The 66,334-nt window shown below is 42.7% G+C and overlaps 1 protein-coding gene across 1 annotated transcript; it reads left to right on the plus strand.

Moving 5' to 3' along the window:
- The first annotated feature begins 27,189 nt into the window (after nt 1-27,189).
- Nucleotides 27,190-60,673, plus strand: IL7R (interleukin 7 receptor). The gene is made up of 8 exons (XM_050943818.1): nt 27,190-27,377; nt 34,166-34,292; nt 44,784-44,938; nt 47,240-47,394; nt 52,841-53,015; nt 54,094-54,181; nt 55,330-55,405; nt 56,994-60,673. Exons 1-8 carry the CDS (start codon nt 27,275-27,277, stop codon nt 57,498-57,500), a joined length of 1,386 nt encoding a protein of 461 aa, XP_050799775.1. The 5' UTR covers nt 27,190-27,274; the 3' UTR covers nt 57,501-60,673.
- The last annotated feature ends 5,661 nt before the right edge of the window (nt 60,674-66,334 follow it).

Consider the following 66,334-nt stretch of genomic DNA (forward strand, 5'->3'; position numbering starts at 1 on the left):
CTTTTTCCACAGTTAGCATGAGACACTACTACATCGTGAATTCAAACGCATGAATACTAAAAAAATAAGATGAGCTATAGCCAACTTTATGAAAGTTATCAGAACCCCTACTTACCTTCCAGAAGTTTCTAGATTTTAGCAAATCTAATTGTTCAGGATCACCACTGCCCCCTTTCTTCAGTATCCAATAGCAGTTGATTCCATATTCTAGCCTTCTCATCCTCACCAGTCAACAGCTCCCTCTATTCCACTTTGGACTTCTAGCTATTTATATGCTTTTCTGCTTGTGTCCTTAACCTTGATGTTCTCATCACTTTTTGTTTAACTTTTTAGAACAGTTAAAGTTTCTATTCACAGACTGACATTAGAGCTTAATCATGTGGCTAGTAGAGAAAAAACTTTCAAATATGTTTCATATTCACATTATTTTCTTCAGTGATATTGAATACAAAAATTAAAACAAAAAGCCCACATATAATCTAAAAATCCCCAGTGGGTAATTTTATTCTGAAGAAAAATAAAAGAGAGGGGGAGGTTTCATAACCTGACAATATAACATCTCTGTTTTCACCTGTGACATTTGAAACCTCTCCAGGAGACATAGACCATTCCTCTTCTTATGCAATTAGGCAATTTCAGAGTCCTGATATACGTGAGAAACATTCAGACCACAGTAATTCATTCTCAAGCTATATAACCAACAGCACACTGACTGTGTACCAGTGACTAGCTAGACAAAGCAATTTTAACACACGTAAACCACAGGCAAAAGTGTCACACCAAACCACACCAAAATGGAACCATTCTCACATCTCTAGGGTAGTTAAAATCTGCATTGGTCAGTGTTTTGTCAACACTATACTTTTCTATGTTTTATACAACCAAATTGTCTACAAAGTGGTGAGTAGAAAGAGGAGTAGAAGAAAACATGCAAAAATTTCCTAATATTAGTACTGCTTTTCTAAGATGGGAAAGCACTATACAAAATCATAGATGTAATGAAACTAGAGCTTCTGAAAGACACAGAAAAATTCAAGCTAAGTATTATGGGCCATTCTCAGCTGCTGTAGCTGTAGCTTCTTTGAAGTTCATGGGGTTTTGTGGATTTACATCAGCTGAAGGGCAAAATAAATTACGTGCTAAGCAATATTACCATGCTTCTAAAATCCATTAATATAGTTACAATTATTCCATATATTACTCACAAATAAATGTAATAACCCTAATTTCCCTTGTTTTCCTGTTTGCAAATCATTCACAAACCATATCTGCAATTCACAATAATTCGCCAAATAATGTGGGCTAACAATTTTCAGTTTATGTGTGGTTCACAAATTGTGTGCATTGATCACATGAGTTTGCAATTATTTGCATTGGTCACAGAAATCACATGAGACTATTTCTAATTAGATAACAGAAGTTTTTCAAATAGGAGAATAATAAATAACAAATACTCCAATTTAAGCATGAAAACCCTTCTTCACATACAAATACAGGTCTTTGTACAAACAACAAAATAAACCATTCTTCAAATACTCATGCAAATGAAACTCTATCTCTGCAAATATTTGTGAACAGCATACATGGAGAGGCAGGAACATAACATGAACACCTACTCAGGGCTTGAATTGAACTTTAGGGATACTGAGTGAAATCTTGGCCACACTGAAGTCAATGGCAAAATTCTCATTGATTGCAATGGAGCCAGGATTTCACACACTGTATTAGTGGTATTCAGCCAGCTCTACATATAAACGAAGCAACCAAACCTTTATTTTCCCCAGTTACTAAAAATCAGTTCACATTATTACATTTCCTCTATTCCAGATACCTTCAGATCGGATCTTCATCTGCTGTGAATCAAAATAGTGTCATATGCCGATGTACCAGCTAGGATTCTGATGCCTGGCATGGTCAGCTAAGTACTATTTCCCTGAAGCAGAGAGTCTTGGGTGTGCAACACACAAAATGGCTAAGTAGATATTAGCAAAAGTAGCTGTGGATTGTTCAAAGATAAAATATACTTTTCAAGACTTAACTGTTGACTCAACTGTGTAAACAGGAAAACATAGTTTTTGTAAAGTTCCCTACCTGAACACCATTTTTTCATTTGTATATGCATGTGAATAAATCATCAGGAAACTTCAAGATGCTGCATGTGTTGGTTAAATATCACTTCTATGATGGTGTAAACCACTGCAAGATAACAAAGATGACTGGGATAGTTTCAGCAGACCTATATGAGAAAAAGCTTTATGTTAGTGGCAAAAGCAGAATGAGACTATGTCGTGTTTTGATTCAGAATGGTTTTTCCACTTCTCATTGTTTAGTGCTGTTTGCTGTTACATATTCAAATTAAATTCAAATGCTGTGTCGTAGTTTGAGATGGATGAACTGGTTTAGAGAAACCAGAAATGCAAACTTTAGTTAAAAACACAAACCAAACTTTGAGATGCAGAAAAAAAAAGTCTAGTTAATTTGTGTTGAAATTATGTGAACTGCTGCACTTTCCGGTTTTAACCATAAGAGCATAAGAATGACCATACTGGGTCAGACCAAAGGTCCATCAAGCCCAGTGTTCTGTCTCCCAACAGTGACCAATACCAGGTGCCCCAGAGGGAATGAACAGAACAAGTAATCATCAAGTGAGCCATCCTCTGTCACCCATTCCCAGCTTCTGGCAAACAGAGACTAGGGACGCCATCTCTGCCCATCCTGGCTAATAGCCATTGATGGACCTATCCTCCATGAATTTATCTAGTTCTTTTTTGAACCCTGTTATTGTCTTGGCCTTCACAACGTCCTCTGGCAAGGAGTTCCACAGTTTGACTGTGCATTGTGTGAAAAAATACTTACTTTTGTTTGTTACCTGCTACCTGTTAATTTCATTTGGTAACCCCTAGTTCTTGTGTTATGAGAAGGAGTAAATAACACTTCCTTATTTACTTTCTCCACACCAGTGATGATTTTATAGACCTCTATCATATCCTTCCTTAGTTGTCTCTTTTCCAAGCTGAAAAGTCCCAGTCTTATTAATCTCTCTTCATAAAGAAGCCATATGAGGAGATAGAAATGAAAGTTATTATTATTACATATTTTTATTAAGCACAAAAACTGTGCCCTGGGCTGTACAAAATATGGAAGAGAACATGAGGTAAAATCCTGGCACTATTGAAGTTATTGGCAAAAATCCTATTGACTTCACTAGGGTCAGCATTTCACCCAGGCTCTCTGCAGCAATGGGATTACTGCTAAAAAGGTTGTTTTCGTGGAATTTCCAGCCTGAACAGAAGTACAAATTACCAGATACTAGAAATTTCACATAAAATCTGTCTGAGATTTGTATCCTGATTTCTAAACTAAAGATATTCATGATCATTCAGACCCTCATCCATATTGTTATATCACTATCTGAACTGAACCTTCAGGTCTTTTCAAATCTGGTTAACTCTAATTCTGAAGTACAAGCTAGTAGGGTTAGAAGAGAAGACTGATAGACAGGATGTTTGGTCCTGCTCCATACTCAGAGTTAACGCCTCTGTGACTCAGTTCTCCATCTGTGAAAATGAGGCTAATGATACTTACCTATCTCACAAGGGGTTCTGTATTTATTTATTCAATGAGCTATATTTAGAGCTGTTGTAAGCTAGTGCAAACTCCACTTACTGTATATGTGTAAGGTATTTTTATTATTACATCTATTTATGCTTTGCTACACTAAGGCAATGTCTACGCTGCAAAGTTAAGTCGACTTCATGTAAGTCAACACTGAGCCTCCAGTTTAAGTCAATCTTGCATATCCACATTATGCTCATTGTTGTCAGCAGAGTGCATCCTCAGTAGCAGAGCTTGCATCAATGCATGGAACACTGCACTGTGGGTAGCTATCCACAGTGCCGAGTGGAATTTTGGGTTAGATTTGCAACACCTTATGAGACCAAAACATTGGTGTGCGTGGTTATGGGAACATGGTGTCAGCCTCCCATGATGCACTTACCTTCCTTCTTCCCTCTCTGAAATCAATGACGAACAAACTAAGCCTTTTTCACATCCTTTTTCTTAAGCCTAGGTCACTGCTCAGATGCCATAGCACGAAAAGCATGGACCCCGCTCAGCTGTTCACTACTGTTGTGATTATTACAAACACATCACTCCTTATCCTGTGGTATTTACAGAGCAGATACAGGAGCCGCCGCACGGAACAACGTGATGCCATGCAAGCAGCCCTGCTGGAAGACATTGAGTGGAACAATTCACATTTACTGGTGACAGTCATGCATCACCTTGACATGGCTGAGCACCATTTCTGCATCCGGGAAACAAGCACTGACTGGTGGGACAGCATCATTATGCAGCTATGGGATGATGAGCAGTGGCTACAGAACTTTTGAATGCATAAGGCCACTTTCCAGGAACTGTGTGAAAAGCCTTCCCCAACCCAGAAGTGCAGCAACACTAAAATGAGAGCTGCTTTGACAGTGGAGAAGCGAGTGGCGATAGCTCTGTGGAAGCTTGCAATGCCAGACTGCTGCCAGTCAATGGGGCATCAATTTGGAGTGGATAAATTTACAGTGGGATCTGTTGTGATCCAAGTTTTCAGGGCCATCAACAGATTTATGTTAAGAAGGGTAGTGACTCTGGGCAACGTGCAGGACATAATGGATGGTTTTGCTGCTATGGGGTTCCATAACTGTGGTGGGGCAATAGACAGAACACATATCCCTATCTTGGCACCAGGCCGCCTTGCTAAAGAGTACATAAACTGAAAAGGGTACTTCTCAATGGTGTTACAAGCTCTGGTGGATCACAGGGGCCGTTTCACCAACATCAAAGTGAGATGGTCAGGAAAGCTGCATGAAGGGCGCATCTTTAGGAACACAGGTCTGTTCAGAAAGCTACAGGCAGGGACTTTCTTTCCAGACTGAAGAATAACCATTGCTGATGTTGAAATATCAATAGTGATCCTGGAAGACCCGACCTACCCTTTGCTTCCATGGCTCATGAAGCTGTACATAGGGAGACTGAACAGCAGTAAGGACCAGTTCAATCATAGGCTCAGCAAGTGCAGAATGGTGGTGGAATATGCCTTTGGATGTTTAAAAGGTTGCTGGGGTTGTTTGCTTACTAGGTTAGATTTCAGTGAAATCAATATCCCCACTGTTATTGCTGCCTGCTGTGTGCTCCATAATATCTGTGAAACAAAGGGAGAAAAGTTTCCACAGGGATGAGGGATTGAGGCAGATCACCCGGCAGACAATTTTAAGCAGCCAGACCAGGGCAATAAGAAGAGCACATTGAGGGGCTCTGCCTCTCTGTGAGGCTTTGAAAACCAGCTTCAGCAATGAGCCAGAGTAATGTGACACTTATCTGCATTGTTCCTTACCAAACTGTCCCCTCCATTGCATTTTATCCCCTGTAAACTCCAGCCCCACCAACCACTGTGTGTTGAATGAGCAAAGAGCCTTTTCTCCTCAATCCATTAAGTTTTATTATGCACACAAACACACAGAGACAACAAAGAAAAGTAAGATGACCTGGGTCAAAGGGGCTGATAACACGGTGGGGGGAGAAACAAAGAAAACTTGCTTACAGATGCACTGCAATAACAGTCAAAGGTGTGGGAATGGGTGCTTCTGGTCCTTGTACCTTCCTCTGGTGTTGAGTGCTTTAACAGGGCGCAGCTGTTTCCTATGTACCTGGCTGACGTGCAGTGGAGTTGAAAGTGCTCTCCAGAGTGGTCGCAGCAGATGTCCCTGTAGAACACCTCCTGGAGGTCAATTTATTTGAATTACACAACACAGTGTCTACTCTATCAGCATGTTGACCCGTGGATGGCAGATCAAGTGCTACACCTCTTGTGGAGGTAGAGTACAGAAGTCAGCTTTACAGGCCACTTAGGTCGGTAGAAGGGACTTGGTAGTGTAGACACATACATTATTAGATCAACTTAATGCAGCTTATGTTGACCTAAGTTTGTAGCGTAGACCAGGCCTAAGGCGTAAAAGAATAAGATTAAGCACCTTTCCATCTACTGCCTAATACTTCTGACTTCTCCTTTCTATAGATTGAAGCAGAGTCAGAATGGGCATCTTTTGGTGAGCTGTGGAAAAGGACTTCAGGGGCTGATCTCGTTTGCTTGGGCACACCCACCAGCCTGGCAAGATGAAACTGCTTGCTCAAATGGTCACTTTGGCTGCTGTGGGATCCCTAGTCTCTTTGTTATTGGGGCAGGAGTAATAAAGGGTTGTTATCCTGGTTATGTGGATCAAGAACGGTAGAACCGTACTTGGCATTTTATGAAAGAGAGACTCGCCCTCAACTAAGTAGCACTTGCTAGGCAAGGGACATGGGTTCCAAAACCCAGTGAACTGAGAGAAGCAGAGGATATGCATGAATGCCTGGTAATATGCCCTGCTCCATCCCCAGGGCCCTAAACAGCACTTTGACCTCTCCACTGTGTAATAATAGAGCTAATTTTGACTCCATTAGTTGTCTTATTATATGCTGATTCCTAGGCCTAAGCATTAGACTTGCTTTAGGTGAATGGTTCTGAGTGTGCTAGCACTGGGGTCTCTCTACTAACATCTGAAATCACTAAAGAGCTGAAGTTACTAAGAGCTGAAATGACTGAGAGACGTGCTAAGTATGGGGTGGGGTGCTGAAGACATATTGGTGAGCAGCTAGCAGGATGGCTGGTGGTGAAGGCTGCAGCAGAACCCTAGGGAGAGGTGTGGCAATTGCCCATTGACCCAAGCAGCGGAGCATGTAAGATGCCCACATGCCTCCCCCAACTTCCACACAGGCTGGGAGGTAAACAATGCAGATGAACTTCTGAACTCTGGGGGCTGCACTGACTAAGGACAGAAACTGTGGGTAGGGTGACTGTTGGGTTCCTGGACTTAAGACTCTGAGGGGAAAAGGACACTGCCAAACTTACTTGGGGGGTGGGTCTTTTGTTCATGGTTTGTGTTATGAATCCTGTTTGTGGTGTTGCCACATTGCTTCCCTCCTTTATTAAAAGGCTTTTGCTAACTCAGAATCTGTGCTTGCGAGAGGGGAAGTATTGCCTCTTAGAGGCGCTCAGGGGGAGAGGTATGTAATTGTCCCAGGTCACTGGGTGGGGGTTCAAGCCAGTTTTGCATTGCATTATTGAAACGGAACCTCTAGATACTGAACCCAGCCCTTGTTGCTGTCAACTCTGACGGGCAGAAGGGTTACATAAGGAAGACATTATTACTCATGATTTCAGTACACAGTAATTCCAGATGAAATCACTATCAATCCTGGACATTGCTCGTAACAACTGCTGTGTGTACAGCTATTTCTTGTAACTGCAAAATGAAAACATGTTATTGAAAGGTACAATGACAAACTGCAGAGACCATTAGTTCCGCTACAAGTAGCTGGGCAAAAGTATGGTAAAAATATGGAAAGTGTTATTGAAATGATAGTTTTGCAAGAAACAATGTGTTCAAAAATGGGTTCCTAAAGTCAGGCTTCTCAATCCATATTTAAGCATCTAAATAAGTGGCTTAATTTTAAAAAGTACTCAGTACCCAGCAGCTCCTCACTCAGAGCTGTAGGATGCTCTGCAGTTTTGAAAAGTGTGGATGTCTAACTATAGAGTTAGGTGAGGTCCTCAAAGCACCCAAATGACCTAGGTGACTTTCAGAACTCCTAAATCACTGGAACACTGTTGAAATGCCCACCCTCAGACTTAAAAGCCTAACTTTAAATGCCCAGTTATGAAAATCCAGGCTTAGAATAACCTAAAATATAGGTGAGACATTGAACATTAGGAAATGCAAAGTTATAGTTCCCCCAGCACCTGTAACTCAGCCCCCTGTCTACATGCACACAACTCCCCGTGTCATTTAGGGCACAGCGAGGTGAGTGGTGTTGCATGGCAAAGGATGATGCTTGTGGGAGACAGAAGGCAAGACACTGAGGAATGTGGATGACTATTAATCTTTTACATTTGATTTTGTTTGTAGATAGCCACATCTCGTGAATCACAGTATCACAATTCTACAGAATATAGACCAGCTTGTGCAGCATTACAGCGGTGGTTCTTTTATCAAACACCCATGTCTTCTAGTGTTTAGCACATTCTGTAGAATCATCCTTTGAGCTAAAATTTGTCATGGTTTTTCTTAGCACAGAGGTGAGAGTTGGGGAAAGTTTGGTTAAATTCTGTGCAACGTGAGACTCAACTGGAAAAATGTAAAAAGGAGAAGATATGCAAATACCAAAGGAAGTTGCTGGTGTGGACATATTTGGTCTTGCAGCACAACAGAATTTACTGGGGCAGGGGCAGGGGCAGGAACAAGGAAACTATTGTTTAACATGGGGAATGCCTGAGCTGTACTAGAATATGTTAGGCGTTGCTTATATGAATGGGACCATCTAAGTTATAGCCACATTACAAAGCCATGACACAATCCTGTAATGACCCAAATACCACCCCCCTGCACTTTTCTTTGGGCCAGCTTGTAACACAACAATCTGCCCTGAGGGAGAGCAGCCTGCACCGGCGGTGCTGAGTCACAATTCATTCCCCGGCTGCTCCCATTCTCCAAGAGAGAAGTAATCTGCTGCTGAGCTACAGCAGGTTCAGATTACTTCCCTCCAGGGGCGGCTCCAGGCCCCAGCATGCCAAGCGCGTGCTTGGGGCGGCAAGCCGTGAGGGGCGCTCTGCGGAGGGTCTGCTGGTCCCGCGGCTTTGGAGGACCTCCCTCAGGCACGTCTGCGGGAGGTCCGCCGAAGCCGCAGGACCAGCTGACCCTCTGCAGGCAAACCTCCGGAGGTAGCCTGCCTGCCGTGCTTGGGGCAGCAAAATCCCTAGAACCGCCCCTGCTTCCCTCTCAGGGCTGGCTCAGCATCACTGGCCAGTGTGCTGTGGGGACAGAGCTAAGGCTTTGTCCAGCCCTCACCTCTGCTTCTGTAATAGTGACAGACTCAGGGCATCATTGAACCAGGGACCTTTGGAGTTTAGTGCAATGAGCCTCTACCGCATGAGCTAAAAGCCAACTGGCTGTTAGCTAAGGCTGTAGAGCAGACTCATTTGATTGATTGATTGATTGATCTCTCTCTCTCTCTCTCTTTCTCGGTGCCACTAGATGGGACAGAACACCACACCCAGGAGGTGTGTGGGTTACACTTGCTCACTCCATGCCTCCCTATTTGGGAAGGGGAGTAACAGCTCCCTGGAGTCTGCTTTCCACCCCAATGTGTTGGTAGCCATGTAGAAAGTCAGGGAGCACCATATGCCTCCTCGCTCCCTTGCACAGGCATTAGGGCAAGAAAAAAACATTGCCTTTTGTCTTTCTTTTCATACATGCACCTTTGAATTCAACTTGCCTGTGTTCCCAGCTGACTTTCACACGGCAATGAACATGCTCATTTCAACAACTCAGCATCTGCTGCAGCTTGTTTGGCTTTTTTCTTGGTGGATCACTGTTTATGTGTTATTTCCTCACATTATCCTTTCTCAAGCTAAGGTAACACAGTGCAGTTTACTGGAACATTATGGCTGTCGATAGAAATGCAGAGCCATATCTACTACAGAAACTGTAACGTGGCCACACTGACAGAGTTGTGTGCATGCAGTTTCTGCAGTGAAAAGTGAAACCAGGTGAAATTTGCCTGTTCTCATGTTTTGTTACAAACTGTCTCCAGCTCAGACCAAGGTCACCAAAGGGTTGGCCAAGTGCCACAAACAGTCTGAGCCAACTTGTGCTTATTGTTTTGCATGAACATTGCTCCTGTTTCAAATGAACTGTGTCCCAGATTTGAATGACCTGGATCAGTTTATGGGTATGCTTTGAGATTTCCCCCTTCATTTGAATTTGAAATTTAAAGCAAAACTCGGGGCACTCGAACCACCATGGATCGAAAGTAAAGGTAATATTTATTCTTTTCACAAGAAACTCACTGATAGTTACAGCTCCAAGTAGTAAATCATTGAACAGCATGTGCAGCATTAAAGAGTCTGTGCCTGATCCTCCTGCAGGTACCTGGGCTAGAGGGAAGTAAAAGTACCTTTCCTGTGTAAAGACAAGGAACAACTGCAGCCTCCATGCTTAGAGGAGAACAAGTACTGTTCCCGCCACATGTCTCGGTGGATATACTTTGTCCCAGCCAGACAGGATGGGGAGGGGCTGGGGTTACTGGAGAACAAAAGAAGCAGTTTATGCTGTCATAAATCCCTGGCCACATTAAGGAGCTCAGACAAGGTCTAGGCCTCCCTGAGGCCCACACTCTTTCTGAATAACCTCAGAGCAATACGTTCTGCTGCGCACTCAGGCAGGGGTGCTGGAAAAAGTGTGTATAGTGGGGGTGCTGAGAGCCACTGAAACAAGGTCTAAACCCTGTATAGATGGAAACCACTTCAAAGCAGGGGGTGTGGCACCCTCCTGCCCAGCACCCCTAGTTCCAGCACCTATGCACACAGACCCAAACAACCACACATGCCCCACTCAGTTCATTTGTCCTTCCTTTTCCATGGGTAATTTGTTCTTTCGCATTTGATTCTCACTTTGCACAGAATCAACAAAACTGTCCCAAAAGAATCAGCCTTACCCTAAAGCACAAGAAACTTTAGCCAAATGATGATTCTTCAGAAACATGAGATAATAATGATAGTGCCTCTTCAACCATAACAGTATTATTGCAGGTTATGCTGATGCACATACTGGGAAGTATCGTGTAAACCAGGGGTAGGCAAGCTATGGCATAGGTGCCAAAGGCGGCACACGAGCTGATTTTCTGTGGCACTCACACTGCCCAGGTCCTGGCCACTGGTCCGGGGGGCTCTGCATTTTATTTAATTTTAAATGAAGCCTCTTAAACATTTTAAAAACCTTATTTACTTTACATACAACAAAGTGAGTTTAGTTACATGTTATAGACTTATAGAAAGAGACCTTCTAAAAATGTTAAAACATATTACTGGCACGCAAAACCTTAAATTAGAGTGAATAAATGAAGACTCGGCACACCAGTTCTGAAAGGTTGCCGACCCCTGGTGCAAACTGATTATAGCATGATCATAAGAAACATGCAAGCAAGCAAGCAGAACAGCAACTCAACCCTCTCAGTTTCTCCAGTAAGAAATGCCATATGTTTTTTTCATGCCCCCACTCAGATTGCGTTCTTTATTCTGGCCCACCAAGCCACTATCCTCTACTCCCCAGTTTAGCAAAGCATTTAAGTCAATTCTGAATGTTAACCCTGCTCATGTTGTTGAGAGGAGACTTGAACTTGGATACTGCTGAGTTTCAATGCTCCTCTTCTGCCAGTATGGTTTATTTGTAGCTGTTGCAGCCAGCACAATTTTGAGCAGCTTTAAGGTGTCTTCAAATTGTGCTAGGGCCAAACTGACCCCACTGTATGGGTCCATTACTGGAGGCTAAAGGACTTGGTATAGCTGAGGAACTAGCTCAATAAGTTTAGAAAACTAAGGTGTTCATGAAAGTGGCAAGTTTAAGGCAAACTTCCCTGCAGCTTGGAACCAAAATGTCCTGCTGACCCAGTTAGCATCCACCTCTGGAAGGGGTCCAGTCTGTGGTGGGATCTCAGGGGTGATAACACAGGATATACTGAGATTCAGTCTAGGATTAGTGGCAGGTGGTGGCTATGTGGGATTGGATCACAACAGAGATAGAGGCAAATTCTGGCACTGACTCCCTCTTTTGCCTTTAGACTTAACCCAGTGGTCGCTGAAATAGAAGTAGCGTCATCAAGAGGCGTCGCCGCTTGTCAGCAGCAATTCGGCGGCTGCTTGTCTGGTGGTCAGTAGGCGGACACGCATAGATGCCCTGGTGGGAACCGCATTGGGGACCCCTGACTTAACCTCTTTTCCTCAGTTTTCCCATCTGTAAAGGGGGGGAAATAGAAAGGAAAACCAACACAGAGGTGTTGCAAGGGTTAATGAATTATCTAAAGCATTTTGAGGAATACAAGTGCTAATACTAGGTGGATGGGATAGGTCATTAGGAATCAGATTCTGTAATTTATTAGGGATAAACCCTGCCCACCACCATGGACACACAAGATCCAGGAAATAGCAGAAGTAATGTGGGTCCCCTGCTTCAAGGCAGCATGCAAAAATCCCATGCAGGGGGAACACAGATACACCAGCTTAACCCTCTTGCATAGCGGGATATGAACTACTACAGTCTTTAAGCAACATTGCCACTCCATGAACTAATTCTATCAGGCTATCCCCTGATCCCTATGGAAGAACCCCTGAGTCAGCCCATTTAATCAGGTTATACATAAGGACCCAGATTCCTTCATTAGGTAGGTGAATTGTGGGGCCTGGAATGGTCACCATTGTCCCTTTAAGAATATTGTTAAATACTGCTATGATAAACTGAATGCTACTTCTGTAATTCCAATCCACAGAAAAGTGACAGACACAGAAAATAGGGAGTGACGAGGAAAAAAAAAAGAACCACAAAACAGAAAACATTGAATTTCAGGAGAAAAGACTTCAAGCTACTGGGAGTCCCCCAGTTATCTGCATAGAGTTCCACACACTGATAACTGGCTTTGGCATTCCATTGGTGAATTATACACCCTCCCCCAACCTCAATGAGATTTTCGGATCCCCACAATGCTCTCTGTTTGTTAGACAAGCAATTCCTTCCTGTTTCTATTATTAGCCCTAGCAGTGGTTCAGCAGATAATGTGACTAACCACAGCTAGTGTTGCCATGGTCTGCTCCCACGCTCCGGTCTGCTCCCACGCTCCAGTCTGCAGGACAATTTACGATACAAAGTGGGCAGATCCAGGTGTCATATACTTAAATGTGATCCCAGGTTTGATTTATACCATTGATCAACGCTGTGGTGATCAATGCACCGGGGATCAATTTAGCAGGTCTACTGAAGACCCGCTAAAACAATCGCAGCTCACTCTCCCATCGACTCCAGTACTCCACTGGAACGAGAAGCATAAGGTAAGTTGACAGGAGAGTTTCTCCCATTGACCCAGTGCTGTGCAAACACCGCAGTAAGTCAACCTAAGCTACATTGACTCCAGCTCCTTTATTCACACAGCTGGAATTGCATAACTTAGGTTGACTTACTCTCATAGTGTAGACAAGGCCTAATAAAGGCCCTCTAGTGAACCATGCCTTCTAGTGACTTTCCTAATATTGTACAATAGAAACAAGTTTTTACACTTTTTCAGCAGCCTCTGAATGAGCTTTTTTCCATGGAGAGGAAATAGTACCATTTCCAGTAGTCCTGAAGATGGAGATTTTTGGTGAACAGTTCGTTTGTTCTAGATTTAGCTGCTGTGACATTTTTCTATCCCCCTTTTAAATGCTGAATTAATTATCGAGGAAATACTTTGAGATTTTGACACAGATAAATTGTAGTCTTTTTCTAAAATGGGGAGCTAATCTTATGCAGCTTGATTTACCATCTGTTTCAGTCAAAATGGATATTAATCTGCTAAAAAAATACAGAAGAAAATAGAGAATTAGGTAGAAACTTCTCCTATGGGCAGGCAATACTGTAGTGGTCCACTTTGGGGCTTTTTGCTCCTTCCTTGGAAGCATCTCGATGAGTTGGACTACTGGATTGACCAATGGCAATTATGTGTTCCTCTGTAATTAACCTCATATTACTGTGTCTATTTTTCCTTTCTGCTTGAGAAAGCAAAATGAATAGGGTGAAGAAATGTGATTTGTTTTCACTGTCAATATGATTTAGGGCTGTCTTTACGCCCACTCTTTTGTTTGTTGTTAGGGATGATTTCTTAGTTAATCACATTTATTTTCCTGTGGTTTTCTCACATAAGGTATTTACATTTAGTGACACCTCAAATTTTAGTACTATTTATATAATTTATATGACTCAGATGTGATGTGATTTGAAGAGATCAATATCTTAGATCATGAAATTCTCATCAGCTCAGATCACATACGTGTTATCTAAATTATATACATTTTTACACATATACATGATACTGTCTGCTGACAATTTGGTATTTTCATTTATGACTTTTTAACTTTATTTTTCTCTCTCTATTTTTAACAATTATTTTCCTTTTCTTCCAATTCTTAGAATTTTCACCAGGGAAGAGTTATTTAAATACTGAATTATTTTTCTTTATTTAGTCTCCTTTAATTGTGACCTTTCCTGTAATTTTTATGTAGCTCTCATTTGCTTCAATATTTAAAATATTTTCAAAAACATTTTTTGGAAATTTTAAGAGTTTAGCTTGCCTGACTAAACTATATTCAAACCACATTACCTTAAGCAGTAAGCTGTGTCATCAAAAAATACCAGTGTGGCTATGCATTACAGAGACGCTGACTTCCTGAATTCGGGGTGGTGCTCAACCCCGGCTCCACTCGAGGCCCTGCCCCCACTTCCCCAGTACTTTCCGCATACTCCTGAACAGCTGGTCACCAGCATATGGGAGGCGATGGGGGGAAGGCGGAGGAGCTGATGAGCGGGGGCAGGAGGGCTGGGCGGGGAGAGGGAGGACCTATTTTTTTCCATGGGTGCTCCAGCCCTGGAGCACCCATGGAGTAAGTGCCTATGATGGGTTAGTTGTCCCCCTTGATATGGGTTATCTTTCTCTCTATTAGCCAACAGTAAGAGTAAAGTACTTATAAGCCATGTTTTTTAATGAAACCAGGCATAGAAAGAGACAGAATCAGTCAGGGGAATGTTTTATGATGTAAAAACTAACATAATTGGATGGAGCTTTCCTCATCCATCTGCCTCTTGTCACTTGTCACTGTCACACTTGTTCAGTGACAAGGGTTAATTTTTGAAGGATAATTATATTCATTTTTTGAGTGCTGACCTGCTTGGTGGCTTCCTGCATACTCAGTCCTCCCTCACGCCCAGCTAACATGCTGCTGGCCCAATACAGCAGCCAGGGCCCACTCCAAGCACCTCCATCCTCCTTTTAAAGGGACAGCTCTCACTTCTCTCCTTGCGTAATTTCTGTAGACATTACCAAAAATGACAACAATAAATAAACAATAAACTAGTCAAACAACATTCACAATTATTACTAAACATCAACAATATGAACCGGTTTCTGAAACTATCTGTTCCAGGCACCTAGCATTCTGGCGGCATTCAATTAGCATTACATCTTTGTAGGTTACTTCCACATCAATATTTCTTTTTCTGCTGGCCCTGTTCTATCAGATTTTTGTTCTGTGGGGTAGAAAGGCTTTAATATTCTTCTCTCTTAGGCATGTTTCTTCCTTTTCATTTGGAATTTGAACTGGAGCCCAGCTAAACATAATGACTGTGATTATTAATTGTGTCCTACTATTTACCACCAGCTTTGGTCCTGTTGGCTAAGGCCTAGACCTGCAACTTTCACTTTTGACACAAATGCAGACTTCTGGTGACAGCATTGCAGAAGTCATTTGAAATGTTGGCAAATGGCCTGACAGCCACAGTACATACAATCGTCACTCACTATTGTAAATCCTAGTAAAAATGAAGAGGTTGGAGAACTGGCTGGGAAGATGGCCAGCCACAGAAACAAAAGGGCTTTTCCATGTGAGTCAGCCTATTGCAGTTTTATTTTGGACCACTTGATCTAACAAACAGAAAGCACAGGTGAAAGCTAGATACATACTTGGTAAAGGAGAGTTCTCGGAACGGCCAAAAGACTCTTGTCACTTTTGCTTTGACACAGCTCTGAATGGGGGGAGGGATAGCTCAGTGGTTTGAGAATTGGCCTGCTAAATCCAGGGTTGTGAGTTCAGTCCCTGAGGGGGACATTTAGGGGACTGAGGTAAAAATCTGTCTGGGGATTGGTCCTGCTTTGAGCAGAGGGTTGGACTAGATGACCTCCTGAGGTCCCTTCCAACCTTGATACTCTTATAAAAAAAAAGAGAAAGCTTCACACACTTCTCTCAAAGAAGAAAATTATGCAAAGCCTTAGAGGTTTAAAATGATTGCTTTATTGATTCAGTGTTGCCAGCTCTTGTGATTTTTATAGAGAGTTTTGCTATATTTCATATTTTTCTTAAAGCCCCAAGTGAGTTCAAGTGAGCTCATGAGAATCTCAGGTTTCAAATTATTTTTTTTCAAGAGTACAGTTCTATCCTGCTTAGCTGTGGGAAAAAAGGTAGACAACATGAGTCTGCAGGCACCCTGAAGATGCAGAAACCAAAATGTAAATAAAAATAACCCAAAATGTATTATTTAAAAAAAACCCTGATTATTTTAAAGCCAATCGCATGATTTTTTGGCACTGGACTTCTGATTTTTATATGCTTTGGGTTGTCAATACTGCACATGGCACAGCATCCACCACCTCACCCCCATCTTTTACAGAAATTTCTCCTAGAAATTTTTTAGAGAATTTTACATATTTTTACTGGTACATTTTTCTTTTTATCTCTCCATCTATATGATGCTAACCATACAGGCCTTAGAGGGAAAGGACAATTAAAACTTTACAGACTAAAGGATATTCCAGGGCTAGTAGTAAGTGTTACATGGAAAGTTGGGAAATTTCCCTTTTCAAACTATAAAGCTCCTATTTCTGTCTCTGCAGTGTCATGTGGTATTTGAACTTTAAACCTGTCACTGAATATTGCTCATCCTGCTCGTCAGAATAATGTATTCTTCTTCGATTGCTTGTTCATGTCAATTCCAATCAGGTTTGTGCGCGCCGTGTGCACAGTTGTCAGAAAGTTTTCCCTTAGCAGCTCCTGTCAGGTTGGCTGTGGAGCCCTCTGGAGTGGCACCTTCATGACGCTGAATATATGCCCCTGCCAACTCAGCCCCTCCTCAATTCCTTCTTACCACCAGTGATGGTCATTGGAACTGCAGCTACTTGCCTGGCAAGTGCTTCCCTTAGCGTACTTTCCATAGAGTAGTTAGTTTAGTTTAAGCTAGTGTGTGTAAATAGTGTATATAGTGAGGTTTGGAAGTGGGGTTTCCCCAATCCCTAACCCTCCCCTCCTTGGGCTCCAGGGCATGCCACAAGCCCAAGGCTTTAAACCACGCAGAACCTGCAGTAAGCCTATGCCAATGAGTAACCTCCACAACTCGTGTGTGAAGTGTCTGGGGGAGGCGCACCAGACAAAAAGGTGCAAGATTTGCAGGGCTTTCCGCCCCAGGACAAAAAAGGAGCTAGGTTTCTGACTTAAGCAGTTGCTCATGCAATCCGCTTTTCGTCCCCAGTGTGCTACAGACCACCAGGACCTGGCACCAAGCACATCCATGCAGAATGCCCGGCATCAGTACGGTGCTGAGGATGGACTCTAGGCACTGGCGCTGTCTGGCACCACACACTGAATAGACAACCCGTGTCATAAACAGATGGTTAAGGGTTAATGTCTCTTTTACCTGTAAAGGGTTAACTAGCAGTAAACCTGGAACACCTGACCAGAGGACCAATCAGGAGAGAAGATACTTTCAAATCTCGGTGGAGGGAAGCCTTTGTTTGTGCTTCTTGGGTTTTTTTCTGTGTGTTCTCTCTGGGTTCTGAGAGGGGCCAGACATGTAAGCAGATTTCTCCAATCTTTCTGAAAAATCTCTTCTGTTCAAATTAATAAGTACCAGTTAGAAAGGCGGTTTAATCTTTTTTGTTTGTTTTCTTTATTTGCAAATGTGTATTTTGCTGGAAGGATTGTATTTGTGCTGGGGGGAGGACTCTCCCTAGTGTCTATAAGCTGAAAGACCCTGTAACATTTTCCAACTTGATTTTACAGAGACAATTTTTACTTTTTCCTTCTTTTATTAAAAGCTTTTCTTTTTAAAAGACCTGATTGATTTTCCCCCCTTGTTAAGGCTCAAGGGAATTGAGTCTAAACTCACCAGGGAGTGGTGGGGGGAAAGGAGGGGGGGAAAGGCGAATTTCCTTTTGTTTTAGATTCACGGAGCTTGAATCTGTCTATCTCTCCAGGATAGCCCAGGGAGGAAAAGCCTGGGAGAGGACACAATTGGAGAAGGGTTTATTTTCCCTTGTGTTAAGATTCAAGGAATTTGGATCTTGTTTCACCAGTGAGTTGGTGAAGCCTCTCCAGATGACCCAGGGAGGGAAAGTCTAAGAGAAGGAAAGGGCGGGGGATAGTCAGTTCCTCCTTGTTTTAAGATCCAGGGGGTCTGGGTCTTGGGGTCCCCTGGGAAGGTTTTGGGGGGACCAGAGTGTACCAGGCACTGCAAGTCCTGGTTGGTGGCAGCCCTATCAGATCTAAGCTAGTAATTAAGCTTGGAGGAATTCATGCTGGTACCCCATCTTTTGGACACGAAGGTTCAGAGTGGGGGTTCATACCATGACAACCCGGCACTGCTCTCACTGCTCGCAACCCGGCACTGCTCATACAAGCGGCTGACAGGAGGTGCTCCCCGGTGCTGAAAGCAGTGGAACCGGCAGGCACTGCACCACTGCATCCCATGAAGGAGTACTTGGTGCCCAAGCAGCAAGAGTCAGAGCTGTCAACTTCGGTTCCCATGGGGGAGACTGTTGAGTCCGGTGCCCACTGACTTCCTGGATGGGCAGTGCCAGGCAGAGGAGTTGAAGCTACCTTCCATCCCAGACACTTTTGAAGCCACCAGAGACTTAATTGCCATGACGGCTCCTCAGCCCCCGGTGGTCAGAGATAAGCCCCTGGCACCACCGTGACCAGCGCTGTCTAGAGGCAAGCTGGCTATGATGCAGTGGTCACCCTCTTGTGCCTGGCACCATTTGCCTTGACACTGCTCTAGATCGCCATCACCAAGGCACTGCCCTCCGGGACTGGATTGCATGAGGGGGTCCCCATCTCCAGCAGGACGTCGCTCCCCTTCCTCAGCACTGAGGAAGGAGTGGCACCAATTCCCAGTTCTGAGAGAGGACTGGTACTGATCCACAGCACCAAACCCTTGGCACTGGTCCCCAGCACCGGACTCTTGGCACTGGATCCTTGTCACTGGTCCCTGACACTGGATTCTCGACTTCGGTCCCTGGCACAGGCACCTCACCACTGGTCCCCCTCATTGTCAGCTCAGCACTGGTCCTCAGTGCAGTTCCCTGCAGCTCCACCATGGTCATCATGGTCGAGATCCATCTCATTGGATTCAGACAGTGACTCTTTGTATTCCTGTCCCAGCTAACACAGATCTGACAGGTGACTGAGGGAGGCACCAATGGCATGGCACCCCCAGTGGTAGCCTCTGGCACAGTGGCCCTTTTGGACCCCCTGGGCTTACCATCAGGCCCAGGGATCCTTTTCCAGGGGCTCCTGCTTGGTGACTTCTAAGCATCGACCACCCCAGCCAGCTAAGGACAGATCTACGCCCCACAGATCTGAGGCAACTTTGACACAAGCCCCACCGCTAGCCCAGGTTGCCACTAAGGCAACTCTGAGGCAAGACCCACTGCAAGGCCAGGCTACTGTCACCATGGCAACAGTCGCCACAGGGGTCCCAGAAGCTGACCAGGCAGAGGTCATGGAACTGGAGGGCCAGAAGGACCCTGTACCACCTCTAGCCTTCTCATCTTTGTCTCTGGATGAGGCGGTGGCAGGAGCTTCAACCTTGGATCCGCTCCAATTGACCACAGGGCCCACCAAGACGTCCTCCAGAGGATTACCCACAACATAGGGTTGTAGCCGGAGGAAGTGGTCCAACCTGAAGACCCCATGCTTGACATTCTTGTGCCAGAGGGACTGTCCCAGGTAGCTCTGCCACTAATAAAAACGATCCAGAGCAATATTAAGACTCTGTGGCAGACCCTTACTTCAATCCTGCCTACTACCAGGCATGTAAAGTGCAAGTAATTCATCTCCCCTAAGGGGTCCTAGTATCTGTTCTCTCACCCGCAACCATGCTCTCTGCTAGTGTCAGCAGTTAATAAGAAAGAGAGATGGGGGCAGCAGGGGCTGTCCCCTAAATCCAAGAAGTTGAAAAGGATGGACCTTTTTGGCAGGAAGGTTTACACAACTGGTGGCCTGCAGCTGAGGATCACTAACCAGCAAGCTATCCTCAGTATATATAACTTCAACTCGTGGTGCTCCATGTTGAAGTTTAAGGAGCTGATTCCACCAGACTCCAGAGCCAAGTTCTCAGCTATTATTGATGAAGTGAAGGCAGAGATGCTGACCTCTTTTCAGGCTTCATTGGACTCAGCCGCCCGAACCCTTTCCTCAGGAGTAGCCATGAGGAGGAGCTCATGGCTACAGGCATCCAAGTTGCCCCTGGAGCTGTGGCAAACCTTGCAGGACCTACCATTTGAGGGGGCAGGGTTATTTTTGGAGCAGACAGACTCCAAGCTGCACAGTTTAAAAGACTTCTGAATGACTATGAAATCGTTGGGCATGCACATTCCAGAAACCCAGTGAAAACATTTGAAACCCCAATTGCAATAGCAGTACCCATATCTTCCTCGACTGAGGCAGGATTTTTATAAGTGTAGAGGCAGGAATGGCAGGCACAAAGCTGCCAATCCCCCTTCTGGGTAGAATCAAAGGCCAACATGCAGCCTTTGAAACCAAACCTTTCTTGGGCTCTAAGCAGCCTTTTGAACATATGCCCGAGGACTGTGCACCTGCCATGACACTGAATCCTTCCTCATTTTATGAATTGTCTGTCCCACTTTTACCATGCTTGGTCCCAAATAACATCGGACTGCTGGGTTCTTTGCATGGTAGAAGTGGGATATATTCTCTCCAATTCTGCTCCTCCCCTACCTCCCAACCTCCTTCCTTGTCCCTTTTCAGAGATCCTTCTCACAAGCTACTCCATATCCAGGAGGTGAGGGTGCTCCTTGCCATAGAAGCAGTGGAGGCGGTTCCTCAGGAGCTCAGGGGCAAGGGATTCTATTCCCACTACTTCCTAATCCCCAAAGCCCAGGTGGGTCTCAGACTCATTCTAGACCTTCAAGGACTCAACACGTTCATGGTAAAGTTGAAGTTCCACATGGGCTCCTTCAGTACAATTATCTCTTCTCTGGATCCTGGAGACTGATACACTGCCCTTGACATGAAAGATGCGTACTTTCACATAGCTATTTGGTCTGCACACAGACGATTTCTATGGTTTGTAGCCAACAAAAAACATTATCAGTTCACAGTCCTCCCCTTTGGCCTGTTAATAGTCCCCAGAGCGTTCACCAAGTGCATGTCGGTCATAGCAGCCTTCCTCCGAAGGAGGCATGTAAGTATACCCCTACCTCAACAACTGGCTGCTCAGGGGCCTCACCAGGGAGCAGGTGGAGTCTCAAGTCTGATTAATCAGATCCACTTTCGAGAGACTGGGTCTTCTCCTCAATGTGAACAAGTCAATCTTGTCACTGACCCAAAGAATAGAGTCGTACTGGACTCGGTACAGGCAAGAGTGTTTTTGATGGACACCCAATTCCAAGCCATGACAGTCATTATTCAAGGCCTCAGGTAGTACCCGATCACTACAGCAAGGGGATGCCTGAGTCTTCTCGGCCATGTGGCAGCCTGAATTTATGTGGTCTGGCATGTCAGACTGAGGCTCAGGCCACTCCAGGCGTGGCCTTCTTTGGCCTACTACCCTGGGTGCGACAGCCTGGACTCAGTGGTCACGGTGCCAGAGCAAGTACTTGAGTCCCTCCAGTGGTGGCTCAACCCTTGGACAGTGTGCAATGGAGTCCCCTTCAACAGCCTCCAGCCCTTCTTGTCCCTGGTAATGGACACGTCAGCTCTGAGATCGGGTGCGCATTTGGGAGACATCCAAACACAAGGCCTGTGGTCACAGGACGAACTCTCCCTTCATATCAATATCAAGGAGCTCAGGGTAGTATGACTAGCATGCCAAACCTTTCAGGCCCGGCTGCAAGGCCAGTGCATGGCAGTGATGACGGACAACACCACTGCCATGTTTTACATCAACAAGCAAGGTGGAGCCCATTCCTCCCCTCTAAGTCAAGAAGCCCTCCAGCTATGGGAGTTCTGCCTAGCCCACTTCATTCACCAGGATGCATTGTATCTCCCACCTCGGCAGATCATACCGCAATCATGAGTGGTCCATCCGGCCGCATGTCATACACTCCATCTTCCAAAGGTGGGCGTTTCCGCAGCTTGACCTGTTCACCACCTGGAGCAACAGAAAGTGTCCAATGTTCTGCTCCTTCCAGAATCACAGCCCGGGCTTGATCACGGATGCATTTCTGCTATCCTGGGGAGGCCACCTGTTGTATGCCTTTCTCTCGATCCCTCTCGTGCACAAGGTACGTCTCAAGGTCTGCAGAGACAGAGCAGAGGTAATTCTGATGGTCCCAGCATGGCCTCGACAACATTGGTACACCACGCTCCTGGAACTTTCAGAGGATGCCCCAATTGCATTACCATTCCACTCTGATCTGATCATTTAGGACCACAGTCGCCTTTACCACCCAGACCTCCAGTCCCTCCATCTCATGGCCTGGAAGCTTCATGGTTAAACCCATGGAACTTCTGTACACCGAACCAGTAAGGGAGGTCCTACTTGGTGGCAGGAAACCATCCACCAGGGCCACTTATGAAAAAAGTTCACTTGCTGGTGTGCCCAGCAGCACACACCTCCACTCCAGGCACCTATACGCTCATTCTAGAGTACCTTCTGTACTTGAAACAACAAGGCCTGACCGTGTCATCCATCAAAGTACCTCTCACTGCTGTCTCGGCCTTCCACCCGGGAGCATCCGAATGTTCCATATTCGCTAACCCCATGGTAGGATGTTTCCTCATGGTCTGGAACAGCTACATCCTCAGATTAGACAGCCTGTTCCTTCGTAAGACCTTAATCTGGTCCTCTCCAGACTAATGTGGCCCCCATTTGAACTGCTGGCAACTTGCTCCCTTCTCTACCTGGCATGGAAAGTAGACTTCCAGGTCACTGACACATCAGCTAGGAGGGTGTTGGAGTTAAAGGCTATCCTACACTGACCCATCCTACACCACCTTCCACAAGGATAAGGTGCAACTCAGGCCTCACCTAGCCTTTCTCCCCAAGGAAGTGTCACACTTCCATGCTAGCCAGACATTTTTCTACCTGTCTTCTATCCTAAGCCTCATGCCAGTAGTCGAGAGCAGAGGCTACACTCATTGGATTTTCGGCGGGCTATAACATTCTACACTGAGAGCACTAAGCTGTTCAGGAAGTTGAACCAGATGTTTGTAGCGGTAGCAGACTGGATGAAAGGACTCCTGATCTCATCTCAAAGAATATATTCCTGGATCACGTCCTGCATCCGCATGTGCTACGAGCTGGCCAAGGTACCAGCCCCAGCACTTATGGCACATTCCACAAGGGCACAGGCCTCGTCAGTGGTGTTCCTGGCCCAGGTCCTGATACAAGGAATTTGCAGGGCAGCAACTTAGTACATACGTTCATGTCTCATTATGCTATCCCTCAGCATGCCAGAGATGATGCAGCATTCCGCAGAGCGGTGCTCCCATCAGTGATCCCTTAACTCCAATCCCACTTCTGGGGTGGAGCTTGGGAGCCAACTGATTGGAATTGATATGAACAAGCATTTGAAGAAGAAAAAAATGGTTACTCACCTTCTTGTACCTTTTGTTCTTCGAGATGTGTTGCTCATGTCCATTCCATTACCCGCCCTCCTACCCCTCTGTCGGCGTAGCTGGCAAGAAGGAACTAAGGAGGGGCCAGGTCGGCAGGGGCATATGTTCAGCGCCAGGAAGGCACCATTCCAGGAGAGTCCACAGCCAACCCGATGGAAGCTGCTAAGGGAAAACTTGCCAATGACTGTGCACACGGCACGCACACACCTGATTGGAATGGACGTGAACAACACATCTCAAAGAACAACAGTTACGAGAACGTGAGTAACCATTTTATTTTGGAGATGGAAGAAGGAAAGATTTATCTGTCAAGCTGATTTCTTTAAAAAAGAATAATAGTAGTTGTTTTGAAGTTTGGAATGTAAGAAGTAATCCCATCAGAGACGGATTAGTGAGAAAAGTGCAGGTTAGTCAAAGGTACCTGTTAAATTGTGTCTAATCACATAGATCTGCAATTTATCAGCGGACTATCACCACCACATGTGTGTCCGTGAACGTACAAAGTAGTATATATTGTCAAAAGTAACTAGTTATTCTAGGTGCCACCTCTGTTCTTGACCAATCTGAGACAATTTGGGATGGGCTGATTTTCTTAAGGTCCCCCTAAATTTTCTTTTAACGCTGAGCATGTGCACATGCACATATGAGCACACACAGTTGGCCGACAAGAAATTTTCAAGAAATGAGAAAAATATATATTCTGCAAAGCTTTTTTAAATTATTTCAACTCCTTCACCATGCTGCATTTTTTCTTTAGCCAGTCAAGAGAGTTCAAGAAAAAGAAATTCTGCATATATGTAATTCTATGGTCTGACTGAATCCTTTTTGTATAGCTTACGCCTGCTTATCAAAGACCATTATTAATTACTGTTACTGATAATAATCCTAGTCCCAATCAGGATTTTGCTAGGGACTGTATAAACACATGTGAAGATTAGCTAGCTCTATGGTGTTCAGAATCACTTTGGAACAAAGGTTCTTGAAAGCAATAGGCTTTATTCAGTGACACAGTTGCCAGCTGCCCCTACATAACAGAGGATGGGCTTCTGTAGCACCCCTTTCCCAGACTTCCTGTCTGGGATCTTAAATCACTTAAAGGTACAGTTCCCAGCACCACAAGTTTCCTGCCCAGGAAAGTTTACTCCACAGTGTTACCCCAAACCAGCTCAGAACTGCATGAATTCCCCCACATTTTCCTTCCACCTTTTAGGACTCAAAGACCCAGGACTTAAGTTTGTCTCAAAAAGACAAATGTTCCTTTTTCTTAAAGAGTTTTTAACTTTTATCTTGAAGCTTTACTTAGTGGGACTTAGGCAGATGCTTAGTACATATTGAATAGGGATGGACTTAGGTAGTTGCCTAAATGTTTTGGTGAATCAGAGCCTTAGTGAAGAGAGACAAAGTCCCAGAGCAGATGGCTTTTGAATCAAAGCTCAGAAAGTGAAACAAAATAGATGTTTGGTTTATTTCTTTATACTTCTTTTTCTTTTCTTTGTGGTCCCCGGCTTTCCCACCTAGAGAAAATACAACTGTGACAGACTGGAAATCCCCTGAACAACATTGTTCTGATAAGAAGATTGCACAGGCTCAACCAAAATATTATGCCTAAAAAGCCTTTTTCTTTCAGTTTGCTTTGCTGGAGAAAGAGAGAGATGATCAAAGTGATAGTCCACTTAAATGATAAACAAGAATTTAAAGAGAGATGGTGTCATTTTTGTGTGATTCATGATCAGAATACAATTCATATGTGAGGTCTGAGGCTTTAATAGTTGCATCTGGAAATGCAGCAAAAATTGGTATTAGTGAAGAGGTTCATATTCTTCTAATTTTGTGCCTATTGTTGGGCCAGATTCTGGAATCTTTACACAATGTTTCCTAAGACAAAACACCCTGGACCTGGGCTGCAGGTAGAGCTGGGGTTAGAGATATAAGAGGTTATCTCATCCAAGGGACCTGAAGAGGGGAGATTGCATAATTCAAGGTTGCTTGATCCAAAGACCATCTGACTTCAGTGGGCTTTAGATCAGCCCCATGGAAACCCAAAGGACGACCTGGAATAATAGCTTTGTTGTAAAAATTCCACCATGAGTGAACTGCTGAGGCTGGTGACATCACCAAACAGGGTGGAGACTCTTGGGGGTTTGCCAAAGTGACAATTGGAAGGAGGATCTCAAGGAGGGAGATCTGGGAATGGGAGTTGGAGGGTCAGACAGAATGGCTGGCTAGCCTTGCCTGGAGAGGGGGGCTGACTGAAGAAGGGTTAGTAGAGCCCTGAGGATGGAAAACCTGAAGAGAGCTCAGCATGGTGTCCTGAACCCCAGCAGTTCCTCTCCTCTTAGATTGTGATGGGCTCTGGAGGGGAGAGAGTCCTCAGCAAAAGTGAGGGACTCCCACGGCCATCCCAATAACCCAGCATCATGGGCTGACACTGAGAAGTGACATCAGATACAGACAGGTCATGGCACATTGTGTGTGTATATTTGTAAATAGTTTAACTTGAGCTTCTTAACTAACATAGAGTAAGATGAGAGGTTTCAGTGTATAAAACTATTTCTTTAATGCTTCTATGTTAGATTATATTTATTCTTAGCATAATAAGTAAGACCTGTCATTTTCATGAGCTCTGTGCCTAGGCCTGATACAGGCTACTAAGTTATTTAGACTCTTGACTGCCACTTCTTAAAGTGATGCTACATAATAATTACCCCATGCAACAATGTTGCTCTGGGTTTTCCAGTTCTTGGAGATAAAAGGCTAAAACTGTTTAACTCTAAATGTCTAGAAGAGACAAGGAGTGAATATATACTGGATGGTGGCAGCAACAGTACCAGATTAACAGTCACTTAATAGATTTGTGTGGTGGTGGTTCACGGAAAGGAAGCAGGGCGTCACAGAGGCTCAAAAACATTATTAGTCAATGACTAGTCTGCCCCTGAATTATTTTGGTGTGTGTTGGTGTGGAGGAGTTGGAGACACAAAAAGAGAGGGAGGAAATATTTAACACCTCTTCGGTATGTCTCTGCAGCTTGCTTGCTTTGCGTCTGTCTTTTAAGTTCTGATCCTGAAAACTGCGAGAAGTTCCAGATTGCTTACAGACCAATCACACAAGTAAGGGTTTGCAGGACTGACCCTTCAGATTGCAGTCTCCTTGGAGCAGCAACTGTCTTTATTTTTGTTTTGTGCAGCATCAAGCAAGCTGTTGGTGTTTAGCAAATAATACATATTTATATTTATTAATAATAATGTATAGCTCTTAACTATCACTTTGAGTCTGGGAGATCTCACAATGCTTTACAAATTCTCCCTCCTGGGCAACCACGTATTCACACTGTAACTGAGGGCAGAATTTAGCCCCTAGCTCTGTGGTGTGTCTGGTCTCCCTGAACCATAAGCCATCTCACAAAAGGGCCCTATCTTGCTCTCGCCAAAATCACTAGAAAAAATCCAATTGATGTCAGTAGGAACCGGATTGGGCCTTTAGGGCCTGATCCAAATCACACTGAAGTCAGTGAGAGTCTGTTTACTGACTTCAATGAGTTTTGGATTAAGCCCTTAGTTTGGAAGTGGGAGGCATTTTCAAAATAAAAGTTCCACAAGTATTTTCACTTCCTGGCTCGCTCTGCTTGTCATCCTTTTCAGTGTGTTTACACTTCCCCCTGCCTGCGGTTGCTTTATCAGAGCAGTGGGTTCACACTTCACCCTGGGTATAAAGCAACAGAGTCAACTCCTCTCTCACACACAGGCACGCACACACCAAATATGCTCAGAATGACACGGACCAGCACAGCATTTGTCATTTTACTCTTTTTTCTTCTTCATACCACTTCTGGAGAAAGTGGTTCTACCTCAGAAGATGAGTCTGGTGAGTCATTTCACGTTTGCCTGCAAGATCAAGAATAAATTTGAAAATGTGATTTTTAATGAGATTCTCAAACTTCTACAACATGCAGCTGCAGCCGTTAAACAGAATGGGTTAACATTTTAGCTGTTACCTTTGCCTCTTTCATATTCTGTATGCATGGGATTTGTGTGATTCTGGTGGATTATTTACACAGATATCTATCGATACTTATGCCTGGTCTTGCATCCTTCTGCACCTCAAACTCCTATTAAAACCAGTGAAAGAGTAGGATGCACAAGGAATGCAGGATAGGGCCTACTTAGTCTCTCTCATTATGGTTAGCTTTTGTATAAGAATTACGATTGTTTAAGGCTGGTAAGTAAAGAATTAGTTCATTCCATTATGTTTTGCAAATACATGAAAGTGCCATATGAAAAGGATAAGACACTGATTCTGCTCTCACAATCCTCTTAGGGAAAAATGTTTTAAAGTGCCAGAAACAATCCAGTCTGCTCCCCCCTACAGGCAAAAAGTTTCCTATTCAGAAGATTATTTTGAGCCCCAGAGATAAGTTATCTCAAACAGGGAGTGGCCCTATGATGCAAGGGATGTTGTCTAGTCCCCCGTTTTGGCGAGGTGGGGTGAGGGGGCATCATTTAAATAAGGAGCTTATAGGAGCTACCTGCAGCACATCACTGATGTGTGTTTATCATAAAGGCACTAGAATTACATCGGGGCATTACAATAGTAATGACCTTAGTTCAACAACCTGAATTATTTTGCTTTGACAGTTAAAAGTATTTTGCAGCAGAACTAACCAAATTTGTAAATACTCCATTCAATTTAGACATTCTGTACCTAGTTCTGCACTACATTCAGGAAAATTTCCCATTGCCATCAATGAGATTATTGTCTGACACACAACTTGAGACTCAGATTCTTTAAACTGCCTAGGACCCGATCCTGAAAACCTTTACTCACATGAATAATCCTCACTCATATGAGTAGTCCTATTAAAGTCAGTGAGACAGTGCAGATAAGGACTACTGACGTAAGACTAGTCTCTCTCAATTACCAGTCATTTAAGTTCCTAGAATTTTGTTATTAGATGAGTAGCAGTATGGGTTCTGTTTTTAATGGTGAGGTAATTACTGTGTATCGATGCTAACTTTTAGATGTAACGCCATTAGTTCCCTCTGTTTTTCCCATCTGCAGTGACTTATATATTTATTATACCAGAACAAAGTGCATGGCAGTTTTACTGATTAGAAGACTTTAAAGAACAAACTGGTTTACAGAACTTAAACCTACTTATGATGTGTTTTTCCCTATTTGCTTGTATTTATATAATTTGCAACTGATCAGTACCTGATCCTGCAATCCCTTATTCAGGTGAGTGGTCCCATTAACATCAACATTAATACCAATATATTGAAATCAGTGTCTCTGAAATCACTGGGACCACTCAACTCTAACATATATTATTAACCCTGCTCCCTTTCAGTCAAAATCGCTTTGCCATCAACTTCAAAGGGAACAGGATCGGGCCCTGGTTAAAAACAGAAACAGATCCTGAAAACCCTTAGTCATGTGTCCCAGTGACTTCAATGGCCCAGCTCACAGGGTAAGTGTTTGTAGGATGGGGTCAGCTCACATCAGAACTATTTTAATTTAAGATAACTTCTAAATACAGCAGATATTCAATCAGAAGCTAGCAACACCATGGCAATTTAAGGTCCTGATCCTGCAGCCATTACATCTGTGCTTAACTTTATTGTTAACCAATATATATTATTGATATGACACACATTAATATGCATTAAGCCCACAATATCAATATGACATTATATTGTATCTATATTTCTAGCAGTTACATGGTCTAAACTGACCTATATCTTTTTATAATTCTGTTCACTTATGCTAAGCATCCCGTAACACTTTGCAAAGCTGAAGTCAGCTTTGGCATGTGAAAATAAGGGACTTGTGAAAGGCAAAATACTTTAATGTTCTACTACAGTATAAGCTGAGGAGGTACTTTCATGGACCAGTCCCTGGAATGCTAGTATCCAAAAAAAAAAAAGATAAGGAAAGGCACAGAAAAACAAGTTAAGGGGCTGGGACAAACTGGTGGGTTGGATTTTAGTGATGTGTAAAGAGTTTTGTAACTTGTAAAGTCATCCTAAAAACACTCCTAGCTGAAACACACTTTCTCTGTCAGGTGAATTCAACAATGCTGCACAAGACAGCTTCCCAGAAACTGGTATCCTACCAAGTCTTTCTTCCTGTACATTCTCATATTAGCTTTTAGCAATACCTGACTGATATTGGTCGTTTGGTCTCTTGAATATATTTCTTAATGGACCAAAGTGTAGTCAAGCAATTGACTATACAATTTATCAAGGGTATGTACTGTGAGTAGTCCTATGAACATCAGTACACAAAGTTAAGAATGTAAATAAGTCTCTGCAAGTATTTATATTGTGGTGGTGCCAAAGTCCCCTATCAGGATTGGGGCCACATTGTGTTGTGTACTGTACAAACAAGGAAAAGAGCCAACTGCCTTAAAGGGTTTACAATGTGAGTGATTATGAGCCCAGTTCTTCTCCTATTAAAATTAGTGTCAAAGTTCCCCACTGATTTAAATGAAATCAGGATTAGGTGTTAAGTTTGAGTTACCTATTATCTGGGGGAAAGGGTCATGCTCCTGCAAATTTTTACTGATGTAAACAGACCTTATTCACATCATTAGTCATGTAGAGGTCACTGGGGCCATGATTAAAAGCTATTTATGTGAGTTAGGATTGGCAAGTTCAGGAGTCAACAGGGAAAGAAGTATATTGTTGATTGTCAGATAGCAAAATTTAATTTCAAGCTGTAGAATACGGTACATGAAAATTCCTTTTAAATAGCACATATCATGCAAATTGCTAATCTAATATTTTAACTGATCATATTTTACTTTTACAAAAACTTTTAATGACTCAAAAAAGTTGCATTCACAGTGCAGGCATTCAGTGCCAGATAGGGTTGACCAGATGTCCCGATTTTATAGGGACAGTCCTGATTTTGGGGTCTTTTTCTTGTATAGGCTCCTATTACCCCCCACCCCCACCCCGATTTTTCACACTTACTGTCTGGTCACCCTAGTACCAGACATTGCAAGTCATCTGCCCTCCTTCTTTAATCCTAGTCTAACATCTGAAGAACCCCTTTACTATTTAAACATTCAACAGTTCAAATGCTAGACAAAGAAGCTCATCTTCCTTCGATATTCGCTCTTTAAGACAGCAGAATGGATTCTGATTTACAACGTCTGCCACTTGAGTCCCATTCTTATGGGGACTGAATAAATACAACTTTTCAGATAATTGTAGCAGCTGTCAAGAGGATTCTTATTTGAGAATCTTACTTGTTGATGTGTTACAATCCATAGATTTATACGTATTATGACATGGCCTTTATTTATATATATAAACAACCATGCAAAACAATGTTGCTATATAAGTAGCAGCTGTCAAGAGGATTCTTATTTGAGAGTCTTACTTGTTGATGTGATACAATCCATAGATTTATAAGTATTATGACATGGCCTTTATTTACATATATAAACAACCATGCAAAACAATGTCGCTATATAGGTAATAAACAGTAGTAATAATAATTCACAACAATTTTAATGTTACCCATATGTAACCAGAATTATAGATAACTCAAGTCAAGTAATTGTATCAGAAGTCTTAAGCGTGCTGCATAGTCTCTGGTCATATAGGACATGAGTATCTATATATGACCAGATGGCTCAGAGGAATTGTGATAGACTTTCACCTCTATTAAACCAGTCCAAAGCCAGTTCTAGACTAGTACTGATTGGAAGCTGTCTCTTCTTAATAGTCAAGGTGAAATAAATGTCATGGTCTTGGTCCAGGTGTCCATGTAACAAAAAATATTTCTACTACAATTGGCACTAAATGGCAACCTTGGAGTTTCTATAGAATAGAATCTCAGGGGGTCATCTAGTTCAACCCCCTGCTCAAAGCAGGACCAAGCCCCAGCTATTTTTTTTGTCTCCATCCCTAAACAGCCCCCTCAAGGATTGAACTCACAACCATGGGTTTAATAGGCCAATGCTCAAACCAAGCTATCCTTCCTTCTAGCTACAAATGAGCTAAAAATGAAATGGACATAGAGAATGATTATTGTGATTACTGCTACTGATTGGCCAATTGCACCTACAAATTGGGTGCAGTGCTAAACTATGAGAAAATAGCCTATTAGTATTGTTACCTTGTCCTGTCCCATCCCCCTCCTGTCTGCATGTTTCTTTCATCCACCTGTGAGGTCTTGGCATTTAGTCTGTAAGCGATTTGGAGCAGGAGCTGTCTTTTACGATATGTGTGTACCATGTCTAGAAGAATGGGGCCCTGGCTTTAAACTGAGGTCTCTAGGGCAGTAATGTAATATAAATAACCATGAATAATACCTCATGTCCCTCCAGTTCAGAGTTGAGGCACATTGGCAGGGCAGTGGAGTGATGCTTGCACAGCTGCGCCCCGGCTGTACCTGTTCTGTGGATAAAAGAGGACTTCCTCCTCCAAAGGCATCAATCCTACATCTTTCTCCAGCATTCAGTTCCCCTAAATATTAAAAGAAGATGGTGGACCAAGAAGGATGACGCTTCATATATCATCATTCTCATCCCCAGAAAGCAGTAGGGAACAGAAGTTAATACAGCCTGGCTTTCAGACAGCTAATGCTCACAGGGCCCATTACAGAGAACAGTACCACTGCTTCTTACCCACTTTTCAGCTAGCTTCTGTGCAGAGGTGCTGAGGGGAGGAAGCACTTTCCATTCTTCCCTGGTGGACCTGCCATGGTGCCATTCACAATCTAACCCTTCATTATCAGTTCTGCTGAAATTGGGGTGGAAGTTGGGATGGAAATATTTCTCTCAGAAGTTTGTTTATTTTGCTGTCCCTGATCTGACATGTGAGAGCTTTGGCTATGAAACATGCATCATCCAGTCAAACAGCAATTGTTTTATGACTCATCAAGGCAAACTTTGAAGAAACAGTGTTATATGACAGAAAGTCTGAGATTTCCCTGAAAGCCTGATGGTATGACATTTGACAGAAACAGCTAGCACAGTCAAAATGTGCCACAGTGCTCAACCACATGTGCCAGTGTAAGGGGATTTGAAATGAGACCTCTAAAATTCTACCTTAATTTTCTAGCTCTTGTCAATAATCTGACAGCAAAGCACAAGTATCAGTTCCATTTCATATAAGTTGGGGGGGCATGAGCTATTTTGCAAAGAAAGGCTGTTGATAAATTATAGAGAGTTCAGCGAAGAGCCACAGGAACGATTAACGGATTAGAAAGGATTAAAGAAATAGAAAACATGCCTGATAGTGATAGACTCAAGGAGCTCAATCTGTTCAGCTTAACAAAGAACAAGTTAGAAGGCCATTTAATCACAGGCTATAAGTACCTACATGGAGAACAAATATTTTATAATGGGCTCTTCAGTCTAGCAGAGAAAGGTATAACACGATCCTGTGGCTGGAAGTTGAAGCTAGACAAATTCAGACTGGAACTAAGGCCTGGGGGTAATTAACCATTGGAACAATTTACCAAGGGTCATTGTGTATTCTTCATCACCAATCAAAATTGGATGTTTTTCTAAAAGATTTGATGCAGGCATTATTTTCAGGAAGTTCTGTGGCCTGGGATATACAGGAGGTCAGACTAGTGATTACAATGGTCCCTTGTAATCTATGAATATTCTCAGACAATTTGCGGCCTGTCTAGACAACTGCTATTTGTACCTGTTTAGCTACAATAATGTAATTATGCTGGTGTAGCCTCCAGTGTAGATGTGCTGCACCAGAGTAATAAGGTGCTTTGCTTAGTTTGAAACACCGATACAAATAGCCCCAGCCCAGACAAGCTTTAAGTCATGGCCAGAAACTCCCCTTCTATTTCAGTCCTAAACTTCTCAAACAGTAACTTTTATTCTTGCCAAACTGAGTGATGGTGATATTGTGTGAAAAATGGAGTCTAGGATGCGTCAAGCTAATTTTCCATATAAGATTTATGTCTAGAGATTGATGCTATATTCTGGGAATCCTGGTTTGTTACTGGTGCTCCATACACATTTCTTACTATGCCTAACATGTTATGAGATATAATACCTTCAAAATCACAATATCATGATTTCTAGAAAATGCTGACAGTTTTTGAAAATGGATTAGTTCCCACTCTTCTCTTGGTCTGAGGTTTGTACATGGTTCTTACAATTAATATTTGGCGACCTGTGACTAATATGGCCATCTCAAATTCATGCAAATTAACACTATACACTATAACATCACACTGTATGTGTATTGCATGCATCAAAGGGAGTTCTATGTACAGAGGGCTTCCAAGATCCAATCAATACTCCATCTTTTATACTATGATTAATGATAAAAGCCAAGACTGGCATATTTCTAAACCAATAAATTAGCTCCTGAATGATGTCATTTTATAATTGATACACTAACTACCCTGTGTGTCCTTGAGTATGAATGTCAAAATGGATGGAATTCACCCTTTGTGCAGAAAGATGACATTTAATAAGCCCAGAAAAAAAGAAAAAGAAAAACCCTTTCTATGATTTTATAAAACTGAAATGTGGTGCTTAGACTACTGGATTCTTCTCCTTTATATAACTTCTAATAAAAGAGCCTGTTTCATAATGAAACTGTTAAATTGTATTTCAAACAAACACAGTCATTTGCTTCATTAACATTCCGTATATTTCTCCTTAGATGATGAATTAGAGAACATGGACATTGAGTGTTTCAGCCAGCTGGAAATTAAGGAAGACTGTCACTCCCTAACATGCAACGTTATGGAGTTGGACCTTAACAATACTAATGTTAACCTTACAGTATGGTAAGAAGCTACATACTATGTCAGCTATCACAGTACAATAATTCCTGAATACTAGTAATCAATATGCCATAGGTTGGAAAGCATGGATGGAAGAACTGGGAAAAGTTCTGATTCTGAGTTTTGTACCGGTTTTGAATACAATAGTCTGGAAAAATCAAGAGTTTGGTGAGTCAGAATCCAAACACCAAATAAGAAAATTAATCAGCTGAAAGGAATTTGTACAAAACACGCCGATAACTTTGTAATGTACATACTGGGTCTGATCCTGCTCCCACTGGGCCAGAGTCTACCTGGTCATTATGCAGAATGGGAGTATTGCCACTGACTTCATTGGGAGTATCTTAGTAAAATTCAGCTATACAGACAGAAGAGGGTGAAGAGGAAGTGTCCATTATTTAAATCAAGACAGAAATTAACCAATCATCTCCATGCACAGAAAACATGCACTAGAATAAATATTCTGTACAAAATGTGCACAGTTATCAATGAAATCAGAGAACTTTGCTTCGTGATGGGGCCATAGCAATATTTTCAACCCTGTTTTTGTCACTGAGGCAGACTTTGTCAGACATTTGGTTCTGTGGTTTACTTTTGCTTTATCCTTTGGCTTGTTTTTCCCGAAACTAAAAGTATGGTAACAATCAGCAAAAGAAGGGGATTTTTCAGCATCCAATTCTTCTAATAGTGGCTTTACTTGTTTTCTCTTATTTGTTAGAATTTTTCTATTTTCCTGACAAATGAAATTAAAAATTGAGACATGGTGTCACGGAGACCCCAGGCGATGCTCTGGAACTGATCCCTATGAAGCCAGTCAGGACTCTGGTGAAGTCTCCTCCCTGTGAGCGAACTGTCTTCAGGGCAAGAAGCTCACACGGCTTCACCTTCCTAGGTCTGACCTTGGAGCATTCAGCATCCTCTGCCCCACCGTGCACTTCCCACAGCAAGCCCACCCAGGCAGGGTCCTGGGGAAGCGAGAGGGTCCTGCACCCCCACTTCGCAGTCAGACGTGACTCTTAGCCAGCCAATAAAACAGACTTTTATTAGATGACAGAAACACTGTCTAAAACAGAGCTTGTAGGTACAGAGAACAGGACCCCTCAGCCGGGTCCATTTTGGGGGGCAGTGAGCCAGACACCCACGTCTATGCTTCACTCCTCATCCCCAGCTAGCTTCAAACTGACTCTCCAGCCCCTCCTCCTTTGCTTTGTTTCTTTCCTGGGCCAGGAGGTCACCTGATTCCTTTGTTCTCCAACACCTTTAGCTATCACCTTGCAGGGGGGAAGGGCCCTGGCCATTAGTTGCCAGGAGACAGAGTGTCGGCCATTTATGTACACTGACCCTTTGCTCTGCAACAATTACATCCCCTTATTCCACCACCTAGAGACTTAAGAAATTCATAGGGGAAACAGAGGCACCCTTACAGTACTCAGAGGAAACATTAAGAACAGTCCCACTTTGTCACACATGATGTTTTCTATGCATGGAAATAATCAGATTAAAAAGTATCATTTTAGAAAATGGAGGTTCATTAACTTATTTCATTAATAAGAAAAGTTTAGTAATGTACATTGTATTTTCTTGTTTCCTACATACATAATGATCACTAATGCTGCATGACTTCAAAGAGTCTGCTGGAAATAATTTTCCAGTGACATCTGCCATGACCTTCAACACCTAACAGACTGTTGGTTTGCCAAATTATTTTGTAGCTTCAGAACTGTATCTCATACTGTAGCTTGATCAAGTTCTTTCTCTTTGTGACGGGTTTGGTCACAGAGACCCCCTTGAGGCTGTCACCTGACATGCTGGAATTACCTCTGAGCCCGTTTTGCCTGCCAGCTTGGGACTCCAGAACCCTGCCTTGTTGAGCCAGACATGCTAGCCTACTGCAACACAGACCCAGGTCTGGTCCACAACCCCAAAGCTGCAGACTTTAACCAAAAACTGCTCAGCAAATCACCTTTTTCCAGCACCCAGATACCCAGTTCCCAATGGGATCCAAACCTCAAATAAATCCTTTTTACTCTGTATAAAGCTTAAACGGGGTAAACTCATAAATTGTCCACTTTCTACAACACTGATAGAGATATCTGCACAGTTGTTTGCTCCCCCAGGTATTAATCATTTACTCTGGGTTAATTAATAAACAAAAATGATTTTATTAAGTATAAAAGTAGAATTTAAGTGGTTTCAAGTAATAACAGTCAGACCACAGTAAGTTACCAAAGAAAATAAAACAAAACATGCAAGTCTAAGCCTAATACATTAAGAAACTGAATACAGGTAAATCTCACCCTCAGAGATGTTCCAATAAGTTTCTTTCACAGACTAGATTCCTTCTTAGTCTGGGCCCAATCCTTTCCCCGGTACAGTTCTTGTTAGCTCCTGCTCAGGTGGTCACTAGAGGATTTCTCATGACTGGCAACTGCTTTGTTTTGTTCCACCCCCTTTTATATATTTGGCACAAGGTGGGACTCCTTTGTCTCACTTTGGGTTTTCACCCTTTCTTCTAAATAGAAAAGCACCAGGTTTAAGATGAATCCCAGTACCAGGTGACATGGTCACATGTCCTGTGAGACCCCAAGCCTCCATTCTTTCTGGCCTGACTCAGATGAACACAGGAAGGGTTACAAGTAAACAGGGCCATTTACAACCAGTTGTTCTGGTAAATGGGAGCCATCAAGATTCTAAACCACCATTAATGGCTCACACTTTGCATAATTACAATAGGACTTTAGAATAATACTTCATATTTCTAGCTTCAGATACAAGAATGATACATTCATACAAATAGGATGACCATACTCAGTAGATTATAAGCTTTGCAATGATACCTTACAAGAGACCTTTTGCATAAAGCATATTCCATATTCACATTCCAAGCTTATTTTCATAAAGCATATGGAGTGCAGCATCACATTCCTGGCTCACCTTTTGAAAAATAGCATTTTTGTCCACAGATCAAGGGTATTTCACACTAATTGCTCATTATCAGGATGTCATTTGTTAAATTAGGGAAGCTTTTTTTCATAACCATCGTTATCATCAGTTGTATGACAGGCATATACCCTGCCTCAGTTTCCCCTTTCTTCTGCTCATGAACAGAGTCTCTCAATGTCCAATAGAAAGCCCACCTCTGAGCATACCTATTGACAGCCACCAGTGCAGTAATTCCCCCCAAAACCCTTGTAGTAAAACCATTTCCATTAAAACCACAGTAAACATACAACAGTTTTTCCAGTCCCCTCTTCAGGGACAGCACCTCCAGGTCCCTCACCCAAGACTCTATGGCAGCACTGTGTTCCCTGTTTCTTTTGCCCTAAGCCAGGGCCTCACTGACCAGGCCTTACTGCCAAAGAGTGACCACTCTCCTAGCTGTTACCACAGCCCCCTACAAGAGATCTCCGCAGAGTTCCACATAGGGTTGCCACCAACTCGGGCTTTCCCAGCATAGTCCCTTTTCTGACATAGCTGTCCCAGGCAATCTGTCACGGTGCTCAGCACACACCTCCAGCGGTCCAGTTTTATGGGCTCAGGATCATCTTGGATGTCTCAAGTTTTTGTATCTCCTGAGACCTTCCTGCCTGTGAGTCCAACCCTATTCAGGGAACAACTTTTAAGAACTGACCCCTTGTTCTGGGCCTCCTCCCAAGTCCCTCTACTCAGGCTTTTACCCTGCATGCTCCCCCTAGGCCTCCCGGTCTGAGTCCGAGCCTTGCTCATGGCACATCCCTCCAGGATCCACCCTATTGCTTCTCCTGACCAAGCAGGATCTTCTCCTTTTGCCTAGGGCCACTGTCCAGGCCTTCTCCTTGTCAGGTGTCTCCAGTTTTGAGTCTCAGCTCAGTTCTCATCCCTAATTCTGCTCTAGCTAGCCTTAGAGTTAGTGGGGAGGGATAGCTCAGTGGTTTGAGCATTGGCCTACTAAACCCTAGGTGGTGAGCTCTAATGCTTGAGGGTGCCATTTAGGGATCTGGGGCAAAAATGCATCTAGGGATTGGTCCTGCTTTGAGCAGCATTAACTAGGTCCCTTCCAACTCTGATATTCTAGGAGAGTTCAGATCTCCTGTTGCTCTGTCTCTGGTGTCAGACAGCCATCTTCTGACCCAGGTGCCCCCTTTTAAAACCCAATCAGGAGGCAGCTGACCAGTCACTGGTGCATGGGCATCCACTCTCTGTGACATATTTTTTCCAAGTTTCAATATCCTGGCCTAAACTTCCTATTTTATGCAGTGCATTTTCATTGTGATATATCATATCAATCCTCCCTTCCTCCACTGTTCTTCTGTCTTCCACACATTATTTCATCTATGTCCATCCTTTAAAATCTCCAGTCTGTGCTCATTTTCCACTTGTAATACATCCCTGCATTCTATGATTTGGTTGAGCTGTGAACTGCACAGATAATTAGCTGTGGTTTTAAAAAGTGTGATCGTAGCCAGCTTCTGACAGAAATCAGTGATTCTCTGTTTCCTTTCTTCTCCTCTGTTGTTATAAATGTATTGATCTTAAATTGTTGGTTTTAAATTGTGGTCATGTCAGCTGTGGTTGTCATGGATAGAGGAGCATGTTGAAGTGAAACAGTGCCATGTAACTTTTCCCCTCATTTATTATCATTTAATTAACATGGTGATTCTACTTCTGCTGCCATCAGTGGGAAGGTTTGTCATTGACTTAAATTGGATCAGCCACAACAAGGCTCATCTGAAGTGTATTTTTAAATTGAGATAAAATGTATTTTTAAAAAACAAAGTTATTTTAATACAAACATCTCAAATTAAACGATACAATCTCTCCTCGGTTTTCCTTACACAGCCCCATAGCTCCTAATGTGATTTCACAGACGTGACCACTTGATCAGTATACCCATGGAACCAGAATTAAAAACAATGGCCATATTGTGATCTCATTATTTACATGACATAGTACCTTATTCCACAAGGAGTCTCACTGAAGTTCATATAAATAAAGGTAAGCAGCAGGTTTAAAACAAACAAAAGAAAATATTTTTTCACACAACACACAGTGAACCTGTGGAACTCCTTGCCAGAGGATGTTGTGAAGGCTAAAACTACAACAGGGTTCAAAAAAGAACTAGATAAATTCGTGGAGGATAGGTCCATCAATGGCTTTTAGCCAGGAAGGGCAGGGATGGTATCCCTAGCCTCTGTTTGCAAGAAGCTGGGAATGGGTGACAGGGGATGGATCATTTGATGATTACCTGTTCTGTTCATTCCCTCTGGGGCACCTGGCATTGGCCACTGTCAGAAGACAGGATACTGGGCTCGATGGACATTTGGTCTGACTCAGTATGGTCATTCTTATGTAACAAAATCTGGCCCTTAATAAGAGATATCAGTGTGAGATTCTGGGAGCCAGCAGGGGAAAATAGCTGCCTAGATCTAGAGTTCCTGCTCAACCACAGTAAAATCCAACAACATCCACTATATTAAGGCCACTGTTTTTGTCTCTGGATGGTTAATCTTGTTGTTTAACATCAAAGCAGCAAATTGATCCAATTTTGACACACACACACACCTTTCCCTCTCCAAACTCCCCACAAATAGCAAAGAAACAGAGGCTCTCTTAACAGCCTGTGCAGGGCAGCATGGCCCAGGAAGAGGGTCCCCAGTAGGCCTAGATCAAGTCTATAAAAGGCTAAAGGAGACATCTAAAGGGCAGAACCTACCGGAGCATTAAATTAATCCTGAAATTAAAGCCACGACTGCAGCACATTAAGTCAGTTTGCAGAGACTAACCTCCAGGAACAAGGAGGAAGAACTAGAATATGTATCTTAGAAGACAATATGGACTCTGTTAGGATCACTAGAGCAACAATGTCTGATCCAAAAGCTACAATATGGAATCAGTGATCTGGAGGACTGGTCCAGCAAAACTAATTTGAAGGTGGTCAGGCTCCCTCTGGAAGTGGAAAAGTGCAGGCCAATAGAATTACTGTCTAAGACCCTACTTCGATTCTTTCCTTATACCTTGATACAAAGCTGAACATAGAAAGACCTCTCCACTCCCTAGCCTCCAAACCTTCAGCTAATGCCAAACCCATGGGATTTATATTCAGATTCCTAATATACAATGTGCAATAATCCAGCCTTTAAAAAGTCAGAGAAAAAGGAAACCTGGGTTGTAATGGGCATAAAATAATATTTCCCAACTACAGCTGAGCTGTAGTTAAATAAAGAGCCCTGTTCAATATGTCAAGGAAGATGGTCAAGGAGAAAGGACTGACCTATTTTATAGCCTTCCCAGCTATTTTTAAAATCGAGCAGGCTGGCCAACTCCTTGGCTTCTCCAAACCAGCAGAAGCAGAAAACTATATTGTCTCCATATAATTAAACAGACAAATTTATGTGGCCATGCGATTTTCCTTTGCTATTTAACCCTTGTGTTGCTGGGTTGTTGTCACCAGAAGCAAAAGGATTGGGAGAAGGTCCCACATCAGCTTTGCACCCTTCATATCCTCCATCTTTCCCATATGTAAAGCCAGGCTGAGCCACTGGACATTCACATACTCAGATCAACACACCAAATCCCTCTGAGCAAGAACCCAGCGGAGACAGTCACTGTATTGTATCCTCTCACTGAGACACTGGAGGTGACTGATTTGCCTAACAAACTGTTCAAATTGGGATTGGTCATTTATCAAGCCAAATCTCCTGTCTCCATTTCAAATAATGGTTTGTTTTTTCATAGGTTATTTATTTATTTATTTGTTTATTTATTTATTTATTGGGGGAAGGGAGCGGGTGGGGAGGGTTGCTGTCTCTTTGTCTTACTCATAGTGTTTTTAAGAACAGCATACCAGTAATGTATTCAGTTTAAATTACAGGTGTTGATATTTGGTGACACACCCAAGGAAGAGGTAAATATTTCAATTCTTATGGCTCTTTAAAGAGCCAGTCATTGGAAGGTCGTACACTGAGATTTTGGACCCATTTGTCTAGAAGAGATGGTGGAGTAGTTTCTTCTTGCTTTCCACCTCTCATATTATTCCAGTGGATCCTCAAGCAGATGTCTGTCTCGTTAGACTCTAACATCCAATGCATAGTTATATGTGGATTTTAGCCCAGAAACCCTATTAAAATGTACTCTGAGATGTTCCCCTTTTGCAGGGGAAGGTAGTTGAGAATATTGATGTATTTTGCATTCAACTTGGGGCAGAGGGGATGTGGTTGTTTGGGCTTCCCCTTCTCTAACTTCCTGATCTTTTATTCCACCCTGACTCAAGGGCACTGCTTTCTCGTACCTTTGCCTTTTCTTACATCCCCTGCCCCCTTGTCCTACCTCCTCTCAACTCTTTCTTATCCACTTAACCTCTTGCCACTCTAGCTTCTCTTTTCCTTCTGAAATCCTTATGAACTCCCCAAATACCCCTCACACTGGAGACCTCACCCTACCTGTACCCTTTGGTCTCAATGAGTATGGCATAAGATGTTTGTTGGGATACTTACCTAGGTGAGTACCTATGGCTAATTTAGTTAAAAGTGCTTCTTGAAACATAAAAGGATTTGGTAAAAAGGAAAATAATTGTCTTGCTTAAGAAAGTTGAAAGCTGATATCGACTCCAGGAAACACACCTCACTGAGTCTGAGGCTGAAAAGATTTTAGAAAGTGTGGACTGGTGAAGGCGTTTTTTTGAAATTACTCAACCAGATCTTGGGGATGTCAATCTTGTAAAATAAAAAACTGCACCCACAAACCCTACCAACTGATAAAGACACTGAGAGAACACCCTTACTTGTTGAAGTTTGTATTTCTGATGTTACATACAATCCTATATGCCTCCAACAAAGATGATCCCTCCTTTCTCAATCATTTTTGAGATTAATTGACTCCTCCGTAAAAAATTTGATTATAGAAGGGGACTTCAATAAAGCATTAGACTTGCTTTTGGACAGATTGAGCAGACTCCAACCATTCCAATTCTCTGCTATGCAGACCATTAATGCCCAGATAGAAGAACCGGGTGTACAGAATATATGGAGACTGCAGCACTCTACAGGTAGAGACTACACCTTTTTCTCACCTCTGCATTCCACATATTCACAGATTGATTATTTTTTGGTAACAAGTGGCTTGGTGAGCTGTGTTATTAACAATGAAATAAAAGTGATTATGATCTCTGATCATGCACCTTTGCCATTGCAGCTCTCGTCTCCTGAAAAGCTGCAGGCTGCCAGAAGATGGTGGTTAAACTCCTCTTTACTAGTAGACACATAATTTACAAACTTTTTGAGGGAAGAAATACAATTTTTCTTTGAAACCAATGAGAACACCTTGGTCTCCTAAGTGATCTTGTGGGGTAGTTTCAAAGTATACTTAAGAAGCAGAATAATACCCTACTCCTCCCACAAAAAGAGAACTAAGTCATACCACGCTAATGAATTTCAGAGGAAATCTCAAGAAAGCAGACCATCTGCTATGCTGATTTCATCATCTTCGGGTAAACTCCGAGGAGGACTAATCTCAGGTACAAAACCAATAAAATAACTGCAGCTCAGGCTGAATTTGCTTTGTTAAGATTAAAACAGACATACTGGAAATCAGGCAATAAAGCTGGGAAATTATTAGTGCATAGACTTGGAGTGAACTCACTAAAAGCTAAAATCCCCTCAGTTCACTCAAGTCAGGCTGGATACTCACCAATCAAAAAATATTAATGTACAGTTATGCAAATTCTACCAATGGGTGTATTTAGAGGAAGATCTTACGGAGAAATCTGTCACAATTTTGGCCTCTAAGAAAGTGTAGTATCTGGTTGCTTCTAAGTTTAAATGTCATTCCTTCAGTTTGGGGTAATGCCAAAATTTTAATTGCCTGTAGATGCATTCTATTGCCTCATTGGATTAACAAAGAGATTTTGAACATAAACCACATAACTAAAAATGATTCCTTCATGCTTTTTCCTCACCTTTAGGAATAATCCCAGCTGGAGCCAAAGAAAGAATGGCAACAGCTTCTACTTAAACCTGATCTCCAACACCAGTTTGGCCTACCTGCTTTCGCAGCACCAGATCCCCAACCCATAGGGCTTCCTGAAAAAGTAACACTACCTACCTATGCCATTGGCCAGTCTATATTTCTGTCTATGAAGCAAGTTGGCAATCAGCAGTGGCAATATTAGAAAGCAATGGGAACATGAGCTATCTATTTCCCTTACCAACACCCAGGGAAATCAGTTCCACCACAAAGCATTGCTCACTGGATTTGGGATTAGGATTGATCTGTCAGAAAATCCTTTGGAGGATGCACTAGACTCCATGTAGATGTTTCAGGTCCAGTGCAGCCAACTCTGACAAATGCTGGTGCTGCAATGCAGTAGGCTGTAACTTTTACCACATAGTATGAGATTGCCCTGTCATCCATCTTCTTTGGACAGAGATAAATATTTAGGCCAATTTCTTTCAGTCCAACAACATGGAACTTCAGGCTGGCCATGCCATCTTAAGGCAGGCCAATCTATCTTGCAAATTGAAATCCTTTGACAAACTTTGGTTGGGTAGAACTCTGATCATAGCTTAATGTCTAATTCTACAATGACAGAAGTAAGTCCCCAGTGTGCCAACTATGAAAGAATGGTACTCTCACTTGTTCAGTCTGGTGACAGTGGAACAAAACAAGTTTTCCAATAGAAACAACAAAGATAAGTTTATGGATATATAATTTGGAAAAATGGAAATAATCTATTAACTTTCTCATTAATGCAACCTTTTTGTTTTTGCAGTTCCCTTGAGGCCTTAAGCCCCTCCCATTCTCCTCAACCCATCCTCTCCCTCCGTTTTCTTTTCCCTCTTTACCCCTCTCCGACCTATCAGTCGTCTCCTCTCTTCTCCTCTTTTACTTACCTTTCAGGTTTTAATTTGGTCCTCTTTCAACACTCCTCTTTCTTTCCTGCTTCTCCCTTTTCTCATCCCAAAAGGGAATAATTCTGGAGATTAGTTTATGATTTTACTTGATAATGAACCCCACGCTGGGGGTGAATAACAAAAATAGCATTATTATTACATAACTACACAGGTAAATCTCCTTAACCAGTTAACAATTGTCTTTGTTATACTATTCTTTGCCCTTAATAATGAAGAAGTTTGCTTCTTACCTACTTTGTTGTATAATCTCATAATGGTTCTCTCTAGGTTAGAGACCTTTCTTTTCTTCGTTATCTTTATTAGCTGTATTAAAATAAACAACAAAGAATGGATTTTAAAAGCCCCATTGTAGGGCCCGATTGTTCAAACCAATATTACAAAATTACTTACTATTGTGTATTATCCCTTTCAAAGAAATGATGCTTGATTGCAACCACTTCACTAAGGGCTTAGTAGGTGCCTGCAGGATTGAGCTTGTGTTCTGCTCTGTAGATCTAGATGTGCTTGGAACTTGAAAATCTGACCTCAAAGATCACAGGGAAAATATTTAAGAATTTTTTTTCATTACGATTGAAAAGAAACTAACTCTGTCACATTGAATCAACAGCAGCACCATCATTGAAAAGCGTATATGTTCGACTATGGAGAAACAGGAAGGCACATATTTTTTATATTTCTATGGAATCCTCTCTCCTAAGGATGTTTGTGTGGTCCTTGAGTCAAACAGACCGTACTGCAGGAGTGTGGAAGTAACCCATATTGGTAAGATGCCAAGTGCTTTACACAGTATTAAGAAGTCTAAATTATTGGGAAAAAATTGGTGCAAAACCCAACATTCACTCCAGATCAAACAGAGGAAATGGTGGCTGGTTGAGGGATCAAGACATGATGAGTTAAGGTAATTTGTGGCCATAAGTCCAGAAAATATGTGGATATTCCTTACCAATCTCTCCCCCCAAAACTAAACACGATTGAACTGTGTTTAGAATAGGGGGCTTACGTGCTGGCCTATTCTACTTTGCTTTTAATCTACCCCATAACTGGAGAGACTTGTGGATAGCCCAGGCTGCTCTGAAAAGGTTTGTCCTCCTTTGCCAAGAAGTTATGCAGTTTAGGGCTGTTGTTGGATGATCAATTTCTCCTACAGTCCAGGGTGGCTCCAGTGACCAAGTGCCTTTCTTCCATCTGAGTTTGGTGCAATGACAGTAACCAATTGGGATGCTTGCCTTCCTGCAGTTATCCTTGTTTTATCACCTCCACATGGAATTCTGTAATGCACTGTACACACAGATGTGCTTGGAGATCACCTAGAGACTCCAACTAGCGCAAAGTGCAGTAGTCCGACTACTCTAGTGGAATTGGCAGTCAGAAGCATGTTACAATAGTATTCCATATTCTGTATGGCTTCCTGTTTCATTCCAGATGCAATTCAAGGTTATGGTATTGAGCTCTAATGATTTGGAGCCTAGCTTCCTGAGAAACGGCCTCTTTCCCCATGCGCCATTGGTACAGTTGAGATTTGTTGATTCACTCAAGCTAACAGTCCCTTAAATATCTGAGGCACCTTATCAGAGTGTTCTCAGGTGAGGACCCTTGATTCTTGAATTCACTTCTATTCTAGTCTGTTTAGCTTCATACGCCACACACTGCACAGTGGTGTATGAGAAAGCACTTCAGTGTGTTTAACTCCAAGGCTCTGCAAATAATGGGTAGGTCAGATTTTCTTCTGAAGGATAAGAGGTTTAAAGTAAAATTTTGGTCAGAAGTCCCTATTATTCATATGCCTGCATATCTTTCTGAAATATTCTCCTTTGAGTCTGAAACTTTCCATCCTTGGCCTTAGCCCCGGGGTAAATTGTTTATGAATTATTTGAGAGTGTTCCCTTTCCTAAATTTTCTTTTATGCATAGTGTGTGTGGGGGTGAGGTGGAGAATAACTTTTTTTTTTTATAAAACCCTTGTAAAAATATTAATGCTCGTCTATACCATGAAAACAGTTACATGAGAACATCTCCAAATTTGGTATTTGACCAGTCCACACTGGCAGAGTCTCCCAGATAATTATGGGGGGAAAGAGTTAAAAGTTAAGAATTTATTAGGCAGTTCTTAGCATGCTTAGTGGTGGGCTTCTGCTAAGTCTAATTAAGGTCTGTCCCCTCTTGGCTTCACTAGAGAATGAGATCATGTCATTACACAACTGGAGGTGTCATATTAACTAACATGACCTCATTTTCTAGTGAGTACAAGCCCCAAGTGATATCAGTGAGAGAACTGAATATTCTGTCTGAGCAAGGTCCAGGCTGGAACAGAAACTGCTGCTTCTCAGGACTGGCTCCAATCCTGCTCCCATCAAAGTCATATTAAAAAACATAATTTTTAATTCCAACAAAAACAAGGAAATTGGCCAGAAAGAGTACTAAAGCTTTGAGATCAGCAGAAGGAATTTTGATCGAAGAGTCAAAACTTTCCCATTGTGCTTGAGTAGCCCTGGTTAGATCTAGATTTTTTTCACCTAATACTTTGTCATTTCACACTGCCTGCATACCTGCAAGGCTGTCACTAATGGACAGAGAAGCCACAAGTACATTTATACTTACAACAGAAGAGACAGGCATAGCAATTTATGACATATTCTTTACTGAAATTATGTGGTATTTCAAAATCTGGAGAGGAGACACAATCTCATGACATTGATCAGGTAAAGCTCATACTTGACTGTTATGTGTTTTAGAATTACTTTCCAATGATTCGATGTTACAATGCAATGGGGCATTATCTCTATTCATAACACCAGTTATAACGCCAGATTCTCAGCTACAACTGAGAAGCACACAGCACAGCTCTGGAAGGAAGTACAAAGCTGACATGAAGCTCACCATTGCGTTTCCCCAATGCTGGGCCAGCCAGGTGCCGGGATAATACCCTGGAGGAAGTGAGAACTTCTGAGCAGTTGTTTTGAAGTCTTTTTAAAATAAACACATTGACTTATTAGCTAGTTACACATTAAGGTTACTGTTCCCTGTGTGATACATTGACTTGTTATCCCCTTATCACCATTTACAGTTAAGCCTGAGACTCCATTTGGCATAAATATCACATTCCGAAAGGATGCAAACGAGTATTTTATTCGATACAAGACTCCGCATTCAAAGAAAAAATATCTAAAGGACAAATTAATACACGAAACAGCCTATCGGCAGGAAAACGGGACTTGGGAAGTAAGTGAAAATGTATAGTGATTTTCTTACTAATTGCTTAAGTCTATGTTAGTACCAGTACTAATAATATAGGCATAAAATGTACTTCGTTTTTGTTGTCCCTTAGCTGAAAACTTGGGAAACTGCAGCAATTGTTATTAGATCATTTCACTTCTAGGTTGCCATTTCAAATCCATTCCAGGCTGATAATGATTGAAAATGGTCGGAATCCATTAGACCATTTACAATACTTCCTTCACAGGGATTGTCTTGGATTAATTAATTAATTAATTAATTAATGCTTATTGCAATGAAAATAGAAAGCGTGACATCAGTGCTAAATATTAGTAACTGTGATCAATAGATAGGTCACATTAGAGGTATGCTGTTCATTATCATATTTAAATGTGTACAGTTACAGTGGGCTAGATTGTGATGTGGACTAAAGAGAATATAGGGACCCATTACCTTCCAGCACAGATTCTGAGTCTGTTGGGCAGCACAGCTGAGCCGGTGCAGGAATCGGTAATAATTGACAGAGTGGGCTGCAGGGAGAAACTGAAAACAGTTATTAAGCCACTGGTTCTTTTGTATGCACTTGTATAAAGCATATAGCGCAACCAGAGCTTTGGAGCAAGACTGATACATTGAAACCAGTAGCTAATATAGCTAAATATTGGCTTGCTAAATTTACAACTCTCTTTGAGAGATTTTGTGATGAAAGGCATACATGAATTAGAGAGATATTATTATAGTATATGATTATTAATTTATGATTATTAACTATTAATTATTATTAAATATACTGTCATGGTTCTGAGCTAGCTGCACCTCTGTTCCTTATTCTGGTCTCTTCTGAGTGCACCGCCTCCAGATCTTAGGCCTCACGATCTTCTCCTCTCTGGGGCAGAATTCTGTGATTCTCTGACTCTCAGACTAGGCCCTGGGCTACAGCCCCCTGTGGGCCGACTGTGATAGCTCACCAGGCCTGGCTGGGTTTCATGGCCTGCAAGTCTTCCTTTGGGGAACTGTGACCAATGGATAACACAGTGACCCAAAACAGCCTTCTTCAAACAAAGTTTTGTTCATTCTTGACAATAGGAACACAGAATAACAAAACAAAAGGATTAAAACAAAAGACTTATATGCATATTTGCTTTACTTAAAGCTTATGTAGGCTTAGCTTATCCTAGACACCCCCACTTTTATGCTTAGGATTCAGCCTTCTTCCCAGCAGGCTCTGCCCTCTCACACTTGTTCTTCAGGGCTTGTCCTTTCATCCTCCGAAAGTTCCTTGTCTGCTGTCTGTCTCTGAACCAGTCACACCAGGGGGCAAAAGTGCCATATCGTAGCTAATAGGCCTGGGTGTGTGCTGAGGAGTAGTTAGCTGGGCTATTATCTAGCATCCTGGGTAGTTTCCTGACCACCGAGCTATTGAATTAACTTAATATATGAATACAGTAAACATCTTTACAATACTCCGACAAACATAGAGCATGTGGTATTCATACATTAAGAACAAAAGAACACAAGAATGGCCATACTGGGTCAGACAAATGGTCCATCTAACCCAGTATCCTGTCTTCCAACAGTGGCCAATGTCAGACGCTTCAAAGGGAGCGAACAGAACAGGACAATTATCACCCAGAGTATGGAGTTGCATCTCTGACCATCTTGACTAATAACCACTCATGAACCTGTCCTCCATAAACTTATCTATTTCTTTTTTAAACCCAGTTATACTTTTGGCCTTCACAGAATCCCCTGGTGACAAATTCCACAGGTTGACTGTGCGTTGTGTGAAGAAATGAGAACAGGTGCTCGCATGGCACTGTTGTAGCTGGCATCACAAGATTTTGGAAGGCACTTCAGATTCTTAAACATGAAATAAATGTCAGAATGCGAGTAAAACACAGAGCAAGAAACATACAATTCTCCCCCCAAGGAGTTCAGTCACATATTGAATTAACACATTATCTTTTTAACGAGCATCATCATCATAGAAGTCTGTCCTCTGGAATGGTGGCTGAAACATGAAGGGGAGTATGAATGTTTAGCATATCTGGCATGTAAATACCTCGCAATGCCAGCTACCAAAGTGCCATGCTAACTCCTGTTCTTACTTTCAGATGGCATTGTAAATAAGAAGTGGGCAGCAATATCTCCCATAAATGTAAACAAACTTGTTCATCTTAGCGATTGACTGAACAAGAAGTAGGACTGAGTGGACTTGTAGGCTCTAAAGTTTTACATTGTTTTGGCTTTGAGTGCAGTTATGCAACAAACAAAATCTATATTTGTAAGTTACACTTTCACAACAAAGAGATTGCACTAGAGTACTTCTATGAGATGAATTGAAAAATACTATTTCTTTTGTTTATCATTTTACAGTGAAAATATTTGTAATAAAAATTTGGCCTCCACAACCTTTCTTACCTGTCTCTATGTCACTGATACCTACGCAGTGGTGCAAGTATGGTGGTCCAGTCCTGTGCGCCATACCAGTAAGATATTTATAGCCGGTACTCTGCACAGGAAAGACACAGGAGGAGTACCGCCCCCGGCCCCACCCCCAGCCCTTCCATGCAGCTCCATCTCCTGAATCCTGTCTGGAATCTGTACAGCAGCCTCGATGAAGGATAGGACTGGGGGCAGTACAGCCGTGCTGGAGGAGCTGACAGTGTGGGACTGCCTGGTGGCCATGTTCTGCTCCTTTTGCCACTGCAGTTCCCAGGAGAGCAGAGCGTGTGGCCGCTGGGCTAGCTCTCCCAGTAACAGCAATGGTGAAAGGACCAGAATGTGGGGCTGCTGGTCAGCCCTACACCAGCAACTCCTCTGGCATGGCTGTACCACCCACAGCCACGCCCCCAGCCCTGTCCTCCTGCTGTACAGACCCCAGATAAGAATCAGGAGAAGCAGTTGCATGGAAAGGTTGGGGGCAGGGCTAGGGGCAAGGCTTGGGGCGGTATAGCCACGCTGGAGGAGCTGCCGGCTGGAGTCGTCCAGCAGCCCCAAGTTCTGCTCCTTTCGCCACTGCGGTTCCACAGACCCCTGCGGTTCAGAATTCTCCAGTGCGGCGGGAGGAGGACGGAGGTCTCTCCCCCCAGGTAATGTGGGATGGATCATGGGGAGGGGATGGGGAGAGCACAGGGCCCTCAGGCTCAGGGTGGGGGTGGAGTCACATGGGGGGGTCATGTGGGGAGGTCACATGCCCCTGTTTAGCTCGTGCTCCCCCTTTGTGTCCCTCCCATGAGTGCAGCGTACTGATAAGAATTTAATTCTGCTCAGGGCCTGTCATAGCATTCCCTCTCAGATCTGAACCTTAGAGTTCAGAAAATGAGATACTAGCACCTGAATCCTCTAAGCTTAATTACCAGCTTAGATCTGATAGCACTGCCACCACCCAAAAATATAGTGTTTTGGGGCACTCTGACCTCCCCAACCTTCCCTGGGAACCCCAAGAACCCAGATCCCTTGGGTTCTTAAAACAAGGAGAATAAACCATTCCCCCACCTTTCCCCCTCCCAGAATTTCCCTCCCTGGGCTATCCTGAGAGATATTGATCCAACCTCTTAAATCACCATACAGAGAAGCATCTCCCTTCCCTTCCACAAAGAGGCAAACAGATTCAAGGAAAACAGAGAGAGATTCTATCTCTCCCCCCTCCCATCTCCCCCACCCATTCTGGTGAGTTATCTCAATCCCCTGGAATAAAACAAGGGAAACAAGGGAAAAAAATCAGTCAAGTTCTCTAAAAAGAAATCTTTTAATAAAAGAAAGGAAAAAGTAAAGAATTATCTCTGTAACTTCAAGATGTAAATATTACAGGGTCCTATAGCTTACAGACACCAGAAAGAGACTTTCCCCCCAGTACCAATACAAATCAAAATATTCCCAGCAACTACACATATAAAAGTTAACCAGCCAGATCCACAATTGCAAATAGAGTAAAACAATCAAAAAGCCTAAACCGCCTGTTTTTACTTACTATTTGAAAAGAAACTTAGAAAGCCTGTAGTAATGTCTGGTCTCTCTCAGACCCTCCGAGAGAAGAATACACAACGGACAAAGAACACACACAAAAGCTTCCCTCCACCCAAATTTAAAAGTATCTTGTCTTCTGATTGGTCTTCTGGTCAGGTATCCAGTTCCCTGCTTGTAACCCTTTACAGGTAGAAGAGACATTAACCCTTAACAATCTGTTTATGACAGGGCCAGGTCTAGGCATCAGCATTCCAAGCATGTGCTTGGGGCAGCCCTTTTCAAGGGGGGGTGGCGCTCCGGCTCTTTTTTTCTTTTTTTTTTTTTTTTGCATAGGGCAACAAAAAACCTGGAGCCGGCCCTGATTGTACTTGCACCACAGTACTTACGTGTACTCCCCATTAGTGCACATAAGTCTGTCTCAGAGAGGGCTGCAGTTCACCATGTGGTTCTCCCAGTCATCGCAAACCCACCTATCTATATTTCCTGTGACCAACTCTGCCATACTATTCCCCATCTCTTCCTAATAACTGGGATTCCCTCCTCCCAGAGAGGTGTCCTAAGTGTGAAAGGATACCATGGCATCATCTGGAAGGAGGGTCCCAACTATGGGATCATTTCCCTCTGCTTCAGTTTGATGTTCTCCTTCCCTGAGACTTTCATCCTTCTCAACAGCATAAAGGCTGTCTAACTTGGGGTGGGACCACTCTACTGTGTCCTGGAAAGTCTCATCCCAGTATCTCTCTGTCTCCCTAATCCTCCAGTTCAACCACTCTGGTTTCAAGAACCTGTATTCGGTCTCTGAAAGCCATGAGCTCCTTGCACAGAATGCACATACACCACTTGCCCACAAGGCAGGTAGTTGTACATGCTGCATTCAGTGCATTAAACTGAATAGCCTCCACTCTGCTGCTGGACTTCTGCCTGCATTTGTTTTACTTCTGCAGCTTTTTTTGTTTGGTTGGTTGGTTTGGGTGGGTGGGGACTAGGATGCTTATTAGTCTATGTTTAGAGAATGTTAGGTGTATCTGGCTTTCACGTTCCCTCTCTAAACTCCCTCGCACAACTCCCGTTTGCTGCTCCTGTTTACTAGCTTGCTTATTCCAGGCAGCTTCAAATCCCTCACGTATGAATGTTCTAAGTAGCTAGCATTTTGAATAAAATTTGTCATATAAGAGCAGAGTCCATTCCTCCAGCCCTATTGTCCTGCCCTTTGGAAATGCGCGGGCTGGGCAGTATCTGCAGGAATAGGCTCTGCCCTGTGAATAATTGACTGCATATGGCTCTCCTATGCATTTTACTGGGCTGCTACTAGGATGCGCTTACACATTAAGCAGGGCAATTGTCTCTCTGAGCTAGCTAAGGTTTCAGAGCTGAAAATCTTCTCTACAAACATGATTTATATATAAATAACCTTTCCCTTACCAAATCTGAAAAATTTAATTTGCCATTCTGACAAAAAATAATCCGATCTTTCTCTGTTTAGACAATACAGTCTCAATATCTTCGGGTAAAATTACTGGGGAAAAGCCTTCAGATGGGTGCAAGTTATGAAGTGAAAGTGCGATCAAAGCCCAATGGAAAGTATTTCAAGGGTATCTGGAGTGAATGGAGCTCCTCTGAATACTTCCAAATGGAAGCGGAACACCCCAGAAAGAAAAGTAAGCAAAGGGAAACCACTTTCTTAAGTTTGCAAAAAGCCTAAAACCTGACCAAGTCACTTGGTACAGCAGATCAGGTGTGGGGCTAGGCAGAGTATCAAGGGCTACTAATGACTTCCTGATTCTTTACTTGGCCTCAGCTCTGCTGCCTGTGCCTGCTGCCAATGGTCCTTCAGGGATTATCCATATGCTGAGTATAGCCAGAGTCACCCTTCACATGCCCCTGCCTATTCCCTGCACCAGCGGCTGGAGGGAGGGTGACATAGGAGCGGCAATAGGGCCAGAGTGCATCCTGTTTATACTAACAGGGTGGCACAATATGGACAGAAGGGGGCAGAGAATCTGGCTCACTCCATTTTGCGAATGACTCCGTGAACCTCCAGAGATAAAGAGCAGTTTGCATCAAACATTTTAGCCAAAGCAGAGTTAGAGCAGTACAAAATGATCCATTTTAATATTGCCAATTGTAACATGCATTTACCTTATTTTAATTACAAACTACATTATGGAGGAAATTTCACCATTTCAGTTGTGTACAGCGGCAAGGTTTTTGATCACGATGGACCTGGGACAGATACAGACCGATGACCTACATACAGAAGGTAGAAAATATGTCCTCAGTCAAAGGAGGCCGATCCTCAGTTTTGTCTGAGATATATTCAGTACAACCGCTAAGGCAAATAAGCAAAAGTTGCTATACTCCCTACCTTCAAATTCCCCAGGGCAGCCAGGGCATAAATCAATGGACTCGTACTCAGATGAGCTGACAATGCTTCCCTGAGGCCATAGGCAGCCAATGCAGTTTAGAACAGCCCTCAAACTATTCTAATCTGGACTAGGAGACTAACCTGGTGTTTAGCAAAGGATCAAGGGACTGCAAAGCCACCTTTTCCCACCTTCAGACAGATGGGAGAAACAAGGCAGCTGAATCACTGCATCACTCCAAACTGTATAAAATTTGTCAATATTCCCCAGTAATAATAGGTATTTTTTTCTTAAAAGAGTATGTCATGATAGTAGACAATAATGCATATAGGAACAAACCTCATATGGTATTTATTCTTTATTTTTTTGTTAGGCACTGACATGGTTGTGGTTATAACTACTGTGGGCTTCATTTTGCTCTTTGTCACGCTTATTCTGATCCTAACATTTTGGAAAACAAGGTAATTTTAATCTCTTTTAATCAAAAGAGTATTAAGCCAATCATACTGTGGAAATCCCATCTCATCCTTTTATACTATTCAACAATTGTCACCCCATTCCCTGACCTCTCCCGCAACATGAACATGTACAAATCATAGAAGAACTGAGAGTGGGAGAAGGGCAAGAGAGGAGGTAGGCAAAAGGAAGCTGCCTAGTGCCTTTGTCACCTCAAGGTTAGATTGCTGTCACATGCTCTACATCCTGGGACCATTCAGAAGCTGAAGCTTGTGCAAGATGCTGCAGGCTGTTTTTTGAGTAATGGGAGCACATTAGACCAATACTCCGTGGTCTGGCCTGGCTTCCAATAAGCTTCTGAGAGAAAATCATGGGGTAGGTTTTAACCTGTAAAGCCCTGATCTATAAAGTCAGGTTTGGGAGCTGGTTACCAGTGAGATTACCTGTCTTCTCATGATATAGTGCCACAATTGAAATCAACAGAAGTGGTCAAGCTCGAGCTTGTAGACCAAACTGTTCAAAAGTGGCACTAATTTTGGTTCCCTCAAACTTTTGGTGCCCAACTTGAGCGCCTGATTTTCTGTGGTGCTGCACACCTGTGGCTCTCATTAACTTCAGCTGAAATTCCAGCAACTGAGCACCTTTGGAAAAACAGGTCTCAGACGTCACAAGTTAAACACCTGATAAACGAGGCATCCAAAATTCATGGTCACATTGATAAATTGGGAGTTTAGGCTCTCTGCCTCAAATCCCTATTGGAAAATAAGAATAATATGTACCTAATTATCTCTTACTACAATGTTTTGTGGGTTAATTAGCCAATGGTTTGTGAAGTGCTTTGTGAATAAAAAGTTCTATCCACGTAACAGTAGAATAGTGTTATCATTAGAGGCAGTGGGATAAGGGATATATTCCACACCACTCATGTCCTTCCTCTACCTTCACCATTGGAATAAGAGTTCAGAAATGGCTGTCTTAGAACAAATATCTCATGAAGGATAATGCAAAACACCCAGATGGTCTACAAGAACTAATATGATGATATAAAGTCTGTTATTGCTACTTTAGTACTACTAATATAGTGCCGTCGATTATGGCTGTTGCCATAATCCCTTCTTGAATAATTTTATTGTTGCTACATATCTCATTTCAGAATCAAGCCAGTTTTGTGGCCAAATCTTCCGGATCATAAAAAAACTTTGGAGCAATTGTGCAAGAAGCCAAAAAAGGTATGTGCTTCCTCTGCTGTGATTACCTGAGTCTGTGTACAGAAAACATAAATAATACTCATGCATTAGAGTTGGGACACTACCAAATTCATGGTCCATTTAGGTCAACTTTGCAGATATAGGATTTTAAAAATTGTAATTTTCATTATTTCAGCTATTTAAATCTGAAATTTCACAGTGTTGTAATTGTAGGGATCCTGACACAAAAAGGAGTTGTGGAGGGATCGCAAGGGTGTTACAGGCGGGGTTGCGGTACTGCTACCCTTACTTCTGCTCTGCTGCTGGCAGAGGCACTATCTTCAGAGCTGGGCAGCTGGTGAGCGGTGGCTGCAGGCCAGGAGCCCAGCTCTGAAGGTAGAGCTGCTGCCAGCAGCAGCACAGAAGTAAGAATGGCCTGGTATGGTATTGCCACCCTTACTTCTGCTCTGCTGCCTGCAGAACTGGGCCCTCAGTCAGCAGCCACTGCTCTCTGGTCATCCAGTCCTGAAGGCAGTGAAGAAGTAAGAGTGGCAATACCATGACCCCTCCTAAAATAACCTTGCAGCCCCCCTGCAATGCCCTTTTGGGTCAGGACCCGCAGTTTGAGAAACACTAGTCTCCCCTGTGAAATCTGTATAGTATAGGATAAAAGCATAGGGTAAAAGATCTGTGATGTGTTTTTTCTTGGTTTCAAATTTGGTAGGGCCCTAATTATAGAATATTTGCTGTATCTACTGGTCCATGCTTTCAAAGGGACTTCTAAATTTGATTCACAAAAACTCCGATTTGCATGCGTAAATGGTATTTGCAAATGCAGATGAAGTAGTCAGCCATCTAACTATTTGACTGGCAAATTGAGATTTTGCTTGTGCAAAACAATGATAGCCCTTGATGGCAATGAGTTGTGATCCCTTTGAAAATTTGTACCATGATATCCTTCCACTTTTATGTAGTCAATACGGTTACTCAAAGTGTGTAAAGTTAAGCATGTACATTATCCTTTGGCAGACTGGGGCCTAATGGGCTACAGTTCCAGCTGTAAGGTGTGGAATTAGTTCATTGATTTACAATTATCTAGACTATTTTTTGTCACTGAGAAAGTTAATAGTGCTGTTTTGTCAGTGGAATAACATGCTCCAGATAGTGCATTGTTTGAAAGTACTCAACAGTCTGAGACATTTAGCCTTTGGCCTCACATCTCATATTTACCCTAGGTCATAGCTGCTCAATCTGGGGTCACAAACAGATGTCAGGGGGTCGCGACTAGCCTGCTCTTTCCTTGTTGCTAAAGTGGAAGGGGTTCTTCACGATCCTGGCTAGTTGAGAAGGGGCTGGAGTGTGTAAAAAGTTCAGAGTCTCTCATAAAGGCTAGTCAGTCTGTTATGAGTTAGTTCCCAGAATTGCACCTGGGACTGATTTTGATTCAAGATCTTTTGTTTGGTTGGTTGGTTGTTTATTAGGGGGAAAAGAAGTTAGTTCTCTTTTTTCTTTATGAAAATTTTAAAGTACATAAATAAAAATTCTTCTAAAATCTGATGACTTATGGGAGTGTTTTCCCTTAACTTTGTGCCTGTAGTTAACTGAAAATATTATCCTCTTTGTCACACAGAATTTTGATACAAGCTTTAACCCGGAAAGTTTTGGGTATGTTCATATTCACAAAGTGGATGGCATTCAAGCCAAAGCAGAAGTGGAATGTTTTCTGCAGCCATTGGCTCCTCTAGATGCAGATGTTTCAGAAAAAGTTTGCAATGGATCATCAGAGATGAAGACAAGCCTCACTGCTGTAGACAAAAGCGTCTTAAAGCTTCCTGTGACTTATGGAGGAATTTGGTCATCTGACACATTGAGTGGGCACTTATGTGAGACTCACCCTTCCATATTAGATGGCTCCAGCAGTGACATCCCATATAAGGTGTGCAGTAGCAATGGTACACGACTATATAATTGTGGTCCTATGACCCATTCCAGCTCTTCAGCAGACCCTATGGTTCAGCCCAGATCAGGACCCCTAAATACCAACACAATGTCCCTAATACAGCCCAATAATGGAGTTAAGTCGTCAAATAAGGATGAAGCATATGTCACAATGTCCAGCTTTTGCAAAAATCAGTAAACCTCAAAAATCATAGGAGTTGCTGTAACAGAGCAGACTATTGGTCCTTCTTGTTTGGGTCTCCTGCCTCTTGCTGATTGATTCAGTAAATAAATTCAGTTATAATGTACCTGTCCCCATTTTGCAATGCTGTAATCAATGGGGATGGATTTTTCTTGGCCTACAAAGACAATGGACCAATTTCCATTCTCAATTACACCAGTGCCAATGTGGAGTAAATGCAGTGTAACTGAAAACAAATTTAGTTCAATCAGTTTAAGACCTTAATCATGGGAAGTGATTAACATATAACAATAACATACTATTACATTGCACTTCTCGACTGCCCTCTATCCAACCATTGGTGAGTGCTTCACATTCGTTAATGCTCCTATCGACAGCTCAGTTTACGCAGCTACAGATTTTAATGGTCATAAAATCCCTATCATGAAACATGGCTGCAAAGTCTAGATAGGTTAAGTAGATTCTGATCTCACTTAAACTGAGGTGACTGAATCTGGAGTAACTTGGCTGAAGTCAGTAGCATTATACCAGGTGTTAAAAAAACAGAACAAGTGAGATCAGAATCAGCTTGTATTAGTTTGGGATTCAAGATCTGAGCTTGGTAACTCATTCCCCATCCAGCACTCAACTCCCAGGTGGAAGAGTGCGCACACAGCATCACTTGCTAATGAACACTGACACACTCCCAAGATAGCAGCACCCATCCTACCACAGCCACAGCAAGGGCTGTGCTGATGCATGGCATGTGAGACCATGTACCATAACGAGTAAAAATAGCATCTTGGTGCTCAAAGGATTCAAACAGCTCAGCTAAGCCTGCAGCTTGTGTGTGTAAGAAGGTAGAAGGTGGAAGCAGAAGGCCAGAGGGAACCGGGGCCAACAAATTTAAACACAGTCATAGCAGTTTTATGTAGGGATGGGCCCCCAACACCCCCCCATCTTGACCCTCCCCAGACACTGGCAACGTTCAGACCCAGAGCCAAACTTAGTAACTCAGGCCCAGATCCCTGTTTGCTGTATTTTCTGTCCTCATTACTACTGCACCAACAGTTTTTATTGGACAAAACAATGGGTCAGATCTGCAGCTAGTGTAAATTGGCTTAGCTCTGTTAACTTTCACGGCTCAATGCTGATTTGCACCCACTGAGAGTGTGGCTTATTGCTCCATGCCTAGGAGATAAACAGATACCTGGGGATCTGGTCCCTAAGGCCAATTAAAACACAACTATAAAGATGCAGCAGTTCTGTGTAACCAAGTCACTGTCCTATTTTTTAACAATCTAAACAGAAAAATGCACATAAAAAGAGAGTAGTACAAATATAGCATTAAGCAAAACATATGACAAGATATTAAAGGGGTGGTTCTCAGCTATGTTCATGTTGATCAGCATTGATCGTACATTAAAATGTGGGGCCAGATCCTCAGCTGGTATAAATAGGCATAGCTCCCTTGAGATGCATAGGTGATATGCATGACATCTTTTTTCTTTACTCTCTCATGCATACATTAGTGTGGCCTGTGAGTATTTCCCAGGCTAATCGTTTTGTCATGGGTACCTGACATAGCCTTATCTTTTCATTATCATCACTCATTGTGGGTAAGAGTGAGTCAATAGATTTTGTGCCTGGGCTGGCAAATTTTCCTGACTGCTTTGCAAAGCTGGTACCGCTAGAAGATCCATTTTCTTGTAAATTGTCCAGTAACAATGTCAGAGGAGTGCTCAGCTTTCTCCTTTAAGGGGAAACCTTGCCCCTTCCCCTCTTCTTACACCACAGCTCCATGAGGTTCCTTATATTCTGTCACCAAGGGATGGTTGTTCCACAATGTAGTTCCACTGGCCTGGCCATTACCCATTGGGGACCAGGTGCACACAGGAGTTGCAGAAGCTGCTACAGCCTCATGGTTGCATGACAACCAAAGAATATGGCCTGAAGAGAGAAAAGCTGCTTTGCTGTGCTCTAGGCTAAAGGTTTGCCCCTTTGTGAGGTATCATGTCCTCTAGCTGCTTTAAATTCCTCTTTCGGGAGTCATGGCCTGATTAGTGCAATAATAAGTAACCTCGTCGGGCTGTTTACTTTTTAAATATTAAATACAATGGGAAGGACTAAACAAAAATCTGCCTTTTATCCGTTTCTCAGATTCAATTAAAGAAACAGAAAAGCAGTTATTGTTCCACTCCAGCGATACCAGATTCTAAACATCTATGTTTAATTTGACCTGATGGTCCTGAATTCACTTTTCTTCCAATACAAATCAGGAGTAATTCCACGGAAGTAAATGGGCTAGAACCTTTTGGGCTGGGTAATTTATGCTTAGCACAGAAGCACAGGGATGGAAACTGTGACTCCAAGCTGCACGGCTGCTCTAACTTGCACTGGCTAGTCACAGCCTCTGAGAGGCTATTACCTTAGCCAGGGACGGCTGGAGCACAACAACACTCCAGTCATGACCCCCCTCTTCCCACCCAGGCCCTGTAACAACCCCGCACTGCGGGAAACTTCAGCCAGGCACAGCTTTATGGTCTGTTTACTCAAAAGGGCCAAGGATGTGACCCGAAGTAGTCAGCGTATTACAGTATTTTTTATGACTGTTTAGCACATAGTAGTAAGATGATCTAGTCTGATAAAACTGAACTAAGCACTGGACTTTAATTCCTTTGCTTTATAATGCTTCTATTTCATAAAAACAGCTGCTAATGCTTAAAATATGCAGACTTGCACAGTGCAAATCTAGATGCAAACAGATTGAGTCAGGAAGCTATTCTGTTCTTTTATCACATTACCAAACATGAAAAAGAATGCCATACAAAATACTATGTAAGTCATGTTATACTTATTTTAAACTCACACATTCGCAATGTTAAAAGGTAAAAGGATTATATAAGCATCTATCTGCAATTTTAAACAATAATGCATGTATGAAGGAATGGACTTACTATTCATACTAGAAAACCATGTTGCTATTTTATACTGTAAGAGTGGATTATTGTAAACATTAACCACTACTCAACAGCAAATTCTCGTACATACCTTCCATATGCATTAGATATATTTTTTGCCTAGCTGCTAATGTCTGAGTACTATCATATTTCTGTCTTATTTAATGAAATAACATGTAAACCTGTTTTGTAATGATTTAGGATATTAAAAGGATGTCTATTTGCACTATATATTTGTGGCTCTCTCTCATCTTTGTCATGATATAACTGTCTGCCACCATACAAGCTGTTGCATCTGATTCTGCACTTACTGAAACATAGTTTTCTATGGGTCTAACTCCACAGAGCCTGGTTCTGATCCTGCTTCAGGCAGCATAAATCAGGAATAACTCTAGTCAAGTCAAAGGAGTTAAACCACTGTGAGATCAGAACTGGACCCAGTATGTAGGTCCTTACATAGTGTCATGCATTGCCTGGTTTTTAAATGTGCATTATATCCTGCTCATTGTCCAATAAGCAATAAGAGAAAATGGGCTTTTTAACCCTGTGAAACTTCTCACAAACTGATTTTACAGCAGTGTTGCTGTGTGGTGTTCAGAGTCCTTACTCGTGATTTACATCCTCGTGAGGGAACCTGGGCTCTATAACTGTAAAACTTCTCTATATAGAATATGCTTTGCATCTAATATTGGTAACAATCATGGTCTTGATCCCTGGTTAATGAGGGTTGAGGACACTCAGCAGCTTTCACTTCATATTTACTAAAAGTCTTTGGGTTGTGAACCGAAGGTTACCATGCTGGGAGTCGGTGGGGATGACCAAGGTGAGCAGTACAGAGATGGATCTGGGTTGTGCTGGAAGGAGACATTTTGACTTGTCAAAGGAGAATTGATATCTTTGACTTTTAGACTCTGCACAATCCTGAAATGTATGGATTTCAGTCACCACCATTGTGTCCATAGTCTGTTGGCAGCAGAATTGTATATTTGTGAATAAACATTGGTGAATTATAATGATTCATTAATGTTATGGCTCTGTCCTCTCATTTTCCCTCCTAAGAAAAGAACACACACAAGTCTAATAATCTTTCAGTGCCATGGCAATGTATTAGGGACTGTCACAATTTGGGATGCAGTTCTGACAAGCGAGCGTTTGTGTCGCAGCTTGTCCTGTAACCTGAGTGCCTTAATATGTGTGCTGCTGCTGTAGATCCCTGTATGGAGGCTCCCAGCCAGCATTCAAGCATGCAATGTTGAGCAGCTCAGATCCAGTAACTCTGGCTCCAGCAGCCTGATTGTTACACCAGGGCAGCCCAAAGGCACTTCAGCGGCGGGTCCCAGGGCGGAAGGATCCCCTGCCGCAGGTCTTGGGGGCACTTTGGCAGCGGGTCCTGGAGCAGAAGAACCCCCTGCCACCGAATTGCCAACGAAGACCTGGAGCAGAAGACGCTCTGGGGGCCCGGGCTCTGCGAGAGTTTTCTGGGGCTCCCGGTGCAAGTGAAGGACCCCACTCCAGGGGCCCTGAAAAACTCTTGTGGGGGCCCCTGCAGGGCCCAGGCCCTGGGGCAAATTGCCCCTCTTGCCCCCCCACCTCCCAGGTGGCCCTGTGTTACATCACAGCCACATTCTGGCCTCTATCAACCTTGGTTACTAATAGCCAAAAGAGCCCAGCACACTCTTCAGTCTCAAATTCCCCCAAAACCATCTCTCCTGAAATGGCATGGGGCCTCTTTCGGAACATTCAGCAGAGTAATAAGGTCTTTTGTTCCTTCAAAGAGGCAAAGGCACAGCAGCTGCTTTAACTGGAGTTAATAATCATTTGAAGTCAACACAGTACTGGGTTGATTGATTTAGAATAAAAATAACACAAGTTTATTTAATCAATAAGAGAGCGGTTTTAAGTGAGGCCAAGTATAAGGAATTATGTTAGAAATGGTTAAAAAACTAAAATGCCGTCTAATGACTAAGACTTAACAATGCTATGGTCTTGGTTCAAGGTAAGATTCTTACCACACCTTCTTCCAGCAAGATAGCTGACCTCTCCCTTGGTCAGGATCTCCCACAAAGTCCAGAGAGTTCAGTTCCTTTGTTTTCATAGGTGAAAGATTACTTGAGTTCTTTGCTCCTTTCTGCTATGGTCCAGTGAACTTTTGGAATATATCCTTCTCAGCGTTCAATGCCTCTGCTGTGAGGCAGGGTACCCTGGAGTCTGATGAAGAAGATTTCAACCCTCGTTTCTTCCCCACTGGTGCTTTCTACAATGCAAACTGATCTGTTCTCGCAGCCTCTGATGTGCCAGTGAATAGCCACTTGACTGTGTTTGCACCTGGATGGAGGCTTTGGTCTTTCCTTTGTCTGGAAAAAGCCTGTTTACCCAATCCCGAGATTTACCTGGTTCAAAAACATTTTAGTCTCATGTTTCCTTCATATTTGTGCAGTTGTCATAAACAGATAGCTAAGGGTTAATGTCTCTTTCACCTGGAAAGGAGTAACCTGAAACACCTGACCAGAGGACCAATCAGGAAACAAGACTTTTTCAAATCTGGGTGGAGGGAAGTTTTGGATGTGAGTTCTTTGTCTTGTGTCTGTGCCCTCTCGGCTCTGAGAGTGATTTTTCTATCTCCTGGCTTTCTAATCTTCTGTTTCCAAGTTGTAAGTACAAGGATAGTAAGACAATAGGTTTATATTGTTTTCTTTTGTATTTACATGTGTGTAGTTGCTGGAATGTGTTAAATTGTATTCTTTTTGGATAAGGCTGTTTATTCATTTTTTTCCTTTAAGCAATTGACCCTGTATATTGTCATCTTATTACAGAGACTATTTTTAATGTCTTTTTCTTTCTTTTTTTAATATAAAGCTTTCTTTTTAAGACCTGTTGGAGTTTTTCTTTAGTGGGGACTCCAGGGAATTGAGTCTGCAGCTCACCAGGGAATTGGTGGAAGAAAAAAGTCAAGGGGAAAATCTCTTTGTGTTAGATTTACTAAGCCTGACTTTGCATACCCTCTGGGTGAGGGGGAGAGATTAGATCTCTCGGTACTTGTGTTTCCAGGACTGGAAGCAGGGAATCTCCTAGGGTCGTCCAGGGAGGGGAGCCTGGGAGGAAGTAACAAGGAAACAAGGGGAGGGGGTTATTTCCCTTTGTTGTAAGACTCAAGGCATCTGAGTCTGGGGGGTCCCCCAGGGAAGGTTTTGGGGAGACCACAGTGAGCTAGGCACTGTATAATTCTTAGCTGGTGGCAGTGATACCAGGTCCAAGCTGGTAACTAAGCTTGGAGGTTTTCATGCTAACACCCATATTTTGGATGCTAAGGTCCAGATCTGGAAAAAAATGTTATGACAGCAGTTCTTTGAGCATGTACTGTACCCGCACTGTGCAAGAACATCAAAGATCAGTGTGTTACTGGTTTTCCAGTGGTATCTTGCAAAACACCCATTGGATACAGATTATGACGTAAGTGAATTTGAGTGCACTGAATAAAAGAATTGGTCAGGCCAGCTGAAATTCACTACCTGATACCAGTGAGCCTCTTGCCCTCTGGCATTGGAATGCTCCTAGGGGCATAGTGAATTATGCTTGGATTGCTTATTAAATGAAAAAAATATCATAGCTGCCAGTGATGCAAAGCAGATTTGCATGATCATTGGTTGGTGCCACAGTTCCATATATATCCCTCCGTGCTGATGCTGGCATTCATATTCTTAATTATATAACAATTTTTATACAATTAGTACTCCTGGGGGAATTCTGGGCCAAAAAATTCTGCTCATAATATTTTAAAATTCTGCAAAATTCTGCATATTTTATTTGTCAAATTAACACAAAATAATCACGCCAGTTTCAATTAATGTTGGTGATTTATTTAAAAATACCTGTCAGCAAGTATGTCTGTAATAATACAGACAACAAAAAGATTCAGGAAATGTTTTTTGACAAACAGATTCCTTACTAGGCATATTAATACAGAACTCTGAGTAATAATTTATTTAAACTACAAGACAGAAACTTATTTCCCGCATCCTTCAGAAGTGGTGCAAAAGCTTGGAGGATAATGGAGGAGCTGAGGGAGAGGGAAGTAATTTTTGGGAGCCTGAGAGTGAACCTGGAAGGTTGTTGAGTGTGGGGATGGAGAAATATAGAACAGGGTTTTATTGTGAGTTGGGAAGCGTCCCTCATGCAGACCCTGGCTCAGTGGTGTCACCCCACTAGCTCTCCCATTCATTCAGGCACATCTGCTCCATACCTGTCTTTCCCTAAACCACCCTTTCCCTCTGTCCTAATGTGTCTCTGACCCCCGTCCCCCTGTCCTCATGTGTCCCTGCACCCCCACTGTCATCAGCCCCTGGCTCAATGGGGTAACCCACTAGTTCATATGCCCCTACCCCAGTCTATCCCCACCACTAGCCCTTCCAAACCCCAGTCTATGTGACACCTCCCCAGCAGCCCTGTGTGCCCCACTCTGTCCATCCTCCACTCCTCCCTCCCCTCAATAGCCCCTCTCCCTTCACCTGGCCACAGGCATGTTGCTGTGGAAAAAGCAGCTGCTGCTCTCTCCCTCTCTTAGCTGGCTGCTCTGGCTCATGAGCCAGCTGTCCTCTCTTCTCATGCCACAGCAGCCCCTGGTAGGCAAAAGGTGTAATTGCAGCACCTTGCTAACATAAGAACGGCCATACTGGGTCAGACCAAAGGTCCATCCAGCCCAGTCTTCAGTCGTCAGGGCTGAGGCAGTTAGGGAGATTCCCAAACCTGAGTCAGCTTTTGTAGGTGACAAATCTGAGAAACTGTCACAGATTGAAGTTCACTTTATGTCAATCATCTCCCTTATTCCATCTACTTAAAGTAATGTATTTTATAGCCTTTGACATTTATTGGAAATTAGCACCTGTTGACTTAGGCTGTAAGCAGACCTTTTAATTTAAACTTTAACTCTGGTTTACAAGATAGCCTTGGTAAAGTGTGAAGATTTGCGGGGGGGGGGGGGGGGGTTTGAATGTGATATTCCCATTGTTTACAATAAAAGTTTTAAAAGACAAAAGCCACGTAGTGAGTAAGTGCAGGTAGGAGTAAGATAAGACTACCTTCCCCACTCCTGCCCACACCCACCCTTGTTATCTGAAGCTGTTAACTTTTGCATCAAAACAATTTTTGGTTGGAAATAAAGCTCTATTAGCATGCTTTTATATTGGCTCTAAACAGGACACTGAGAAGGCAGCATTTTGAAACAAAGAGGTACCCCTTTGTCATGAAGCTATATTTTTCTAACTATACAAATGAGTAAGATAAAGATGGCCCTGTTTACCATTTTATCTGAAGAAACAGCCTCAAGGTCCTCTCCTCCCACAACTCCCCTCCTCCCACCTGTTTTTCTTAATTTAAAACTATGGTCTTTTGCTAACATACCATTTTTAATCATAGCAATATCTAGCATGAAAAAACCAGCACTGATGATTTTTGATTGAGACGTACCACAACAAAACGCTTTGTTACAGGGGTGTGTTGTAGAAGTTTAATGCAATTAAAAGTGTTTAAGAAGCACTACCCTATCTTTTTAAACTGCTATGCAAAAAAGGGCCCTGCAAAGTCAAAATAAGGCAGCAGAAAGCGGCTTTGTCTGCCTGAGGAAGCCTCTGGTGAAGTGAAAAATGGCCCCCAAAATTACAGAGAAATAAATCACTTTAATTTAAATACTTTCAACATTAAAATGCATGTATTTTTACTGTGGAATTATTTTATACTGGTTCAAAATATTAAAATTCAAGACAGATAAGGTTCACGGCACATTAGTCAATCCCTCAAAAACAAAGGAAAGCTGAAATGAGGCTAAATGTTATGTTTGAAAGAAGCTAGTTTTGTGTGTGTGTGTGTGTGTGTGTGTGTGTGTATATACCCACACTC

The sequence above is a fragment of the Gopherus flavomarginatus genome, chromosome 3, assembly GCF_025201925.1.
Source record: "Gopherus flavomarginatus isolate rGopFla2 chromosome 3, rGopFla2.mat.asm, whole genome shotgun sequence".
In the NCBI taxonomy this organism is placed as follows: domain Eukaryota; kingdom Metazoa; phylum Chordata; order Testudines; family Testudinidae; genus Gopherus; species Gopherus flavomarginatus.

Coding starts and splice junctions, on each gene's coding strand:
- IL7R (XM_050943818.1), top strand. CDS start 27,275: ATGCTCAGAATGACACGGACCAGCACAGCATTTGTCATTTTACTCTTT. Junction 34,293..44,783: donor AATGTTAACCTTACAGTATG/GTAAGAAGCTAC, acceptor TTGAATCAACAG/CAGCACCATCATTGAAAAGC. Junction 54,182..55,329: donor CTAACATTTTGGAAAACAAG/GTAATTTTAATC, acceptor ATCTCATTTCAG/AATCAAGCCAGTTTTGTGGC.